General features: G+C 39.2%; 1 protein-coding gene and 1 non-coding gene across 2 annotated transcripts; both read left to right on the plus strand.

The window, feature by feature from the left end:
* Positions 1-8,643: 8,643 nt before the first annotated feature.
* On the plus strand, positions 8,644-34,020 carry CA3H2orf73 (chromosome A3 C2orf73 homolog). The gene is made up of 5 exons (XM_049650256.1): positions 8,644-8,753; positions 12,817-13,030; positions 19,614-19,767; positions 32,569-32,684; positions 33,473-34,020. Exons 1-5 carry the CDS (start codon positions 8,728-8,730, stop codon positions 33,839-33,841), a joined length of 879 nt encoding a protein of 292 aa, XP_049506213.1. The 5' UTR covers positions 8,644-8,727; the 3' UTR covers positions 33,842-34,020.
* Positions 34,021-41,129: 7,109 nt separating this feature from the next.
* Positions 41,130-41,236, plus strand: LOC125937173 (U6 spliceosomal RNA). Its single transcript, XR_007462273.1, has one exon. It is a non-coding gene; the product is annotated as a U6 spliceosomal RNA (small nuclear RNA).
* The last annotated feature ends 30,853 nt before the right edge of the window (positions 41,237-72,089 follow it).

Raw genomic sequence — 72,089 nt, forward strand, 5'->3', positions numbered from 1 at the left:
TATCCAATGGAAAAAAGACAGTCTCTTTAACAAATGGTGCTGGGAGAACTGGACAGCAACATGCAGAAGGATGAGACTAGACCACTTTCTTACACTATTCACAAAAATAAACTCAAAATGGATAAAGGACCTGAATGTGAGACAGGAAACCATCAAAACCCTAGAGGAGAAAGCAGGGAAAAACCTCTCTGACCTCAGCCACAGCAATTTCTTACTTGACACATCCCCAAAGGCAAGGGAATTAAAAGCAAAAATGAACTATTGGGACCTCACGAAGATAAAAAGTTTCTGCACAGCAAAGGAAATAACCAACAAAACTAAAAGGCAACCAACAGAATGGGAAAAGATATTTGCAAATGACATATGGGACAAAGGGCTAGTATCCAAAATCTATAAAGAGCTCACCAAACTCCACACCCGAAAAACAAATAACCCAGTGAAGAAATGGGCAGAAAACATGAATAGACACTTCTCTAAAGAAGACATCCAGATGGCCAACAGGCACATGAAAAGATGCTCAATGTCGCTCATCAGGGAAATACAAATCAAAACCACACTCAGGTATCACCTCACACCAGTCAGAGTGGCTAAAATGAACAAAACAGGAGACTATAGATGCTGGAGAGGATGTGGAGAAACAGGAACCCTCTTGCACTGTTGGTGGGAATGCAAACTGGTGCAGCCGCTCTGGAAAACAGTGTGGAGATTCCTCAAAAAATTAAAAATAGACCTACCCTATGACCCAGCAGTAGCACTGCTAGGAATTTACCCAAGGGATACAGGAGTACTGATGCATAGGGGCACTTGTACCCCAATGTTTATAGCAGCACTCTCAACAATAGCTAAATTATGGAATTGCCTAAATGTCCATCAACTGACAAATGGATAAAGAAATTGTGGTTTATATACACAATGGAATACTATGTGGCAATGAGAAAGAATTAAATATGGCCTTTTGTAGCAACGTGGATGGAACTGGAGAGTGTGATGCTAAGTGAAACAAGTCATACAGAGAAGGACAGATTCCATATGTTTTCACTCTTATGTGGATCCTGAGGAACTTAACAGAAGACCATGGGGGAGGGGAAGGAAAAAAATGGTTAGAGAGGGTGGGAGCAAAAACATAAGAGACTCCTAAAAACTGGGAACTGAGGCTTTATGGGGGTTCGGAGGGAGGGGTGGGTGGGTGATGGATATTGAGGAGGGCACCTGTTGGGATGAGCACTGGGTGTTGTATGGAAACCAATTTGATAATAAATTTTATAATAAAAAATAAAATTAAAAAAATTAAAAAAAAAAAAGAAAGACAAAACTTACGCAAAGTCAAGTCATTAAGAAATGGTCCCAACATCAGGGCACAGTTTGTGACCATTATGGTAAATTCCTGTAAATACTGAATGAGACAAAAAGAGTATCAAAAAAGAAGTAGAATTTCCATTCTATCTATACTCATTTCAGAAGAAAGGACCATAATGGATATAAGTTAAAAAGTATAAAAAATTTTCTTTGAGAAGGTAAAAAAAGAGAAAGTTTAAAGAGTAGTAATCCTAAGGGGGGAAAAATCACAACTCTGACATGAGTAGAAAATGATAGAAGGAAAATAGTAACTTTGGTATATAACCCGATGAAGTACAGGCAACATAAAATTTTATGGCTCCTATATATTTTATTTTATATAACCTCAAACATTCATTAAGGAAATAATATATTTAAAATAATTCTGTTTTCCCATTAGCGAAACTTTCTGTTCTCACCCAATCTAATCAAACTATATTGCAGTCAAAGCAAAGTCCTATCTTTTACACAAGTCAGGCCCATCTTCAGAGAGAGAAATAGAAGTTTGGAGCAGATTATCTTTTTTTTTAATGTTTATTAATTTATTTTAAGAGAGTATGTGTTTGTGAGCAGGGGAGGGGCAGAGAGAGAAGCAGAGAGAGAGAATCCCAAGAAGGCTCTACGCTGAGCCCTAAGCCCCATGTGGGGCTGGATCTTACCATCTCATGACTATGAGATCATGACCTGAGCCAAGATCAAGAGTTGGACTCTTAACCGACTGAGCTACCCAGGCGCCCCTTGAGCAGATGATCTTATGGCTGAGCTTCTCAGTTTCACAGTCTTAATACAGACGAAATATAGCTTAAAATAAAGATTAATAGCAGGCCGAACAAGCAAGCAGGAGCTAAAATATGAACAAAAACCAAAAGGAAAGACTAGCAGGAGAGTCTGTTACCAAAGTGGCTGCTGATACAAACTGTACTTAATATGTGGGGAGTTGCTTTGTCCCATGCAATGCACTCCATGAGGGTGAGGTTAGGACACTAGCATGGTCCAACCATTGCACTTAAGGAAGAGGAGTTTAGCAAAGCCCTTTGGTGTACAACTGCTCCTTTAGCCCTGCCGGAGCTGAGAGGAGAAATGTTGGTAGCCCAGTGTCCGTACAAAGGCACAGAGAGGTCAGACTTGTCCCCTGGACTTCTGACAGGGGAGCCAGGCCCTTGCTCATTGTGGTAGCTTGTTACCTTCAATGGTGGCTCACAAGGCTTCCTTGTGGTGCCCGCGATGCTAACTAGCCATGATAATGTAAGGACTATGGTATTTCCCTACCTATTCTCTTCATGGCAAAAAAATTGCAGTAATACCAGGATTCTTTCTAATGCTGCCTTCCTGCTCTTAAAATATAGGAAATCCTGTAAGATATCTTTTCCTCAATCTTAAATCTTACAACTCATTCTTAAAGCCTCAGAACAACACTGGCAGAGAAAGCAAAAAAAAAAAAAAAAAAAAGGAAATTTAAAAAAGGAAGGGTTCTAGCCCTCTCCCCTGCTTACCCTAAAATGATTAAAAAAAAAAAAAAAAGCTAAGTTTCCAAACTCTTGAAAATCTTATGAATACCAAAATAATTAACTATAACTTGGAGCACATAATACCAGTATAATTACATAAGGGAAAAAGGATAGGTTAGAATAATAGTTTAAAAGCAAGCACCCGTGAAATATTGATTTGCCATGTCATATAAAAAAGATGGGCCTAGGATGTATTTGAGGTAAACTACCCTTATTAATTAAAAGTGTACTTTTCTATTTAAAGCCTCACCTGTGGTTTCTTTTTAGGTATATTCCAACTTTTAGGTCAAAGTTCCCATTTTTCTTTAAATGGAAGCTTATCTCCTAACTCTTCACTTGTGTTAAAGAAGAAGAGCATTTTAAAATTTATCATGGGTCTACCCATCCATATAAAAATAATTACCAGCATTTACCAGTTCCTCACCACAGTCTGACATTGTGGCACCAGGAGCTGTGGTGACTGGTGATTGTGTGCGTATTCTTGGATTGCTACGGTTTCTGTTTTACCAACTCTGGCACCTCAACATCAGCCCTAACTGCAGGATGTTTGTGACAATACACTGTGTATGGCAACGTTTCACAAGTAGATTGTGCAAACTTTCACTTTTCACACACCCCATTCCCTCCATCTCTGAATGTTCTCCTCCCCTATCACAGCCTTCCTGTTTTGAAGGCTTCCATTCCTGAAACATCTGCTAGTTTAATTCTTTCTAGTTATTTTTACCCATTCCCACACCATAGTGACCTTAGGAAGACCCTATTTTGAATTTTATGGCCCGTTTTTATGGCTATGACTTAAACAAGAGGTAGAGAAACTATGTGTAGAGGCAATGGGATATAAAAAAGAGAGACTGGTCCAAAAATAAAAAAATAAATAAATAAATAAATAAATAAAAAAGAGACTGATCTGAAAACAAATCCTTGCTATGTCACTTTCCCACGGGGGGGGGGGGGGGGGAGCTTCCACCATAGGTAAGGCCAGGGGAGGGTGGTAGGAAACAATACATATTGGGTGCCTACTTTGTGCAAGCTCTACACTTTAGTATAATAGCCCTACAAGGTAAGTTCTTTTATCCCTAATCTTTTGGTGTCTTATTCATTTATTTTTTTAAAGATTAATAAGAGACATAGTCCAAATCTAAAGCTCAAGGGATTTAAATAACTTACCCAGAATCACAGAGCTTTAAAAACAGAATTAGGACATGGGGCATCTGGGTGGCTCAGTTGGTTACATGTCCTACTCTTGGTTTTGGCTCAGGTCATGATCTCACTGTTTCATGAGTTTGAGCCCCACATTGGGCTCTGTGCTGGCAGCATGGAGCCTACTTGGGATTCTCTGTTTCTCCCTATCTCTCTAAGTTCCTACCCCACTCTTGCAGTTTCCATCTCTCTCAAATAAATAAACGAACTTAAAAAAAAATACAGAGCTGGGACTTAAACTCTGCCCTGAATTTTAATAGGTATTAGTTCTCCTCCACTAAGTATAGAGAATAGTAATTTGTATCATTGAAGGGATCAAAGGTAGATTTTATTGGGCAGAAAGAAATTGAAGAACTTAAGTTTCTTGGCTTACGAGTTAGCTTTAATTACCATTTTTAAAAGCTGGAGATTCTCTAAGGAGTTTGTTGAACAATTACTATGTCCATAAAAAACACTGAAAAGTTCAAAGTCATACAATGTATTTTGTAGGATACAAGGAAGATTTTTCTGCATCAATTTCATTGATAGAACCTGTTATTTGCAAGGTACTTTTCTAAACTAAAATCTCATGGTCCAGTCAGAACAGGCCAGAACATGCAAGGTGTGGAATATATGTTGGATTGCTCAGTAACTAGATAATAAAATGTAATAATGACTTGCAAGGAAGGTGATTGCATCTCTGGAATTCTTCATAGAGCACAAGGACAGTTGCCTCCAAATAAGCTAGGACACAGAAAACCATCAAAACTAGACAGCTTAGACTAGGGATTCCTAACTTTTTGAGAATAGTAACACCTCAACCAGGTTTCATTTTGCTTTGCTTTCTCAGGACATAATGTGTCTATAGCTATTTTTTTTTTTATTTTTAACGTTTATTTATTTTTAGAGAGATAGAGACAACAAGAGTGGGGGGAGGGCAGCTAGAGAGGGAGGGAGGGAGAGAATCCCAACATGGGGCATGAACACACGAAGCCATGAGACCATGATCTGAGCTGAAACCAAGTCGGATGTTTATCTGACTGAGCCACCCAGGTCCCTATGTCCGTAGCTATTCTTTCAACCAATCTTTACTACCTGAGCACTCTACTGAGGACATCACTCTAGCATCAACACCACCCTTTACTAAAGGCTGCCTGGGACCAGCTCTTTACTCACTCTTTGGTTGTACAGCTTCTATAAAAGATACCATAGGTGGGTTATTTCAAAATAAGCCGTGAATTATGAAATTATAGAGGTGACTGGAATGCTCCACACTCATAAAATATAGGTTTCTTCCTTCAATCAGGTAGATTTCCAAACTCATGATTTTTAACAATGATTTTGGAGTAAGCCGGCTATCTAATTGTTTTTGTTATTTCAAGAGATATTTTTATGTACACATTCTATGTATATAAACATATTCATGCATATACCCAGGATCACTTATATCAGAGTGTTCTATATGATTTATACTAGAGACTTTTACCTTTCAACACATGTAACATCTCATGGTTGTTTTATAAGCTCTCTCTCAAAAGTACAATATAAATCAATTAGTTTTGAATTCAGACCAGAGGAAAACTCAGCGTTCCTTTCCTATCTGTAAGTCATTTGAATCTATTCATTTTCAAAGATACACAAACCTAACATTAACATTTCTCACTTCCATTACCCCAAATTAATGTATATTTTGGTATGATAAAATTCTTAGTCTAAGGTAATGAAATCAAGATAATCATGATGCATGTACTTGATGAAACCTCTACCCTACTAATTATAAAAATAGGGAGAATACTAACAGCCAACTCATAATGGGTGCTTACTATGTTCCAGGGTAAATTCTCCGTGTGTTATTTTCTCATTTAATCTTTACAATACATATATATGAGGCAAATAAACTATCTTTAAAAAAACTAAAAGTAGAGGTGGATATGGTTTTATGCCGTATTCTGAGATCCTCACTGGTATCCCATCACTGAAGGATGAAATGAGAGGAAGGTGGACCCTCCTTTCCTATCAGGTTATACAACTGTACCTTCATTATTTTTGGCATTCTCCTAGGGTTCGAAAAAAAGTGTTGACAATTTTCTGCATCTATAACATTTTGGATGAGCAATTTCTATCCTATTGTGTTTCCTCACATATGGTGTTCTAGCTCAAATAGCACTGGTATTTTTAACTTGCACAATATTAGTAAGCCACTTTGAATTACTTCGCTGACAAGAATCCAAACTACCTAACATAAATGAGAAAATTACATGTATTACTGAAGCTAGTGTGTTCATTGATTTTCAGACATAAATTTCCCTGAAGAATCACTGCATTTTATAACTGGAGGTGATCATAAAGATTATCTAATCTGACTACCTCTGTTTTACAAGTAAGAATCTACAGCAGGCAGGTTTAAGTGTTTCTCCTGGGTCAGAATAGCTAGTTACTAGGAGAAAAAACTAGTAGCCCAGTGCTTTTTCTACATTAAAAAGACAATAATTATTATAAAATCCACATTATTTTGCAGTGCCCTGCAAAAGATGTGCCAGTAAGTAATTAGCACTTTTAAAAAAAATTACTGGCACATTTTTATAATACTGTGTTATCCTCAGTACTGAAATTTGAGACTTGTGACTATCAGTTCCATACTATCATGTATCATTGCTGTTCACAATTTTTCCAGTATGTATGTCTTGTGTTCCTAACTAGATTGTGACTTCTCTGTGGTAAGCACAATTATCTTTTAAAAATGCTTCTTATATCCCTCAATAAATCTACACATATAAGAACTGCTTAATGGAAAGAGATTGACATAAATATATTTAGATTTTAGACTCATACTACACAACTCAAAACAGAACCCAACAACTGTCAGCTTGTATGGATGCAGGTGAATTTGTTGTTTTGAAAGGGACAAGTTGAGAAATTCCTCATTTCTTCACAGCAAGCAGTTGGGATTGTCCAACTCACTCAAAAGTGGGTGGTTTTAGGAGCTTGAAGAAAAGGAATAAAAATTAGAGGGAATGATGAGAGAGTTGACTGAGTTTTAAAGACATGTGGTAGCATATTCACATCAAATTGCTCAATCAAAACCCTAGCTAATAATGACCAAGGATTGACTGGGAGCCTGGTCCTCCTGTCAGTACTCTGCCTGTATTGAATCATCCACACCTCAGAACAACCTTAAGAATATTTTCATTTTGTGGGCAAGGGAATTGAGGCTCAGAGAGATTAGGTCATTTGCCCAACTGAAACAGCTACCAAACTGGTGGAATAGGATTCAAACACTGAACTAAGGCCTATGCTCCCAGAGTTTGATGGTTAGAATAAAACCCCGTAAGTGTGTGGTGTTTAATACAGTGCCCAACAAATGCCTGGCTCCCAAGCAGGAGCTCAGTTAGTTACCCCACTTTTGGGTTTTCAACCCACTCTTCTCATTTATTTACCCACCAGTTCTTACTTCCCAAACACACATACCCATATTTACACACTTCACTATTGTTACCATCGTAGGTGGGTAGATAACTAGCTATCAAACTTCTATTCATATATTCTTCCTCATAGGAAGGACTTAAACTCACATATGTACAAATGAGTCCAGGAACCAAACTCGGCTCTCTCTACGTTACTCCAGGTAAATGTAAACTAAATACATACTCACTAATACTGGCTCTGGGTTACAAAACATACGCGTATGCATACCCTGGTTATACAGCCGAATTCAACTGAATAAAGCTTCTTCTTTTCCCATTATCCAGGCAAATGCAAGAGTTACCATGACTGATGCCAAAGACTTTTGGCTCTGGTAGTGGAAACTGGGAAGCAATGGTGAAATGAGGTAAGAAAATCCGGGGCCAGAAGGTGGACCCAAGTCATCAACTGCTCTTCCCAGGAACTTGCTCTTTTTGGATAAGTGCTACTCATCCCTAATCCAACCTGCTGCCATAGCCTACAGCCCCCTCCGCCTGATTCTGAACCCCACTCAGGCTGGAGCAGATGCATACACCGCGGGGAGCCTCATTTGCAGGAGATGAGTGTTCCCTTGCTCTATTTTAATGCTTGCTGCCGGGTCGGTGAAGGAAGATTTGCCAGAAATCACGGAGAAGAGCGACAGCCAAGCTTTCTCAAGCAAAGACAAGTCAGCCCACAACAGCGAATCATGACTTGCACAGTATTTAACGGTTCACGTAAACAAGTTTCTCCCCTGCCTGCGTGCACTTTTGGAGCCAGCTCCGGCAGACGTGGGCAACGCCGGGGAGGCCTCCTGCGGGGCTCGGCGGGGACGCAGGCGGTGCAGTCTCCGGCACCAGAGCCAAGGGCCACGGGGAGGCTCTGGGAACCGCCCTTCCCGATCCCCAAGGACAGGGTGGGCCTTACTAAACACCCTGCTCGGCCCGATAGCAAAGACCAAGTTCAAATACAAAACGTCCTGCCTGGGGCGTGTCCGGAAAGGCCGCCCAGAGATCCGGCCAGCAGCCCCCACCGAGCCAAGCAGTCTCTCCCGCTGGTTTGCGGAGCCGAGCCGGGTTACTGCGCCTGCGCGCTCCGGCTCCGCCCCCACGCCGCTTTCGGAGGCCTAGAGCCTGGAGGCCGCCGTCGCTTAGCAACGCGGGAGTCACAGTGGCGGCTCTCCACGCACCTCTTTCCTAGCAGGGCTTAGTGCCTGATCTTCGCGTGAGGCTCCTCGCTGCCTCGTGTCAGGCCGTGGGAGCCCATGGAGGGAAAGGAGGATAAGCGGCAGTAAGTGCTGGGGTTTGGTTTTCTATTTCCCCTTACAAAAAATATTTCCCTCCTTAGGGGACGGTGAAGTGAGACCCGAAGGGGGTGGGGGGGGGTGGTTCTCAGGCCATCAAAGCTTTTCCTCTTCCATCCCACCTCTCCTTTCTAGTAGTTGAGCGCTGACAGTGATACTTTTTAAAACACGCTGTTTACTGGGCACCCACTGTGTGTCAGGCACCTTACATGCATTACCTAGCCTAAAATTCTTCAAGTCCTGTCGAATCATCCACTCCTTCTCATACCCCACAACTAAATTATTAGCAAATTCTGTAGGCCTTATCTTTAAGATATATCCAGAATCCACCACCTCCACTATCATCCCCACCCTGGCCCAACTACTGCTAGCATCTCTTACCGGGATGTTGTAATGTCTCTGCTGCTCTCCTTGCCTCTGCAGCGTCCTCAACACAGTAGTCTGGTCTTTTTTACAACGCAAGTTAGATCACTCTTCTCCATTGGCCATTGCAGAATGAAAGCTAAGGCCTCTGCTGTAGCCTATGGGACCTGCACAACTGCCCCTCTTCCTTTATTTGGTCTTTTCTGCTGCTTATCCTCTGACTCCAGTCTGCTCCAGCACATAGGCCTCCATGCTGTCATCTGCAGTGATTCTCAAGTGTGGTCCTCCAGCCACATCAGCATCAACTGAGAAGCGATTAGAAATGCATATCCTAGGGGCACCTGGGTGGCTCAGTTGTTAAGCGTCTGACTTCGGCTCAGGTCATGATCTCAACCGTCTGTGAATTCGAGCTCCACATTGGGCTGTGTGCTGACAGCTCAGAGCCTGGAGCCTGCTTCGGATTCTGTGTCTCCCTCTCTCTCTGCCCCTCTCCTGCTCATGCTCTGTCTGTCTCAAAAATAAATAAAAACATTTAAAAACATTTTTTTAAAGTATATCCTTGCAGGCTCCCCACCACAGACTTACTGAATCTGAAATTTGGGGTTGAGCACAACAATCTGGATTTTAACAAGACCTCCAGGTGATTCTGATGTACCATAGATTCTGAAAACTATTGACCAAGGTGTTACAGCTTAATATGACATGGAGCCAGGAGTATTTGCTCTATGTTTGTCACTAAACAATGGTTCCCAAACTTTAACCTATATAAGAATCTCCTGGAGAGCTGGTTAAAACAGTTTCCCAGGAAACCTGCCTCAGGTTGGGATGGGGCCAGTGAATTTGTACTTCTAACAAGGTAACAATTTATGTCAATACAGCTACTCCTGAGACCACACTTCGAGAAGCACCACCTTCGAGAAGGACAGGTGCTTCTGCTGCAGTATTTTGGCAATTACATTTCACTCTGCTAGAATGCTCTTCCTCAAATATCCTCTTAGCTTGTTCCCCTCTTTCCTTTTTTCAGTTGCCACCTTCATAATGCAGCCTCCACCCTGTCTAAAAATGCAGGCTCTCTCCCACATACATACACTCCTTTTCCCCATTCCCTGCTTTATTGGTGTCCTTAGCACTTAATGCCATCTAAAAGACTGTATGTTTTACTTATTTGCTTTCTCATCTGCCTTCCCTCACTAGAATGTAAGCTCTGTGAGGGCAGGAAGTTTTGTTTTGTTATTCCTTTATCCTCGGTGCTGTGAACAGCACATAAGTCAATAAATACCTGTTGAAAGAATGACTTATTCAACGTTATTGTCACATCTCTCATAATAGGTATTCTTTCCCTTACCATGCAAATGAGGAAACCAAAGCTCAGATAGTAAATGGCAGAGTTGGGATTCCAACCCAGGTCTTTCTTCACTGCCCATTAGTGTTTTTGTGTTTCCTTCTGGTAAGAAATTACTACAAAATCATATAGTTCATGTTTATGTGTTAATCTATAGCTACTCACATCACAAATACTTTAATTGAACGAATGCATACATATGTAAGCATGTAGCCACAGTCCTTTGTTCAAGGACCTGATGGCAATACAGGTGTACTGCTGAGTTACAACCATGAGAAGCAGATAGAAAAAACTGACATCAGAAGTCTATAATAAATCAATCATGACCTTTAAACAAATACTTCTGTCTCTGGAAAGGTAATAGAAAAAGCCTTATAAATTATTTACACTTTATCAGTAATCAATTTTTCCAGACCCTTTAAAGAGGGCAATTTTTGTTGGGATTCAGGGAACTAGAATCCAAGGGTGCTGAATATTGTTTGTATGTGTATTGGAGTGGGGGTTGGGAGTATACAGCTACACTCAGCCAGACTGAAAAACAATTCCAGTTGGGGCGCCTGGGTGGCTCATTCGGTTAAGCATCGGACTCTTGGTTTTGGCTCAGGTCATGATCACTTGGTTCCTAGAATCAAGCCGAGTCAGGCTCTGAGCCTGCTTGGAATTCTATCTCCTTCTCTCTCTCTCAAAATAAATAAATAAACATCAAAAATAAAACAAAATACAGATGCACCAAAAATATGCAAATATTATCATGGCAGTCCATTTACCTGTGATGAACAGGATGCTTCCCCTCATAGGTGGCTATGTAATGATGAATGAAACAGTCTTTTCACCTTCATGGAGCTTACTGATTAGTAAAGGATATTTATAGTGCTTACCACAAACAAATAAAAATCTAGGTACATAAATTATAAATTGTGTTATGAAAGAAAGTACTAAAATAGAGACTACATAGGGCAGGAAGCAGGAAATCTAGGAAAATCCTCTGAGGAGATGGCTCATAAGCTGAGACCTGATTGATAATGGACCAGTCCTGCAGGGAGCTGGGAAAGAGTTGCCCAGGCAGAGGGGAGAGTGTGTGCAAATGCCCTGAGGGGGGAAAACTTGTGCTTCCAAGAACTGAAAGTAGGCGGCAGTCTGGAGAAGAGAGGGGAGAGAGGTCTGAGTGCCTTTGAAGAGATTAGTTGGGGAGCTGGGTCACATGGCCTCAGAGCTATGATAAGGAAGTAATATTCACTGTAAATGCAATGCAAAGCTATTTGGTGTTTTGTTTTTGTTTTTTAGTTTATTTATTTTTGAGAGAGAGAGAGAGACAGAGAGAGAGAATCCCAAGCAGGCTCTGCACTGTCAGCATGCAGCCCCACCCGGGGCTCAGTCCCACCAACTGTGAGGTCATAACCTGAGCTGAAATCAAGAGTCCGAGGTTCAACCAACTGAGCCACCCAAGTGCCTCTTCATCTGGGGATTTTAATTGAAAAGATGGACCCAGCCTTGGTTTGAAGTTAAGGTAGAGGTTATATTTTAAGGGCCAAGACTAAGCAGAATTACTGACTTTCTCTGTAAGTTTGGAATCCTATTTATTCATCTTCCATGGGTCAGGGCTTTGAGTTTAAATGCTTTTATGTAAAAAAGTATTCACATTCATCTATTTCATCCTTACCATTTATTTTCCCAGTATGTGAGATTTTAAATTACTGCCTTTTATAATGTCTATCACTCTTTATTTCAAAGGAGAAAAATTCTATAAATTCTTTCTAAACATTTTTTAACATTTAAAAATTCAATAACGTTCATTTTTTTGGTACCAGTGTAGTTATTAAAAGCAAAAAGTGATGAGATTGAATTGACTGATCTGATCTCTATACAGTGCTCTTTTCCTGAAAAGATAAATTATAGTGGTCGTTTGTAGCTTTTATAGGTTTGCCAAGTGAACTTTTAAAGTTAAAAAGCTGTCCTTGTCTGGGTAACTGATTTTTACTAAGTAACTTTTAAAGAAGATGAATTAAGATTAGCATGTAACTTAGCTACATGAATGAAACTGCAAACATGATCTGTAACGTTATCAAATCACTATTCATTCTTTACTCCAAGCAAATCCAAGTCTGTATGCTGCACTGGTATATTGTTATGAATAATCATTAATAACACAAATCCCTTTATCTCTTACATGAACTGAAATGAAAAGATACCCGTCCATATTTTAATACTCCCTTATAACTATTAATAAAACCTAAGTTGTCTTGACTGATACTCGAAATATATTTAAATTTTATTTTATACAGTTACGACACAGTATGGAAATGCTCACTGGGATAAATTATTTACTATTTAATTCTGTTTTTCAGACAGCATAAAAAAATAGAAGATGCTGGTATAGAGTATGTAACTGAAAAAAAAGAAGAAATCAAATATGACGAAAAACCCGGGAAAAGTGTACAACGTTCAAAACCATGTGTCGGGAGAGGACGTGTATATTATGCAAAATTCATTCATACAAATGCAAGAACATTGAATGAACCAGTTCCTTACATAGATCCCCAAAAAGGGCCAGAAAAACAGGTTGGATGGATGTTCCTTATATACAAATACAGATTTAGATTCAGAAGCTGTTTTGCAGGATAATTTAGTCACAGACTACGTAAAGGATGTGACATAGCTCAGACTAATACTTCTTATAATCCAGTAGTTAAAAGCAGTAACCTGGGACTATTCTTACAGCTAACTGTCACATACAAACAATATATAAATAAGGAAGGAATCCAAATAATTGTTTTTCTAGATTGGGTCAGATTATAGCTACTTAGTAGTGCTTGGCAGATACTGAAGAAATCGATAATATTGTATTTGTGTCACATATTCTAAGATAAAAATTTCCCATGATACTCTGTATAAAATAATAGCTACCATTTATTTAAAGTGTATGAAGTGCTAGGGATGAGCTAAGTGTTTATATAAATTATATAAGTTATATACTTTAATCTGTGTGATAGTTTCTAAGAGGTACTATTGGATAACATACCACAAAGAAGTAAATGAAGATATCTGAGATACATTACAATGTTACAGTTGTGTTTCTGACCCTGGACTGTTGGTTTAGTCAAAACACACTTTTATTCACTGTTATACTAAATATATTCCATTATCTTTTTTCTCTAAGTTAGGCTTGTTGAGGTATAATTTTTTGTATTAGTTTCTGTTACTGATGTTACAGATTACCACAAATTTAAACACTAGTTTAAAGCAACACCAGTTTATTCTCAACATTTCTTGAGCTCAGAAGTCCAAATTTAGTCTCATTGGCTATAAGCAGGGCCGGTTCCTTCTGGAAGACCTAAGGGAAAATCCAGTTCCTTGCCTTTTCCAGCTTCTAGAAGCTGCCTGCATTCCTTGGCTCATGGCCCCTTCCTCTTCAAAGCCAGTAGCATGACATCTTCAAATCTCTCTGATTCTCCTGCCTCCTTCTGCCAAAGATCCTTGTGATTGCATAGGGCCCACCTAGATAATCCTGGTAATGTCCTCTTCCCAAAATGTTTAATTTGGGAAAGCTAAACATCATACCTGCAAAGTTCCTTTTGTCATTTAAGTTTATATGCAGTTGTGATTTAACTTACAACTTAAATGGAGATTTCTTTTAATGACCTGTCTTCACCTCTGTAACATCAAATATTCTTGTCATAAAATACATGGCATGCCAGGACACTGTATGTGAATGGGAGATCTTCTTGGGGCAGGAATTTCTGTAGTCAAATATGCTTTAATGTCATGTACTAAATCTTTACATGGGCAGTTTTAAGGCTATTTTGTTTTATAAACAAGCAATTTGGGATTTAAAGATATTCATAGTCCAGGCCTACACTGGGGAAATAAGTCTAGTGCATAAATCCAGGTTAGTGAAGTTCCCATGTTTCTTACCAAGTTAATGAAAGACTCTCCTGAGCTTTTTTATTCAGGGCTGAATTAAAACCCAGCTGTTAACTGAACCCATCCTTACCTTGGAGGTACTAAGAAAAGAAGTCGGTTTGAGAAGAGAGATATAAAATGTAAAAATCTCAAAAATTAATCCAACTACTTTTCTCTTACTCCTAGTTTGTAGGTGTCTTGGAAGCTGCTGTCAAGATTGGGCAACAGAGCAGCAGAGTATTAGGATTCTTGTTATTTGGTGCTAAAGGCTACATGAGTCAGAGGCCTGTAAGAGAGGGTAGAGGTAGCGTTAAAGGAAGGAAGAGGATTCATAGGAAAGACTGCTCCTGGGTATGAGTGAGGAGGTACAAAGGAAGAATGAAGGTGTATCCCAGAATTAAGAGTGAATGTGATTTGGGCATGGAGTGAAGGCAATGGTCCTATTTAAAAAACAGAATAAGAACCTTAAGTGTACTCAATTCCACATACTTGAGTAATGCTCGTTTCACAGATCTGTACACTTTGTTCCTTTATTTAAGATGACAAGTTTCTTCTTAAAGGTTAGCTGTTTTTTGTTTGTTTTTAATTAACTGGTTCGTAGTAGTACTGGCTTTAAAACAAAGATGAAGAAAATAAAGTTGTCTAATGTTTAAATGGACTGCTGTCTTATGTATTTTGCTAAGATAATATCTTACGAACCTAACACCAGGTTGGTTGATTTTACTTATTTACAAGATATTTAAATGAAACAATCACACTGTTCGACCTAGGGACATAAAATTGGAGCTGCCAGAAAAAGTAAAAAGGAGCTGTGGCTCAATCACTTTCAAAGAAAACAGTTTGGTGGTCTTGTGTTTTTAAATATTGGTATTTTAGTGGCCCTTGGTAGCTCAGTCAGTTAAGCTTCCGACTTCGGCTCAGGTCATGATCTCACAGTTCTTGAGTTCGAGCCCCACGTCGGGCTCTGTGCTGACAGCTAACAGCCTGGAGCCTGCTTCAGATTCTGTGTCTCCCTCTCTGTCTTTCCCTCCCCCCACTCACACTCTGTCTCTGTCTCTCAAAAGATAAACATTAAAAATATATGTATTGGTATTTTAAGAGATTATGCTAGTTATTATTTTCAAAGTGTATGTTTCAGAGCATTAGCCCTGCCTATGTACTCAACAAAATAAAATTCCAAAGTCAAATACATTTTGGAAAAGCTGAATTTTTAGATCTTAAAACTTTACAAATCACATTTGTACATAAAGGCTCTAAGAAATCCTGTGATAAACTTATTTAACTTTACTTCTCCCAATATTTCCCTAATTTATCTAACTTTGGAATCTTGTATATAACACCTATTAATACGCTAACAGAACTGGTATCCCAAAAACACAATTCAGGAATAACTTTTATCGGTGACATGACCTGCTTAAAAAGAGGTATTGTCAGCACTCCGGGTCTCCACAGCAAAATGGAGAAGAACATAGCTACGGTGTAACTCCCAGTGTTTCCCATAGCGCTTCATTTTGTTAAAGCCATTGAACTCTACCAAGAAAGCGTGTGATTCTCTAAAAGCTGCTGTCAGAAGTCTGCATTTCCCTAGGAACCCATGAAGCGCGATTTTGTGATCTCTTATGAGCAGCCATCTTTGCCACACTGCTGCTGTGGAGGTCTGCTCCCCACCTCTTGCATTCTCTTAACCGGCTTCTCCAGGGTGCCCCGATTGCTTTTACTGCTTCTTCCCCAAAGATTCTCCCTTAATTTCCCAAAGAATGAAAAGTAATTAGTGTCTCCTAATGCACTTCTGAAGGCTTAGGGATAGCAGTAATATAACAAAGATTGTCCCACATTGGTTTCCAAGGTGGCTAAGGAGCTCACAGTGTAATGGCCAACAGGCCTTCCAGGGGTGGGGATTAATGGGAGCCCTCTCCTCAGGAATCTCCAGATGTCTCCTTACCATGGAGCTCCAATGACTGTGATCCTGGGGTGGCAAAGGAGGCAGGCCTTGGGCTAGAAGGGAAGACATCCTCCTTTCTCTGTATTCAAAGTTTTTTTTTTTTTTTTTTTTTTTTTTTTTTTTTTAAAATTTATTTTTGAGACAGAGTGTATTCAAAGTTTTGAACTGACAGCAGCTATCCTGTTAGGCAAAACCCCTTCCGCAATCCACAAAAGATGGACTGACCCCTGAAGTTCAGACAAAGCAATCACAGTAGAGGATTTTTCCTGGTTTGCCTTGTTTCATCATAAATAACTCATGTCAACCCCTCACCATCCATTTCAAGTGATGGTCCACAGAGCAGTAAATTTTTATTAGTCTTTTACTTCAGCGTGAGGCAAAGGGGGGAAAAAAAACAAGCTTCCACCTATCCCTTTAATCTTATAATCTCTTATGAGCAAATGTTGGACCAAAATGGTATGCACATGTGCATGGGCCCATACACACTCTCTCTCTTCCAGGAACAAACCAGACTTTTCAGGCAAAGGGCAGGCTCTCCAGAAATAGAAAAGAGAAAAACAGCATTTTTTTGAACTGTAGGATTTCCTTCTGCTGAAGTGAAGATTCATCCAATTTATGACACTAATCAGAATACCTCCACCAACTCTGAGGTCTTCAAATCATCAGTCACACTTTGGAAGCCATTGTTCATTCTTTGCTTTATATTTTGTGAAACTAAAGAGACCATTTTGGCAAAGTTCTAAAGTTCATGCTTTAAGGAGAACTTTTGCATTATACTCTTGTTCAAGAAATGATTGAATGCTTCCAGGCATGTCCTAGCAGTTTGTTTTTCCCAGAGTCAGTTATCCAGTAACCTGGGTATTAGTAAAATAAATCCCTGATCAACAAAAGAAGATAATACACAGTGTGCTCCTTAAAACCTTTTTACAGAAGATCTTTCTCAAGATACTTACTTAAAATCTCTTTATTATTACATTGTCACTTCTCAAATAAGTTAGGTAGGTGTGTGCTTATCTGGCTTTGCATGCTACAGCTTTTTTTTTTTTTTTTTTTTTAGAGCGAGAGAGAGGGAGCGCATTAGAGTGCACGTGCAATGGAGGGGCAGAGGGAGAATCTTAAGCAGGTTCCATTCTCAGCACAGAGCCCTATGCAGGGCTTGATCCCACGACCCTCGGATCATGACCCATGCCAAAATCAAGAGTTGCACACTCTACTGACTGAGCCACCCAGGCACCCCTCTACAGAAGATTTGATAAAGCAGTGTAGCACAGAAGTTAGAGGCATGCAGAGATGGGGGCAGGGGTCTGACTTGGACAGCTGTGCTGCCTGCTAGGGATACACTTTGGGGAAGTTAATCTCCCAAAAGTTTTCTCATCTGTAAAGTGGGTATATCTACTTGCAGAATCATGACAAGGCTAAGGGAGAGAAGGCCTATAAATTTTAGACCTCGGGGCATAATAAGCACTATGATAATTGTGCAGTGGAGGAGGGCTGCAAGAAGCAGGCATTCTGACAACAGTTAGATGTGACTATTTTCAGCCAGATAGTGAGAAGACACCATCTGTTTAGTAATCTGTTCTAGAATTCCCAGGATCGACATCAAGTAGTCTTAATTTTGATAATTCACCTTTCAGCTCTTTCTGAAAAATGAGGTATTAGCCCATCTCTCCTAGTCTCCAAAATTCCCTACTTCCTAAATTTCTTTGATCTCTGCAATCTTATTCATTACCCCTGGTTACAATTTGTTATTGGCCTAAAAACCGGCACTCATTTAAAGTTGCCAAGGGAGGTCTAGCTCTCTCTTTAATTAGTCAGGGCTCAGTTCCCTCTTAGGTCCCCGTTCATCCTGTCTTTTTCAGTTTGAGGATAATTCACTTAACGAAGAACCTAAAGTTGAGTAGCTCTGACTTTCAGCTCTGAACTGTGTACTCTTCTCCAAATTCTTAGTCCTTCTGTGATTTTTTTGATGTAACAGATTTTTTTCTCACAGAAAACCCTATTTTTTGCTGCCTTTAGCATATTTCATGAATTTCTTCTATCTAAGCTTCTTGACAATCTCCTGACAAGTTGACTCCATGAAATTATTATTTTTTAAAATTTGATACTGTGTACCTCTTTTACACATGCCTGTCTTTTTAGAAACTAAGCTGGGAGCTGACTCCCTATGGAGCCAGATAGATGTTTTCAAATGCCTCTTACTTTTTATATCAATGTAGCTTCAATTGCACTGTCAGAATTTTACTTATTTGAATCTCATATTCATCCCCCTTGAATCATATTTTTAAAGCCTCTGACTATAACATCATGGTTGATTTTTTAAAAGCCTGATCTCTTTCCTCAAAGCCCAAGGTAGGTGTCTGATTATACCCAAAGTTACTTTTGTTGTCTAATAATATCCAAGAACTCCTGGTTGTCACAGTTGTTTTCTCTCAAGGTTGTCTCGGGCCTAACTGATCAACTAGATTTAAAAAATACATATTTAGTTAGCATTAAGTGGAGTAACGGTTCCCCTCACTGTTTTCACAACTTCTAAGAGATCAGATTGTAATATGTACTAATGGAGAATCGATCAATTCTCCCTTTCCTGGGTACCTAAGGCAGGTTTTACCATCAAAGATTCAGTAACATTGGAGGTATTTTTCCTTTGAACAAAGTTTTTTTCAAACTGAGGCATTAGTGAATTATAAATCAATGTGGGTTGCAACTAGCATTGTGAAATGAAATAGAAGAGACAAACGATAAAATAGAGAAATAGTCAAGCATATAGTAAGAATAAGTGTTGTCTTGTAAAACTTAGTTTTATGTATGTGTATGCATTGTGTGCTCTTATATGATATGAGGTATATTTCATGCTGTTGATCACAGACTAAAAACTATGAAAACCACCATCTTAGATGATAATACATTATTTGTACTTTCATAATGAAAAGTATAGAACATAATTTTTAGATTAAATCATATATACACATGTATATACATATATATAATAAAATGGTAGTACAACATATAGAAATATAACTACTTGGTTGATTTTTACCACTCCATCTGTTGATAGAAAGTACCTTAAGAATTTAGTAGCTATATTTTAGCTAAAAGTACATGATAATTCACTTTTAAGTACCATTTAAAAATTTAAGTCCTTGAAAAAATATACTTATTCCTAGATTTCAGAATTCCATTTCGTACTAGAATATCCAAAAGCTTATTGGATTGAATTACTAAATTTTCACAGATATCAAGCAGCACATGAAAATGTTCTACAGTATCCAATTTTGTGTTTCCAATTTTTTTCCCTTAAAGGGTGACTGGTGGTCGCACAGTAAAGGAATGGAACACCCCTTCCAACCACCTTATGACACTAAGAGCACCCAGAGGAGTGACTTTCAAAAACCAACATGTCCATTGGTTTTGCCAGTCAAACACAGCAAGTTGCAAAAGCCTTCTTGTGGAATAGGTAAGGTTAGCTATGATAAAACCTCTTTCCCACTCTCTGAGGTTATTCCGCTCTCAAATTAAAATGCATTACATATACTGGCACCTCCTGAACAAAACTAAATGAAAGAAAAACCCAACACGTGTAGAGATGACTGCTGTGGAGGCAAAAACTAAATTTATAAAGTTGAACAGATCTTTTTAAACCACAGAACTCTTAAAACTCTTATTGTAAACATAAGCATAATGCATTCATTCCAAGAAAAAGAATAAAGAATGCTATGTTTTCCCCACTTACTGACCACCTCACTCTTTTTCCAAGAGATTATTTCACAGGACTAGTATCCCACCACACATTGTAGGAAATACTATTAACATGGACCACTAAAACATTGTCAGATATAAAAGTTATTTACCTGACAGTATCATAACAATAACCTAAATCTTTCACATTTAGTCAAGTGGTATCTGTTTCCTACCATATGTCTTAGTCATCTCTACTGCTGAAGTAGATTTAGTAAATGTTAAAGAAATGCAAGACCAAGTCAAAACAATATAAAAGTTCATAAGCTAAACTTCAAATAATTTTCTGAACATGACAGTAGACAACAAAGGATTACTTTTAGTAGTCAACAGGCCTATTTTAGCCTCTGTGATCTGGCCAGTGTAGTTAAGATACAAAGGGCAGATAGACTGAAGGTCAGGATATTGGAAAATAGTCATATTCAGCATGATTTCCACCTCAAGGATGGTAGTTAATGGAGAGAACTGTTAGATAATCTGTAACATGGTCTGTCCTTTAGAAAGGTAATGAAGTTTTCACTTGTGATTCAAGATGGCAGACTGAACACAAAAATCTAAGTCTCCCACCTCCCAAGAGTCTATTCAATGACAACAAAGCAATCAACCCATAAAGATGAAGAGAATGGAAAGAAGAACTTTCTGTGGTGTGGGAAGGAATGAAAACTTGCTGATAGATTAAAGAGAGCAAAGAAGCAATAGCTTAGAAAATATAGAGGGAAATGCAGCAAAGAGCCAATCTGCCTGACAAAACCCCAAAGTAGCTGTAGGCTCAGTCAACAGGCATAGCAAAAGGCAAGAATGAAGGGGGAAGGGGACAGTCCAAGGGTTACTTAAAAGTCTATCTTTTATTTATTTATTTTTTAAAAATTTAAATGTTTTTATTTATTTTTGAGAAGAGACAGAGCATGAGTGGGAGAGGAGCAGAGAGAGAGAGGGAGACACAGAATCCGAAGCAGGCTCCGAGGATCTGTGCTATCTGCACAGAGCTGACGCGGGGCTCAAATCCACAAACTGTGAGATCATGACCTGAGCCTAAGTTGGATACTTAATCAACTCAGCCATCCAGGAACCCCAAAAGTCTGTCTTTTAAATAACCACTCCAGTCGTGAACACTCTTCTCTATGCCAACATTAAGACTAGTTGAGCCCAATGTCTAAGCCAGATGTCAACTACCACACCAGTTATTTTTTTTGTAATTCAAGTTGATCTCCTATCCTAGTCTTAGTTTAAGAATGGACAGCCAAAGTACAATTATGCAAAATTATTCTTTTAATGTTTACAGGGTAAAGTCAAGGAATTATCACAGAGCATAAAACAACCACAGCAACAACAACAAAATAAGAAAAATATGAGAGAATAAAAGTAAAATGGAGTATCAGTCTGGGAGGTCCAACTTTTCTGGAGCTCCAGAAAAGCAAAGAATAAAAAATGAAAGTGGAGATGATTATCAACACATAACATTCATTGAGTACATCCTATTTGCCAGGCACTTTATGGAACTTTCTAAATATTTCCTCATTCAATTCTCATACCAGCCCTCTGGAATATATTAGTATGGTAATATTATTAATACTCTCAATTTTCAGAGAAGAAAGCAAGCACAGGGTTTAGATAAATTGTCGAAGGTTACATAGCAAATAACTGCTATTTGAACTCAATTTGGAATTCAATTTGGACTCAATAGGAAAATTTCCCCATATAAAAGAGAGGCATTGGAAGAGTCTAGAAAGTGCTTCCAAGTATGAAGAGGAAAAAGATACAAACTATACACCGTTATGAAATTGAAAAGCAACAACTATAAAAAGAAGATTCTATCCATTCCCATAAAGAGAAAGAAAAATAAGTCACCATCTAAGAAATAAGTATGGAATTAAGCAGCACTGATGCAAAAGCACAGCAGAATTTAGGTCTTCAAAGTTTTCAGGGGAAAAGATTTTTTTCCTTAGGAAAGAGGATTTATTTCACACTGATACTACAACCATTCTTTTTCAAGTGGCACCAGGTATTGAACGCACTGAGAAAGAAATGTAGTCCTAGCTCAATGTTTGGCCCTTAAGTGAACAAAATTCACATAATTATATCATAAACACTATTTCATAGTTTTCAGCTTTTAGCATCATATAGACAGAATATGGAAATACTAAATGTGGTTACAGAACAGAATTGTGTTATTAGCCTTACCAAGAAAAGCACATATCCAGTTGATAGAAGATGGGAAGTATAAGAGAAAGGTGTTAATATCTTATTTAACATGAGTATTCAAGATACTATCCTAAACGGGTGAATCAAGGAACAGAAGCTTAAGGTTGAAGTCAAAAGAACTAGAACAAATTTATCTCTCTAGCTCTGGCCTTTCTGCTGAACTTTGAACTCCTATCTAGCCACCCACCTAACATCCTTTCTTGGATAGCTCATCTCCTTTCAAACTTACGATGGCTAGAATAGAATCATTCATTTTCTCCCTTCAAACCTATCTTTTCAATAAATCCCACTTCTATTCCCCCTCAAGTTTTGATAACCTAGGAGTCATCCCCAAACTCTCTACTCTCTCTATCCAATCCATCAGCAAATCTTGACACCTCTATCTCCAAAATACACTCCAAATCTTCTTACCAATGTCGTACAGCTTCTGTTTCCCTGCTTCCTCTCTTTCTCCTCCAAAATGTTTTCCACACCATTGTTAGAAGGATCTTTTAAAAACACTCATGATATCACTTTCCTCCCTTAGATCCTCCAGTTACTTCTCATGGTTTGTAGAATCAATTTCAAATTCCTCACCATGGCCTACCTGTCAGTCTAATCTATGGAATCAGTCTGTCTCCTATTGCTCATGACATCATGATGGGGGATTTTGAGAAGGGGCATGTAACTCAGGCCAAGGAGGCAGAAAATGCTCTCTAAAAGTCATGGTTGTTTCTAAACCAATTTATGCCTGTGTACTTGTTATTGTATTTCCATAATTTAATATTCTTATAAATCAAAATCTGAGTACTAGAAGACTTTCTATAAAACACTCAAAGTTGAATACTTTGGAAAGCCTTGCCAAAAGGTCCCTAACTTTTGCAAGTGCTAATTAGGTGTAGACAAAATCACTATAAATAAGAGGAGCTGGAGTGAATTTTTTAAAATCTTAAAGGATTCTGTACACATTTCATTTCAAATGTGTCTTTAACTTTCCAATCTGTTTTAAAGAAACAAACTAGAAAGGATATATTAGCGATGTGGTTTGTGACAGAAACACAAAGTTCAATTCCAGTCAATGGATACTTCTGCAAAGGAAATGCATTGGCATTCCAACAAAAATGTGGTGAATGAACTGGTGAGAATAACTAGTATCTAAGTTTGGTATTTATAATTTTCTAGGAGTCTTTGTTTTAACTTTTTTGGTTAAGTAACCAGTCAAGTCCTGTTCTTTCTCATAAGGAGTGGTTGCTTCTACTCTGGTTCAGTATGGGACATGGTAGAAGATGTCACCAGAGAGCTAGGCTTTGTTCTAGAATGACCAGGCAAGGCCCAGCCATTTCATAAGAGATGCCCCCAATGTCAGTACCTGTGGTTCTGTTCTGCCAAGCCAGTCTATTTTCCCAGAGTGGAATCCTCCAAATCTCTCCCTGGAGAGGGGAACAAAAAATCTGGAAATTTCTCAGATAGTCCTTTCTTTGCAACTTCACCTTGTACCACATCCCGTGATCCCTGCCCTTGAAATATCTAATACCTGCATTTTCTGAGCCTTACTGGGACCCCACCCCATCCCCATAAGTACTTAGTTTCCAGCTTTTTGTGGTCTACTCAAGTTAATTGCCACTTAACCATCTGCTTTCCGGCTTCCAAATTTAAGATCTTTGTTCTTCTTTGGTTCTCTTTTTTTTGAAGGATTGAAGCTCTTTAAATGTCTCTACTATCATTGTACTGGTGTTTGGGGAGGAAATAGGGGGAAATGCACATTTTGAATTTGCCATGTTTAACTGGAAATTATGGTCACTTTATCATCATCCAACAGTCACTCTCTTAGAATTTAATACTGATTTAGCACTTACAGTGGTTTAATTGTAGACTCATTACTTAAATTTCATCATTTTATTTACTCAGTTCATGAAGTGGGAATAATAATCCCTACTTTGCAGGATTGTTATGAGAAATAAAAATATGTGAAGCGCCTACCACAACGTACTATGTGCTATGTTGGTACATACTAGACAACAAAGGAAGCTATTTCTATTATTAATTTTGCATTGTACTAAGTTATGTGTTTAGTTGGAATTTAGCTTTGAAAACAGGTGTGGAAGTCTCTCTTTTCCCTTTCCCCACCCTCCCTCTCCCTTCACCACCCCCCTCCTTCTCCTCATTCTTCTGTTTCTCAGTTCTTTTATTGGTATTTCTCATTGCCAAATTCTTTACTGTTTCCCAGATCATAGTACGATACCCAGACACAACAAATGTTTACTGATTAATGATAATTACATACTATTCAACAGATTAAACTAAAGACATACTGTAATTTAAACTAACATACACACTATAATATAGGCCTGCAATTTATTCATATTTTAGATGGTGTTTGGGTACTAGTGAAAAGGGTTTTTAAAAGAAACTATTTTAGTTTAGCATTTTAAAATGTGTATATATACCAGTTTGTATAATCCAGATTTGCATATATATACGTATATATATGCATGTATATATATGCATATATATATGTATATATAAACGCATACAGACATAGAAAGTGTGTATGTAAACATGCATAATACCAATTAAAAGTCATCTCCTGGTCATTCTGTTCCATCAGCCCACTTAATTACGCTTGGTCTTTGGCATTTCAGCAATGTCATCTTGTGCTGATAATGAAAGTGCCCTTTATTCTTGTACTACCACACAATTTCCTGGCCGCCATCCATGGTCATTTCAACAAATGGCTATGCTCCATCATATCTGAGTCCCTGTAAGAATAAGTGTTCACTTTGGGTTTTTTGTAATAAAACTTTATAAATTGGAAGGCTGATATAATTTGTGAAGGAAGTCATTTACACTTAAATGAAACTTTGGCTGTTTATCAACCGTTTGCTATTTTAATGTTTTTCTTAATTGAAATTCAGATTATTATTAAAAATAATTTTCTAAAGTAGGATTTATTTTGTGTTGCTTTATTTGTCCCAAGGTGTAGCTTAATGATTTCTTGCCATAGATACATTCAAGTTTTTTTCACTGTATTTTGAACATCTATAGTGTTATTTTTTACATTAATAATATTTTTATATAAGATCAAAATAAATACCATTTAGAAGAATGGAGTTACTGATAGAAAAATATTACTGATGAATGTTTTTTAAGCAGACACAAAAAGTTAAGATTTCTCAAAGTAAAAGCTGCTACATTCCTACCAATACAAGGATTAAGTTGTGTGTTTGAATAAATCCTGGCTTTGTTGATAAAATATAGACGGCTAGACACCAACTTGTTTTGTGGATCCTTGTTTAGAAATTTTCTATTTTAATTAGATCAAGTTTCCAAGAAACAGAGAGGGGATTTCAAACATTCTTCATGGACTTTGCCTTATGTTTCGTAATCCTCATATAACAAGGCTTCTTTTAAGTAATTACTTTGGGTTCAATTTGAATTCTGAAGTAGAATAACCACTAAGAACTTGAATATCTTCTCTGATGTTTTCCTACTTAGATGTTCTTTACTATTGTTGGTTTGTTTAAAAGTCTCATATATATGCATAAATGCATATGGTAGTTATGTCTAATTTTAATAGATATAACGTCTGGGTAAGGAATTTCTCTGATAGCTCAGATTCCTTTCCTCTCCCTTTATTTATTAGTCCCCATAAAGAAGTGTTTTTTTTTTTTAAGTTGTTATTTTTGAGATTCTGAGAGGTTCTAGATCACTACTTAAAAGATAAGTCATTATAATTGACTTAATTGACTTCCTTCTGAAGTATTTCTGTTGCTTAATTGCATAACAAGTCACCCCCAAATTTAGTTGTCTCAGACAACCATCATTTTATTTACTCATGATTCTGTAATCTGGGCTAGGCTCAGCTGGGCAATTCTTTGGCTCATCTTGGTGGTGGGCACTGCTGTGGCTGCATTAAGTTGGCAGGTCATCTAAGGACTAGATTCAGTTAGGAGGCTGGAATGACCAGGCCTCTCTTTCTACATGTGGTCTCTCCATGTGGGTTCTCCAGTAGGGTAGCTGAACTTCTTACATAGCAGCTCAAGGTTTTCAAAAATGCAGAAACAGAAGCTGAAAGGCTTTCTTAAGGTTTAAGCCTAGAACTGACAGAGTGTTACTTTTGCCACGTCCTGCTGGTTAAACCTAATCTCAAGTCCAGCCCACATCCACAAGAAGGGGACTGTACCAGGATATGAGTAATGGGAGACCAATAAACTATGGCTATCTATATAACAGACCACCACAACATCCCTAAATTGTTCTTCCCATGATAGTGTAGGAGTAGCCAACTCTTCACTCTTCTTTTGTCAGAAAATGTCTTTAAATTGCCCTCACTCTAATGAGCGAAAGTAGAGCTGGGTATACAATTTTGGGTTTGTGGTTATTTACCTTTTGTACTTGGAGGATATTATTCCATTGTCTTCTGGATCCTATTGTTACATCAAATCTGCAGGAAATCCAGTTGTTAATCCTTTGAGAGTAATATGTTTCAGGATAAGATTTTTAATATTTAAAAGGGGACTTTGTATATAGAAAGAGTTATTTATAGTTACTTATGATTTAAATTAATATCCCAGATTTAATATTACAAATGAAAAATATTTCTTTCCTTAAGCCTTTAATTTTTAAATATTGTTTCGCTGTCATTGCAAGGCTCTTTGTTTTTAAGGGTTCTGTAGAGGTGGGGAGAGAAGCACGAAAACTGGGTAAGTTAAAATGTCACTTTTCTTAAATAAATACTCCTTGGGTTGTTGTGAGCTTTTGGTTAATATCTAGAGTTTTTTCATCTTAAGTTATTTATTTATTTTGAGAGAGAGAGAGTGCATGCAGGGGAGGGGTGGAGAGATTGAATCCCAAGCAGGTTCTGCACTGTCAGTGCAGAGTCTGTTGCGGGGCTCAAACCCACGAACCATGAGATCATGACCTCAGCTGAAATCCAGAGTCAGAAGCTTAACCAACTGAGCCACACAGATGCCCATAATTTCCAGAGTTCTGAGAAGTTTATTTTGATTCTTTTTGTCAGAATTCTCATTGCTATTATGGAGGAGCAGCTTTTCAAAGGCTCTTATTCTGCCATTCCCACTGATGTCCTATACCTTTCAGTGTTTGGGTTAAAAATGTTTCCACTATTTATTATTTTTGTCTGGCATGCTGTTCACTGAACAGGAGTCCTAAACCTTGATGTAATCAAGTTTTATCAACTTTTCACCTCTGGATTGTGCATTGGGTATTTATGAAGAGTTTTCCTATCTTTAAGTCACAAAAATATTCTACATTTTCTTCCTTGCTTTTATAATTTTACCTTCCATAAGTATGTCTTTAATCCTAGAGTCTGTCTTTATGTTAAAAATGTTAAACAGTGTTAAATAGAGGAGATATTCTATTTTTCTCCATGGAGAAGTATCCTGGATGCCATCTACTAAGCAATCCATGTTTTCCTTGTTGCTTTGGACTTCCTTACTTGTATGTTACGGTTCTCTTATGGGTCTGCCTCTGAGCTCTCCATTATGTTCCTTTGGTTAAGTTTTAGGACTTGGATCAGTACTAATGTATTTTAATTTTCTGAATTTTTAGCTTGTCTTAATATATGATCAGGAAAATACCCATTCTTTGCTTTTCCTTTTCAAAATTGACCTATTTATGGACTTTTATTTTTCCATTTAAACTTTGGATTTTATGACATTCTTCAAACTATCCAGGTAGAATTTTGATTGGGTTGTGTTGACATTATAGAGTAATTTAGGAAAATGGTCACATTTATAGTAACCTACTATCTCATCCTATCTAACAGAATGGGAAAGTCTATTCAGACTTTCTAAAAAAAATTTTTTTAATGTTTATTTATTTTTGAGAGAGAGAGAGAGGATGCACAAGCAGGGGAGGAGCAGAAAGAGAGGGAGACACAGACTCCAAAGCAGGCTCCAGGCTCTGAGCTGTCAGCACAAAGCCCCATGCAGGGCTTGAACTCACGAACTGTGAGATCATGACCTGAGCCGAAGTTGGACACTTAACCAACTGAGCCACCCAGGCACCCCTATTCAGTTCTATTTTTATGTCTTTAAGAGAGTTAAATTTTTTTCTCTGTGGATGTCTTGCAAGTTAGTTGTTAGTTTCTAAAACCTTGATATTGTTCAGTTTTTGTTCCCACAGAGAACATATTTTTTGTTTTCTTATCTAGTAGATTATGGTTTTGATTTTTATACACTTAACTGCTTACCTTCCCATATTCTTACTCTCATACTTTGTTGATTCTAGTGGTTTATCTATTCAGGTAATCATGTTACCTACAAATAATGATAGTTTTTACTCTTCTTTTGCAATCATTTTACTACTTTTTTCATATATATATATATATATATATATATATATATATATATAAAATATTCTCCAGTATCTCCATTAATATGTTAATAAACAGTAGAATTTTAGTTCTGAGTTGTTATGGGTATACTTATTTTTTTTGTTATTTAGTCCATGTCTTTTTAAAGAAATAAAAAAACTTGTTATTTTCTTCTATCTTATGTACTCTCCTTGATTTATTTCTATTCTTAGTTGAGTTGTTCTTCCTCTTGGAATTTTTTGAGGTTGATCTGTTTTATGGGGAAATAGTCTGAGGACTTACTTGCCTCCCAATATTTTTTTATTTTGGCTTCACAGTTGAATGACTGGTTGGTTGGATATAAAAATTCTAGGCTTGAAATTCTTTTCCCTTTAACATTTTAAAAATATTAATTATTATCTTGTGTCCAAGATTGTTGCTGTGAATTTTAATATAGATCTGCTTTTTCCTCCTTTGTAAGTAATCTACTTCTCTTTTTCAAAGCATTTAGAATTTTCTTTGCCCCAGATAACCTTATATTTCTCTATAAAGGGTCTTGGATGTGAGTTTTTCCTTATGTACCCTACAGGATTGGGAGGAGAGTGAGGCAAATGAGAGACCCAGGGAGCAAAACTTGATGAGGGACTCAGTCCCAGGACTATGCAAATGCCTCCTTCAATTTTACATCCCATGGGTCTCACTTGCCTCAACTTACTCCTGGACCTGCCACCCTGCTTGGTAATTTGTGAGCCCTTTCAACCTGAGGTCTTTGGTCTTTCTTTAATTCTTGGATATTTATCATTTTTTAAAAATAGGCTCCAATGTGGGGCTTGAACTCATGACCTGAGATCAAGAGTCACATGCTGCACTGACTGAGCCATCCAGGTACCCCTATCATCATTATTTCTTTAACCATTTCCTTCCCTCTGTTTCTTTACTTAGGTCTCCTGAATTCTACCATCCATTCTTTTATATTTTAATTTCTTTATCCTTTGCTGCTACCTTTGGGAGAGTTTGTCTTTCTAGTTCATGAGTCTTTATTGATCACATCTTTTTTAATTTAGCTATTACATTTTCTTTGATTTCTGATATTTACATGATTCTTTTTATTGACCTCTTCTTGCTTCATATTAATAATACCTTCTGTGTCTTTGAGGATATTTTTTATGCTTATTTTAAATTCTTGGAGAACCAGTTCCAATTACTCTGCCTCACATAATATATGTTTTAAATTTTGTTGTCTTTCTTTATAGTGTCTGTCTAGTTTATCTTAGGTCATGTTCCTCAAGGGGTCAACAGCCCTGTGCGGGGAAAGTCTAAGGACTAGGGTCTGGCTTTGTGTGCCTCCCAGTGAATTTAAAGGAAAGAAAAGGAGGGTGAAGCTGGAGAGTGTCAGACCCCATAAAACCAATTTTGACCATTTCCATTTGCTGTCCCTGTACTGGGCCAGTTCTCTAGTCAGAACACCACACCTCCCCCCCTTACTTTAAACTCTTATAAAGAGGCATCACAAGAAAAGACAATCTCTTAATGTTTTCAACCCTACCAGTACTGATGGTTTCTGGGGAATGGTAGCAGAACAAACGCCTAAGAGGACAGCATGCACCCATTTTCGTCAGCTCCTTACCTGGAGGGATTTCTGTCCTGTTCGAATGTTACTAAGTTGACAACAGATGGCTAGGTAGTTGCCACCAGTTTCTTGCCCCTGAGGCAAGCAATGATCTTCCCAAGGCAATGTGGGGGGAAGTCAAGAGCAGGTTTTGAGACCTCTTCCCCACTTATTCTCTCTTACCCAAACCTGACCTTCCTACCATCCAGCCCAAGCTGCCACCAACCCTTCACACCAGTCCACTAAAGCCTTTGGGTTTCTCAGAGTTGATAGTTCATCAGTCCTGCTTCTTCTCCCTTTCATGGTTTCCTCTTTCATCAAGATGCAAGACCCTCTCTAATTTGATCCAGCATCTTTCAGTTCTGGAATCATATTATTATCTGCATTTTAGAGAGGAGAGAATTGAATTTCAGTGAAGGTAAGTGATTTGTACACCACTAGGAAATGTGGTAGGGCTAGAATTTAAGAACATGTCTATCATATCCCAAAGCCCATGCTTTGGACACTCCATTAACCCCACCTGATGAATCACTGAATTTAGAGCTGTTTCATTTTTTTCAAGAAGTTATCAAACTATGTTTCTAAAAACACTAATGTTCTGTGAGCTGGACCATGGCATTCACCCAAAACCTGGTAGTCTTTTCCCAACTGGTAGAAAAAAAAATATGTGTAAGTTATGGTTAGAATTTTCTCAATGTCATAGTTGCCCACACATTTTTAATAACTCTTTGGCACCTGCTGTTCCTTAGTGCACTAACAAATCCTAAAAAAAAAAGGTAATGATTAAGAAGAAATGCATTTTGAGTAACTTACTTCAATTAAAAATCAAGAAAATTGGGGCACCTGGCTGGCTCAGTGGGTTGAGCATCTGACTTTTGATTTCAGCTCAAGATGTGATTTCATGGTTCATGGGATTAAGCCCTGCATTGGGCTCTGTGCTGACAGTGGGGAGCCTGCTTGGGATTCTTTCTCTCCCTCACTCTCTGCTCCTCCCCATTCATGCTCTCTCTCTCTCTCTCTCTCTCTCTCAAAACTAAACTTAAAAAAAAAAGAAATCAAGAAAATATTATCAGTTAGCAGTTTTTCCCTGGTAATGAGGAAAGATTGCCATTTCATATAATGTAATATGTAAATACTTAAAGACTCCTCATTCCTGCTAGTAAAGTTAGTTTATATCAATGTCTGAATTCTGAATTGAATTCATGAATGCTTAATAAGTATGAATTTACTAACATATTTCTCCTTCTTATATATTCTCCCTAATTTTAAAGGCAAGATTTTTAAAAAATTAAATTTCATTTTTTAACAGTTAACACACATGCATATGATACAAAATTCAAATAGCACAAAAGTATATACAGTGAAAGTGAATCCCCATCTGTCCCCGAGTCACCTAATTCCCTCCCCCTGTAGCTATCACTTTATCAGTTTCTTGAATGTTATTCCAGAGATGTGGTAGGTGTACATAGACTCTTATGTATCAATTTTTTATAAAAGGGAGAAATTTTTAATTTTTCCTTGACATAATTTTACCTCACTAAACTGAGAGTTGCTGTGACCCTTTTATAACCTTGTGTGCTAAAAGTAAAAATAAAATGAATTTTAAGAGTTATTAAAAATGTAAAATAGAGAGAGAACCCCCTATATACCATTCACCCAGCTAGAAAGATTATTTAAAAGTGATTTTTAAAAGGTTTAACACTCTTACAAGTTTTCAGAATGTCTGTCAATGGGAAATGAAAAGAATCACGTGTTCAGCTACCACTACAGCAGCCCTGGGGTTTTCCAGTTCATTCTGTTAGTGCTAAGTTGGGAACAACAACTGCATAAATTTCTCATAGCCTTTCCAGTAGTAAAAATATAAGTTGACAAATGATTTGTACTTACACTTTTCCTAAAATTTTGGTTGGTATCTGGGCAAGAAGCATATCTAAAAGACTTTTTTTTTTAAGTTTTATTTATTTACTTTGGCGGGGGAGGGGCAGAGAGCAAGGGAGAGAGAGAGAATTCCAGGCAGGTTCTGCACTTCAGCGCAGATCCAAATGTGGGTCTTGAACTCACAAACCATGAGATCATGACCTGAGCTGAAGTCAGATGCTTAACTGACTGAGTCACCCAAGGGCCCCTCTAACAGACTTTCAAAGCCATTATTGCATTAATATTAGTTTTAGAATTTTAGTAGTAATATTTAATATTAGTTTTAGAATTTAATAATTCACATATGGGGTAAGTTGATTGTTTTGATTTGGTTCTTTTCATGGAGAAAGGATGATGCATCCATTATATTTATCCATACCTAAAAGAATTTACTTTTATTACAATTGTTGATAAAGCATGATTATGAATATTGATTATATTTCCACATACAAATCTAATTTTTGTCCTGACTTCACACAATCTTTTTTTTCGCTCAGTTCCACTTGCCTCTCCTGAAGCATCAGCAGAACTTCAAAAGAATTTTATAGAACACATCTCTTATTTACATCAATACGATTCTAGGAAAAGTCCCAATGAGCCCATCCCGGGAAAGGTGAGTATTCAGAATCAATTATTTAATATTTTAGGATGGGACAGATTTATGGCAGAATGTTAAGCCTTCTCAAGTCATAACCATCTTTCTAAAAGTCTATTTAAACAAACTAGCATGGCTGATAGGATAAGATCTCAACAACATGCCATGGTTAAAACTAAGGAATGATGTCAGAATTTTGGATCACAGTCTTTGGAGTTTGGTTTAAATTATTGTAATCATTCACTTGAGGTAATATCAAAGCAGTTTGATATGCTTTTGGATATGCTCATGTGGGTGTGGCAGGGGAATGCATGTAAGATTTACAAAGCCAAACAGCAATGTAATAGTTGCTGGATTTTTTTCCAACTGCAAATGTTTGTTTTCATATTTCACCTTAAGTCTTTTGTTGAAAACTAACAGGCATTTGGGATACAGTCACAAACCCTTAGGTCTATGAACCACAAGTTGCCCTATAGAGCAAGAAATGAATTTGATATGACTGGTCTTAAACAATCCAACTGATAGAACTGTTGAGAATGAGAAATGAGATTCTGCTTCTTTGACTTTCTGTGTTTCCTTTCTCGTTTATTTTCTGGCATGCCCTATGTTATAAGTGATTTAAAAGTTTCACTAATAATGATTATGCCGCTGTCTTGGGTTTTGGAGTCAAGTGACAGCCAATGAAGAGGCAGAGAAAGAAGTACCTGCCTTGCCAGGACTTGAGCTAACACATGAACTGAGTTCCCAGCTGCATCTTCCAGCAACTTGCGTGCCCTGGTTAATGTCAACTTTGTTTTCCTTTCCAGCGACATGGAGCTTTTGTGCAGACAGAGATAAAACCAGGGAGTAGGCCAATAGTTCCTACGGGAACAGAGGTATTACAGAACGCTCCGGGGTCATGCTCATCAGAACAGTCCAAAAAAACAGAGAAAGGAAACTCAGCGGAAAGCAAAATGATCTCACCAGGTCTCTGCCGACAAAATTCCCCAGAGCTGTTAGAGACTGAAACTCACTTATCAGAAACAGACGTCAGAGGGGCAGCCAAGGCATGCCCCAGAAGTCCTGAGAGAAGAGAGAAGCCTGCAGACACCTTCCAAATAACTGCAGTAAATGCTCTTCTCCCCAGGCATGATCCTTTAAATCCACCAATAAAAAGCCAGAATAAATCAGGATAAATTACCTTCTTCAGATGAAAATCTAATCCTTGGAATGTAGACAAATTTCAGAATCACCATACAAGCCCTCACAGTTGCTTTTTCTGTTATCAATAAACTAAAGAAATTCAATTCACATAAATGGGAAAATGAAAAAAAAAGACAATTAAAATACACCAGAATTTAAGAGTGGTCTCTAATGAGTGGTGGGCTATGAGACATATTTTTGTGCTATATTATTTATAAACAAAACAATTTTGGTTTGCATAAAAATGAACATAACTGACAAATATAATACTTTTAGAGGAGAGGCCCTATGAGATAGTCATTCTCTGGGATCAAAGCAGGGTTGGATTTTGGTTCCACCATGTATGACTTGTGTGACCTTGGGTGAATTACTTAACCTCTCTAGGCTTCAGTTTCCTTGTCTGTAAAATCAGGATAATAGCAACTTCTCAAGGGTTAGTGAGCATGAGATTATGCACACTGATCGGTAAGTGACCAATGTAATTACATCATCACTATTACTATAATTAAAATTTCCATTTAAGGATAATGTTCTCCTATAACCTTAAATTTTCCTCTTTATTCTTAAACTTTTAGTCCCTCTATATACAATTAAGAGTGTGAAAAATCTAAAAACATTTCTCCTGGTACTAGTTACACATACACACACACACACACACACACACACACACACACACAATTAATTCAAAGACATTTGGGTACCTAGAATATAAAAATATTTCTTACATTGTTTGCTATTTTACTTAGAACATTTCTAGCACTAACTCAATCTTTGCTTTTTAGATGAGTTCGGCGTAGTTAATTCTACCAGCTCTTGTATTTGGCACATTTGGTGTGCCAAAATGTATCTATCAGAAGCTATGTTCTATTGCACACAAGTGGAAGTAGGTGGAATATCTGTGCCAAAGGAGTATTTATAAGCCCAGCAAATTTCCATGGCAATATATCAGCTTCACACGGTTATCTGTAGTGTTGACAAAAAAAAATATAGGTGTATCTTTATCCATTTCTCCTCCACTAAAGAAATTTTAATAGACTTCAAATGAATGGATGCCATTATTCTGTATTTGTGTATTGGGGACTTTCTGTTCTTGCAATATAGCAGATTAAGGGTAATAGTGAACCCCTTTCATTACAAACACCTTGAAATGCTAAATAAAATGAAACAAACACATATGTAGCCAAGTGCACAAAACAGAGAAACCCTCATGTTCCAAAATAGAGAACTTGCTTATTTGTGTATCAGTATATTTCTTGAAGATCTTTTGTCAACACGTGTAGAGTATGTCATTATTTTAATAGATGAATAGACTTCAATAGTATAGATATACCACAGAACTGGAGCAAAAAGAATATAAGCTTAAGTATATGTGTAGGGAAAGGGCAGGGGTGGGGTTTGATAGCAAAGATGGAGAGAGAGGTGTTAAATGCTACGCACTTGAATTTTAATTCATATTGGAACAGAGATGGAACGTATGGCCTCCAAAGTACAGAGTTGAGATTGAAACCCACATAAAGCTACAGCCCTCAAACAGCTGGCCAACTGGTACAAGACAGACTGGAAGAATTTCACTCATATGACCAAGCAGATGCAAGAAAGTTTGCCTCTTCCTACAGCTATAGATAGTTAAAATCTTTGTGAGAAAGTAAAACCTCGTGTGTACCATATTCCAGTATGGAATATGAACTCACATACAGTACCTTTCATAGGACACCAAATTTACATAAAAATTAGTCCTGCTGGTGCTACCACTGAGCTGTCTGACTAAAGTAAATACAAAACCCTCCTGGAGAGATATTTCTACAAACCACAGATGAAACAGTCCCCACTGAAGGGAAGGTCACAAACAAAAATCGCAAATCACACACAAAAAGGAAACCCAACTGACTAAGACTCTGCAGTAAAACAAAGAGAATGGTTAAAACAAAACTAGAGCTAATAGAATTAAGACACTTTCAATTTTTTTTTAATATATGAAATTTATTGTCAAATTGGTTTCCATTCAACACCTAGTGCTCATCCCAAAAGATGCCCTCTTCAATGCCCATCACCTACCCTCCCCTCCCTCCCACCCCCCATCAACCCTTAGTTCTCAGTTTTTAAGAGTCTCTTATGCTTTGGCTCTCTCCCACTTTAACCTCTTTTTTTTTTTTTTTCCTTCCCCTCCCCCATGGGTTTCTGTTACGTTTCTCAGGATCCACATAAGAGTGAAAACATATGGTATCTGTCTTTCTCTGTATGGCTTATTTCACTTAGCATCACACTCTCCAGTTCCATCCACGTTGCTACAAAGAGCCATATTTCATTCTTTCTCATTGCCACGTAGTACTCCATTGTGTATATAAACCACAATTTCTTTATACATTCGTCAGTTGATGGACATTTAGGCTCTTTCCACAATTTGGCTATTGTTGAGAGTGCTGCTATAAACATAGGGGTAAGACACTTTCAATTTGAAGATACTTGTCTTTCTTTCACTCTGGAAAATTTTACTCTGTAGCCTTTTCTGTTATTTCCATCCCCTCCATTTTCTCTCTTCTCTCCTTCTAGAACAGCTACTAGCCGAATGATGGAACACTTGGATTTATCTTCTATCCCTTTTATCTTTTCTCTCATTATCCTTCTTTTTTTTTTTAACTCTTTAACCTTTATTTATTATTGAGAAACCGAGAGAGACAGAATGTGAGCGGGGGAGGGGCAGAAAGAAGGGGAGACACGGAATCCAAAGCAGGTTCCTGGCTCTGAGCTGTCAGCATAGAGCCCGAAGCTAGGCTCGAACTCACAAACTGCGAGATCATGACCTGAGCCAAAATCGGATGCCTAACTGACTGAGCTACCCAGGCACCCCTCTCATTATCCTTTTCATGGTACTTTACCACTAAGAATGCAAGCATCCCTTGACACTAACTGTATACGAAATAAATTGCTTTTCAGCCATGTCAATTGTTATATCAGGCCATCTACTGAAAAACACTTTTTAATAAGTATTTTATTTTTTAATTTCCAAGATCTAGAAATGCCTCCTGAATACATAAGACTCTTCCTATATTATGAATATGATACTCTTAAAATATTGTAATTAAGCTTAACGTCTTTTTCTGTTCTCTTAATTCTGTTAATTTTTGTTAAGCATGATGCCTCACCTTCTTTGTATTGTAGTTTGTTTGGTTTTTTTTCTCAAATTTTTGGTGATTTTTGCTTGTATACTCTTCTTTGATTATGTGACTCCCAGATCTCTGTCAGTGTCAACTCTTTTTGTCTACTGCAGTCTGACTTTAAGACAGGGTTGGGATATTGCAGTCAGACAGGATATGAGGATGATTTGTGTGATAGTATCTTTGATCCTCCTGGAGGTCAGTAGCTACTTGAGCACTGGTCTGCTTTTCCAGCCCCAGCGTATGATTCAATTCATCCACAGCAGCCCAGCGCTTTGCGCATGCAGAACAGGTAAGGGTTACTGATTTGCTGCTCCACATGCAGTTCCTAATTTTTCAAATTGATAAATGCTCCTGAGCTCCTTCCACTTCTTAATATCCAATGGCTCTAAGTGTGTAGTTCTGTCCAACCTACCTCGACCTCAGTCATCTCCACATGTGTTGGGTTTTTCTTTCATTTAGTTTTATTCCTCCAAGCATTTGTTCTCTGGTAATTTCTTTCAGAATTTAACACAAACATATTTCTTCTGATAATAGGTTTCCCTGGTTTCCAATGATATTAGACTGTATTTTATTATCAGTATCTATTTACATATATTTTATGAGATTTAGTGAGCAGTAAGTGGTAGATGTGTATGATCAGTCTGCCATCTTGAATCAGTCTCTGATATTAAGTAAATCATTTGCAAACTTAGTACTTTAATCAGTAAGAAATTATAAATTCTCTGCAATAGACCTCACAATTGACTGGCAGACATCACTGAGGACCGATATAGTACTTCTGTCTTAGGGAATGTGTTTTAGTGCGATATCGAGGGTCTGGGGTCAAATAGCCCAGTTAGTGGAATACTATCATAGGCTAGACTAGTGGTTCTCAATGTTTTCAAGTATAGGGACATGTTTCTGCATTTCAAAAAGCTTATGGTTCTTTACAAAATAATAATTGAACTTTTAGTATCCATTGTTTGAGAAAACATATAACAACAAAATGCACTGATGATTCCCAGGTTCAGTTCTCTCTCTTTTTTTTTTTTTTTTTTTTTTTTTAACCGCTGGGGTGTGTCTCTCCACAATGAATTCCATAGTCTATTAAAGTTATAAGTGCCTGTTGCTACAAATAGTGCTCTTAAATTTCACAAGAATATTTGAATGCTTTCAAACAGTTCTTTTATTAGGTATTTTCATGGAATTAAAGCTTTTACCAGGATAGAGGGTTGTTTTTTCTGTTTACCAAAGAGAGGAAAAAAACAAACAAACATGGTTCTTCATAAAATTTACTATTTTTTAAATATCTTAGCGAATGTGCCAAAGGCTTTCAGTCCTTAACATTGCTATTAATTGTATGTATTTTAAGGTTTAAAGCATTTTCCAATCTATTATCTCATTGGATCTTTATAATAATCAGATGGAAACAGGGCAAATGATAACATGTATATCAATCTTACAGCTAATAATAGGTTCAGAGAACTGAAGGAGTTTCCCCCAGTTTGCAGTTAACAAGCAGCAAAGCCAGGGCCAGAACCTAAGCCTCCCAGTGCTCTGTCCATTCATCCCCAAATGTCAATGCACAGAGCAGTGCTGGCCCATTACAAATGGAAAAACAAGGACAGTGTAAGGAGTATCAAAGCAAATATTTCAAAATTTTTATTAAGAGATTATCACTTTATTGCTTTTTGGGATTTAAAATGCTCTTTATTAGACTTCTTATCACTAGGATGGACTAAGTTGATGCGGGAAGACTTCATTATTCCTGCATAGACAAAGCCTTGATAAGGTATTACAAAAAGCTTTGAAGTACGTAACTAAGCACTAAAACAAGACAGAAATCCTCAAGTTCCAGAAATAAGGAGAATGCTAAAAAGTGGTGATCAAGAAGTAAGGCAACCAGAGAGGTGGAATCAAATTTGACCTTAGGAGTGGCAATGGGGGTTAAGGCCCCACATGCAGTGGAACTGGAGTTGAGCATAGAGCCAGGATTCCAGAAGAGTTTTGCTGCTGTGAAAAAGACTCTAGAATCTCTCTTTCTGATTAGACTGCAAGGTAGGGGGTAAAACAAACTGATTATCACCCAGACAACACACCTCCTAAACTAAGTTGTGCAAAAAATGGGAGCCAAGCGTGTATTCATGAGTAATAGCGCAGAAAACCCAAACCAAGGTTGCAACAGAAAACCTGAGAACCAAAGAACCAGAAGAATCAGAGGAACGTGAAGGACCCAAGTATAGACAACAGACAAACATAATACTGCCCCATTGTCACACTTTACAATCCTGGGTACAGGATGGAAAGCAATACCTAAGATAAGATGGAAAAAATGTACCCATCTTCCAGGGGAGGGAGTCAGCAGAATTCATCCCCCAAGGATTACAGACAAGAGAGCAAAGAGACTATAAAATTACTAAGCTTAAATGATTCAGGACATAAAAAATAAAAACTATACAGAAAAACCAGAACAGCACAAAAAAATAAGAGGCATATTTCAGGGGAAAAAAGCTATAAAAATTCTAAAGATAAAAAGTATATATCATTTTTTAAAACCTAACTCAGTAGATAAAAAACAAAAAGCTCAGTAGACTAAACATAGCTTAAAACAAAGTTGGAAGACAGTTGAAGAAATCTCACAGAATGAAACACAAAAAGATAAAAAGAAATATTAAAAAGAAAGAGGCACAGAGAATAGAACATTACTAAGTGTTCCAGAAGGACACAATAGAGGGAATATGAGAGAAATCTGCAATAAAAATGCTATGATAGAGACTACCTGTTCTCAGTAACCAATCTGCCTCTCTGCCTTTTTCATTGAATCACCAACTTTTAGCTGAGAACTTGGCTGTCCAGTATAAAGACAATATTTCCCAGTTTCCCCTATACCTAGATTAGCCATATGACTCTGTTCTGGGATGTAGCCAAAACAGCATGTACAACTTCCAGAAATGTCCTTAAAGGGAGGAGGTAAGATTTTTCTCTCCACCTTTTCCTTCTTAGTAGCTAAAACACTAATGGTATTGTTTAAGTTTGATTAGAGAATCTACTTACTGAGAATGAATGGTAGAATAAAACAGAAGAGTCCCTGAGCCCCTGACACCATCAAATACCACCTGGATAGCCTAATATGTGTGAAAAAGAAATAAATTTCCATCTCGTATGAACCACTTTGATTTAGAGTTGTTTTTTAAGGTCACTTATGGCAGAATCTATTCATAACTAATGCAATCAATGGTTGAGAATTTTCTACAATTAAAGAAAGATGTGAATCTTCAATTTGAAGAGGCAAAATGAATTTTGAGCTAGAAAAAAGGAAATTAAATCCACACATGGACATAGAATAATAAAACCACAAATGTACAGAGAAAAACTTTAAAAGCAAATCAGAGAGAAAAGTGATTGTTACCCATAAGAAAAGACAAACTTCTCATCCACAATGAGAGACGCAAGAAGAAAATGGAGTAATACTTTGAAAATGGTGGAAGGCAATACTGCTCAACATAGAATCCCATGCTTAACTGAACTATAATTCAAGAATGAGGACAAAATATGGACATTGTAAGACATACACAGTTTGGCAATAATAGCAAGTACTTATATAACACAACTTTACAAGGCACTGTTCTAAGCGCTTTATATATTTTAACTCATAATCTTTGCAACAGCCCTCTGAGGTAGATACTATTAATATTGCTATATTAGAGATGATGTAACTAAGATACAGGGAGGCTAAGTAACATGCCCAAGGTCACACAGCTAGTATCCGACCAAACTGGGATTCAAGCACAGGCATTCTGCTTCAGATGCCATGGTTTTAATTGCTCATCTTCAATGAAATTACTACTGAAAGATGTCATTTATTTTATTTTGTTTTTAAAGATGTCTTTTTTTTTAAGTTTATGTATTTTGAGAGAGAAGTAAGTGTGAGTGGGGGAGGGGCAAAGGGAGGAGGGAGGGAGAGAGACACAGAGAGAGAAAGAGAATCCCAAGCAGGCCCCAAGCTGCCAGCATAGAGCCCGACATGGGGGTTCTAACCCATGAAGCTGTGAGATCATGACCTGAGCTGAAACCAAGATTTGGATGCTCAACCCACTGAGCCACCCAGGCACCCCTGAAAGATGTCCTTTAAAAGATCGATACAGTGTTCACTTCAGCAGCACATCTACTACAATTGGAATGATCCAGAGAAGGTTTGCATGGCCTGTGCACAAGGATGACACACAAAAGCTTGGTATGGAACTTGGACAGAAAAAGTAGGATATAAGCAGAAAAACAAGGAAACTAAATCAGCAAATAATATTGATTAACTTACCTATTAACACAAAAACATTCTTTCATGAAATAATTCTGACAATAGATTCTAGGGGATTTTTTCCCCTTGTAGTGTCTGTATTTGGCAAAGAGAAAATATCTGATGACTTTATGTCAATTCCCCCCAAATTTTGGTAATTTTCCTAGTGTGTGAAATCATAGTCTGGCAACTAGTGATCTATTGTGCAACAAAGATTTTTTTTTTTCAAAAAAGCAAATTTGCAAAGTTAATTACTAGTGTGTCATGCAAAACAAATATTTATTGGTATTAGGATATTTTGTTGGTTATCTGGATTCATGCTGTAAGGACAGGCTGCATGTAGCCATTAGTGAGAATCACTGTTTTCCTCAAACATGGCTCCTGTGAAGGAAATACTGTAAGTCAAAATGTCAAAAAGGAAGAAAAAAAAAACCCACCACAGATACTCATTGCTAACTTATTAAGGTTTCTGGAGAGAATGCTTTTTGTTGATGAATTATATCAAAGTCATCTACAGTATTTCAGCCAAGAAGGCAGAGCCCAGTACTGTTACATGCCCACCAAAATCAAAGATGGATAACCATACTGAACAATTCTGAAGGAGTGAATTTTGGGAGAAATAGAAAAAACATGTTACATTTTACTTACTTGTAATAATAACTTATAAAAATTTTCTTCAAATTGCTCTGTCAACTTGTTGATTCTGTAGATTGAGAATGCCAATTTCATACAATTTCCTCATTCTTTAGTCAACTTTGCATCAGAAAGAGATACCCCCAAAATGGTCCCCAGAGTTCCCAGTAATTGGTTTCACAATCCTAAGCAAATGAATTGAAAAAAATGTATGACCTAGCACAGTTTTCATGGCTAGAATCTTTTTTTTTAAGTTTATTTATTTATTTTGAAAGAGACAGAGATAGCACAAGTAGGGGATGGGCAGAGAAAGAGAGAGAGAGAGGATCCCAAGCAGGTTTCATGCTACCAGTGCAGAGCCCAACAGGGGGCTTAAACTCACAAAACCGAGAGATCATGACCTGAGCCAAACCCAAGCGTTGGACACTTAACCAAGTGAGCCACCCTGTACCCCTCATGTCTAGAATCTTAATTGTAGCACTAACAGAAACCAAATTTCCAAATTAAGTTCTTCTGTAAAAACCATTTTTTTAGGGTGCTATTATTTGTTTGCTTTTGCTTTTCTTTTTTTATAGCAGCAAGAGCTTATGTGTTTCTGTGGAAGGAGTTGGGGATAATGAGAAGGTATTTTTAAGAGGCAGCCTATAAAGCCAAAGTTCCCATGAAAGTCCCCTATACAGCCCATGATGTCCAGTATATAAAATTCTGTACACAGTAATTCTTATATACACTTAAAAATATCACTGAGCTATGAAGACAAAAGGAAAATCCCTATCAGATGTCTGCCTATCTATAGGCATTCTGTTTTTATATTAGGCTTCTATAACCTTAGTACATGCTTATGTAGTAAAGGATGAACCTTGCCCAAAGAGAGGTCTGGCTTTTGCCCTTGACCCCTGTGAAGTAACTTCTAAGACCTTGGAATATTCTGCTTGACAAAAGTGTCTTTGTTTACCTGGGACCCTGGGCCATGTCAGAAGGTCTGTGCTAACGATGTAATTTTTGGTGGTGGGGAGTGATCTTGGGCCACACAGTATTACTTGGACCTTTGGAGGGGCGAGAGACTAAGGTCAGCCAGGTAGGCAGTTAACCTTGACTATATGACCAAGCTCAATAAAAACTATGGATACCAAAACTCAGCAAAACATCCTAGTGGCAATAATCCATGTGTATCATCACACATTACTCAGAGAAGTTAGTACTGCTCACAACTCCACAACTTTGGGAGAGGACAAATGGAAGCTCTTGCTTGGAATTCTCCTGGACACTGCCTCATGTGCCTCTTTTCTCTACTGATTTTATCATGTGTCCTCTCACTGTAATAAACCATAACTGTGAGTATAAGAGCTTTTAGTGAGTTCTATGAGTCCTTCCAGCAAATTATTGAATGTGAAGGTGGTCTTGACAACCCTCAAATTTGATGTCAGAAGTCAGGGTGGTCTTGGGGACTCTCAAACCTTGCAATATGGATTCATCTTCTGTGAGAATTAAGCAAGATAATGATGTCTACAGTGAAAATCCTTAGTAGTGTGGAATCTCTCACTGTATTAGAGAAAGTTTAAATATTTGATAAAAGTTAGTAATAAGTTATATTCATTTTGCTATAAAAATGTTCCCAAGCATTTTAAATTACAACTTCTGAAATTTTTAAGGACAGAGTATTGATTTTACAACAAGTAATCTCACATATGGTACCAAAAAATGGCCAAAAGAAGAACTCTAGATCAATCACTGAAACTCTCATTTCTTCAATCAATCCTTTGGAACATTCTGTAGGCCTTGGAGTGGAAATCACAATTTCTGGCCTGTGTACAGCAGCCTCCCTCACAGACTTCCTTTAACTTTCCCACAGAGTCTTAAATAATCCCTTTATTAAAACTCCTCATTCACCCCATTTGAGTGGCCACTATTTCCTGGCTGAACCTGACCAACGCAGTGATTGGCACTAAGGCTACATGTGATCACAGAATTTTCTGTGTTTAAATATATATTTTTAAAATGTTTATTTATTTTTGAGAAAGAGAGCAAACACATGTACATGGGGGAGGAGCATAAAGAGAGGGAGAGAGAGAATTCCAAGCAGGCCCTGTGCTATTAATGCAGAACCCAGCATAGGGCTGGAACCCACAAACCATGAGATCATGACCTGAGCTGAAATCAAGAGCCAGATGCTCAACTAACTGAGCCACCCAGATGCCCCATGATCACAGAATCTTCTTTACACTGAGCTCCAGGTTAGTATTATGATTGATTAAAGTTGACACTTAAAATGCATTTGTCATTCCTAGATTTGGGATTTCACAATATACCTCTTGGTTTGAGCTTCCACCAAGAAACATGAAAAATGTGGCTTATTATTAGACACTTCATTGCTGTCTCACTTCTAATTCACTGAGGAACAACTTACAACACCTCAGTTTTATGACTCTGCCTGTGACCTCAGTGATGGGAATTTTGGCCCAATATATCTGTTAATATATGACATCCACCAGGATGCCCTGTAGCCCAATGAACTTCTGTGTCATACCTCTTTGTTTGCCAGTCACTTGCCTATATATCTCAAATGTCCTCAGAGACCAGAAGGTAACCTAAGAAAGGCAGTGTTATAAACAATGAGGAGTTCTGATTTCTGTCATATCAGAATAAAGACTTCCAAAAATCTACTCCTCCATAAAACAAATGAGAACACTGACAAATATTGTTGAAATCAACTTTAAAATTCTGGAAGTTAACCAAGGGCTTACAACAATTGGAAGAGTATTTATTCACTAAAAATGACTGAATCTCTGTTAGAACAGTAAGCTTTGTGGTATTTTAACTTGCCCAATTTCCATCCCACTCCCCAAAAGGATAAAATGCTTAAGAATAAGTGAGGCAAAAAGTGTCAGACTTTTGCACTGAAAACTACAAAATATTGTTGAAAGAAAGTAAAGAAGATCTAAATAAATCAAAAAACAGAGCATGTTCATGAATTGGAACAAATAATGTTAAATTGGCAATACTCCCTAAACTGATTGACAGAATCAACACAGTATCTTTCAAAATCCCAGGTGCCTTTTTTGCAGAAACTGAAGCTGATCCTACAATTCATACTGAAATGCAAGGGGCCCCAAATAGCCAAACATGCTTGAAGGAGAACAAAGTTGGAGGACTAACACTTCCTGGTTTCAAAATTTACTACAAGGCTACCGTGAATCAAGGTAGAGTGGTACTGGCATAAAAATAGACATGAAGATCAGTGGAGATTGGAGAGTCCAGAAATAAACTCATTCACCTGTGGCCAACTGATTTTCAACAAGGGTGCCAAGACGATTCAATGGGGAAAGAATAGTCTTTTCAACAAATGGCACTAGACAACTAGATAACTACATGCAAAAGAATAAAGATGGACCCTTCTTTACTTTTAACAAAAATTAACTCAAAATGAATCACCAACCTAAACGTCAGAGTGTAAACTAAAACAAACAAACAAACAAACAAAAAACTCTTAAAAATAAAATGTAGGCATAAATTTTTATCACCTTGGATTAGGCAATGATTTGCATAATGCCAAAACCACGAGAAACTAAAGAAAACATAGGTAAATTTGGGCTTTATCAAAACTTTAAAATTTGTGCTTCAGAGAGCACTATTAAAAAAGTTAAAATTCAACCCACTGGAGAAAATATTTGCAAATCACTTAAGAGACTTGTATCCAAAACATAAACAACTCAGAAACTTGACAATTAAAAAAAAAAATACCACATTAAAGATGGAAAAGGATTTGAATAAACTTTTCTCATAAGAAACTATACAAATGGTCAATAAACACATGAACAATTCTCAACATCAAGGGGTGTTAGGGTAATGCAAATGAAAACCACAATGAAAAATGACTTCATACCCATTGGGATGGCAAAATCAAAATCAAATTGTATGTGGGATACCATACAACCCAGTAATCCCACTTGTAGGAAGACACCCGAGAAAACAGAAAACATGTGTCCACACAAAAATGTATACACAAATAATCATAGCAGCATTATTTATAACAGGCAGAAAGCAGATACAATCCAAATGCCCCCCAGTTTATATATGAATCAACAAAATGCAGTGTACCCATACAATGGAAGATTATGCAGCAGTATGGACATTGAAACTATATTATGCTAAGTAAAAGAAGCCAGACACAAAAGACAAGTTGTATGATTCCAGGTATCGAAAATGTCCAAAATAGGCAAATCCACAGAAACCCATGCAGATTAGTGGTTGTCAGGGGCTAGGAGTGGCAGAGGGAGAATGAGGAGTGATAATGGGTACAAGGTTTCTTTCTGAGGTGATGAAAGCATTCTGCAATTAGGTAGTGGCGACAACATACAGCCTAATAATAAGAACCACCAAATTCTACACTTTAAAATAGCAAATTTTTATTGCATGTCAATTACACTTGACTTTTGAACAATGCAGGGGATTGGGATGCTGAACCCCCACACACACACAGTCTAAAATCCATGTATACTTTTGACTCCCCTAAATCTTTTTTAAGGTTTATTTATTTTTGAGAGAGAGAGAGAGAGAGAGAGAGACATAGACAGAGAGACACAGGATCCAAAGCAGGCTCCAGGCTCTGAGCTATCTGCACAGACTCCGAAGTGGGGCTCAAACCCATGAACCACAAGATGATGACCTGAGCTGATGTCGGACACCTAACCAACTGAGCCACCCAAGCTCCCCTTGACTCCCCCAAATCTTAACCAATAGCATACTGTTGATAGAAACCTTACTGATAACAGACGGTAGATTAACACATATTTAGTATGTTATGTATTATATATTGTATTCTTACAATAAAGTAAGCTAGAGAAAAGTAAATGTTATTAACAAAGTCATAAGGAAAAGATTTATAGTACCATACTATATTTACCCAAAAAACCTGCATATATGTAGACCCACGCAGTACAGACCCATGTTGTTCAAGGGCCAACTGTATATCTCAATAAAGTTATTAAAAATAAGACAATAGGCAGTACTTGAACCTATAGAAAACTATGGAGTCCAGGCCCCTTCTAAAGATATCATAATTCAGAGGCGCCTGGGTCACTCAGTCGGTTAAGCGTCCTACTTCAGCTCAGGTCACGATCTCATGGTCCATGAGTTCGAGCCCCATGTCGGGCTCTGGGCTGATGGCTCAGAGCCTGGAGCCTGCTTCCGATTCTGTGTCTCCCTCTCTCTCTGCCCCTCCCCCGTTCATGCTCTGTCTCTCTCTGTCTCAAAAATAAATAAACGTTAAAAAAAATTAAAAAAAAGTAAAGATATCATAATTCAGAAACCTTTTATTGTATTAAATATTTTATTTTTAAGTAATCCCTACACCCAACATGGGGCTTGATCTTACAACCCTGTGATAGAGAGTCACCCGCTCCACTGACTGGGCCAGCCAGGCACCCCGGAAACATTTTAAATACACAGCTGCCAGATCCAGACCTTAGGCCCCAAGTGTGTGTGTCCTCTTAAGAAGCTCTCCATCTCTTCATAACAGCCCTCTTAGAGACATTGTCCTCCAGACCAGGAAGGAGACCAGGGCAAGGGGATTTCCCCTGAAGTGGGTTATCACTTCATGGCTATCACATCCTTTGTGTCCCACGTGCAGAACCTGGTCAGGAGAACACCAAGATCCAGCCTGGGTGTTTCCTTAGCTGTGGTACACCCTTCTCTGGTGCACCCTTGCCTCACTTGGGAATCTGATTGCAACTCTGCCCCAGTAGGGCAGTTCAAACAAGTCCAGCCCAACTTTTAGGACATCTTGAATCCAAGATTTCCAAATCTTGGATTTGGATTGTCCAAAACCTCTCAAACAACGTCCCAGCTTCCCCAGGAGCTCCCCACTTGCTCTAACGGCCCTTGTTCACCTATGGTGCTGTGTACCTTATGCATATGGTACCCATCTGGCCACAAGAACTTTAATCACCATTCTGGGTCACAGTATAATATTCCTCTCATAATAAGAACTTATATCTGTAGTTAACCAAAAAGATGAAACTGACATAGATAAAACTTTCGAAAATTTGCGTAGGGTTTGTGTCTGTATTACTGTCTGAAGCGAAATGATACAAGATATACAGACATCTTGACTCCTACACCTATCAGTAATCTCTACTCAGGAGACAAAAAAAAAAAAAAAATCCTGAAAATCTCTACGGAGGCAGCTTGGACCAAACCTGAGCCAAATGCTGGAAAATCTGGTTTCTAACTCCAAGATAGGTCTTGGAACAGGTCACCTCATCCACATAAATATCAGCTTTGTAATCCAAGAACATTTACACTCACTCTAAGTCACCAGTGATTTTAAGGATCAAACTAGAAACAAAAATTTATTTGAAAGTGCTTTAAAATGTGTAAAGTGACAAGATGTGGAGTTTCTTTTCTTATCTTTGAAGTCCTGATCCTGTGGAAAAAAATGTTTTTATTGAAAAAAAAATTTTAACGTTTATTTATTTTTGAGAGATGCAGAGAAACAGAGCATGAGCAGGGGAGGGGCAGAGAGAGAGGGAGACACAGATTCCAAAGCAGGCTCCAGTCTCTGAGCTGTCAGCACAGAGCCCAATGCAGGGCTTGAACCCATGGACTGTGAGATCATGATGTGAGCTGAAGTCAGATACTTAACCAACAATGACCCAGAAGCACCACCTGTGAAAATTTTAATAGGCCAATAAAAATGGTTGTTTCAATAACTAGGACAATTTCTTGGGTTACAGTGAAGCACTGTTCTGAGGGAGGAAAAAGAATACTACTGAATGCATTTATTTGCTCATATATATATATTAAAAATTTCCTTGCTAAGCAAATCAGTATGGTGCTGGCATTTCTAATCACACTGTTAAAAAGAAAACCACAGGCCCAAGATGGAGTCACTTATGTTAAGGTCCATGTCAGCAAACCAAGACTCACTATCTAACCTAACTACAGTTTCAATCCCCTAAGGAATGTGACCTTTAACCAGCCAACCTGGAGGAGGTAACCCACTGAGAGACCCTGTCTGTTCCCCCTACTAGGGTGACTTTGCCTGAAACAATACACTCTTTGCTATTAATTTCATTTCTCCTGTTCCCTCTCTGCTTTTAAAAACCTTTTCTGCAGCTCAAAATTGCTCCTTTCTATCTGCTGGATGGAATGATGCTCGATTCATAAATTATTGAAGAAAGCCAAATTTGATCTTTAAACTTACACAGATGAATTTTGTTTTTTTTAACAACACCAAAGTTGCCAGAGTTGTTAAAAGAATTCATTAATAGATGGCAATGAAGGGCATCCCACTGCAGGGCAGTCCGGTGGGGTTTTCTCTTCATCTTGCTTCTAACACGGTTGTCAGTACATTCACACAGTACAAAACACTGAGTAATCCTATCCTACTTTAATCCTATATTAAGGGCACCTGGGTGCCTTGGTTGGTTAAGGGTTGACTTGGGCTCAGGTCATGATCTCAGCCTGTGCTGGTCTCTGTGCTAACAGCTCAGAGCCCAGAGCCTGCTGCGGATCCTGTGTTTCCCTCTCTCTCTGCCCCTCCCCCATTCACACTCTGTCTGTCTCTCTCTCAAAAATAAAATAAACATTAAAAAAAATCCTATGTTATATTTCAGGGCTGCCAGCTATCTTAAAAAAAAAAAAAAGGAGTGAAAATTACATTTCCAGAGAAAGAAGAAGGAAAGGAAATAAAATTCCCTACCATGTCTACAAGGATGTTATGGAAATCATGAGATGTTAATTATAAAGCGTACTTTACATATATCCTTTAACAGCACATTACAAATATTAGCTGTTATTTTAGTGCTTTTTATTAAAAAAAATTTTTTTAATGGTTATTCATTTTTGAGAGAGAGCATGAGGGGCAGAGGGAGAGGGAAAGGGGGGGCAGAGGATCTGAAGAGGGCTCTGTGCTAACAGCAGAGAGCCTGATTTGGGGCTCAAACTTGTGAAATGTGAGATCATGACCTGAGCCAAAGTCAGATGCTGAACCCACTGAGCCGCCCAAGCACCCCTATTTTAGTGCTTTTTTAGAAAACCGATGTAAAGAAGAGTAGCAAGTGTGTTAACTCAGATCTGTCACTGCAGAGCTCATGTGATGTTTTTAGGTTTTACCATCCAGGATTCTAGCCAGAGAATCCGATCCGGGCAGGAACCAGGTAACTTGTTGGACGCACACAAATTTGTGGGTAGTTCTGCCTGGTGACTCTCCCCACGCTGACCCTGGTCACCTTCAACTGTGGGAAAAGCAGAAGGAGTCACCTGGTCTTAAGAAGAAAATTCTATGAAGGAGGCCCCTTCTCTTGTGATGTGGGTGGAGAGCAAGCCTGGATGGGGGGTGGGCTGGGACCCACCAAGGCCAGACAGGGTTCCTGACATTCTTGGGAACTTCCTGGAAGCTTTGAGAGGTGAGACACAATCCCTGGAGGGATAGTCTGCCAGTCAGCTTTAGCCGTAACAGGGCTGCCTGCCCTTACTGAACTGTTTTTATTGTTACCAAATGTCACTCCACCCAAGACAGGATTTTCAAAGATTCCTTAGATGAATGGGAACTTCTGGTTACTCCTTATTTTCTACAGTGTGTTATGACAAGCATTTGATCTGTTCCTCCTTTGTAATTCAGGAACAATTCCTCAGGGCCCAGAGGGTGCCCTTTAACAGAAAGCAGCGGACATGGTTATGCTTTTCCAGACAGTTTCAGGGTCTCTGATGAGCTGATAGATTCATTTTCTCACAGATGTGCCAATGTTGTAGGTTGTTCAAGGAGGAAGAGAAAAATCTGTCACTATTCTGAACTTTTTCTGATTTCATTTTGAGCCCCCCAAATGCAAAGACGGGGCAGGGTGAGATTGGGGAAAGTACTGCGCTCGGCCAGAGCACCCAGGGGGTGAGAGACGCCACCCTGCAGGTACCACTGCTGGGGACCTGACAGCCTTCACCAGGCAGCTGGCTTGCCTTGGATTTTTCCAGGAAAGGCAAGCCTGTCCTTATTCAACACTCCCCCCACAGCCCTGTGGGCCTCTCCTTCTGGCCAGGAAGGGGGACAGGAACATCTGGGCCTGGCATCTGCTCAGTCCCTGGGGAGCAGAGGTTGCACTAACCTGTCCAATCCCGGGTTCGAATCAGCTTTAGGGAAAAGACCATACCCCACCCCACCCCATGCCCATCCCAGAGCAAATGCAACAGTCTGCAGATTTCAAGCAGGGAGGCGGGTGCCTGCGGGAGTCACACCTGCTGTCACAGTTGTAGGAATCTTGCTTCTAGTAAATTTCAGACATGCCGATAGTGGGCGAGGGCCGAGGCCGCCTCAGAGGCATCTCTCTGGAGGACGACACCAGTGCCAGAAACACAGCAGCTTGCCAGGAAGCTAATCCCACGGTGTGGGTGAGCGCAGGAGGGGCCTATGCATGCGTCTGCCTTGGGAGCTGCAGAGCTGCTCTGGGAAGAGCTCAGTCTAGGGAAGCAGGAAGGCATGTTTCCCATCTCTGCCACTTCCGGGCTGTGTGACCGTGAGAATGTTACCTAACCTCTCAGGGTCACGGTTCTTCATCTGTGAAATGGAGATAATGCAAACAGCTTCATCACAGGGTCCTAGTGAGGAATACATGAGGTAATGCATGTGGAATGCTTTGCAAACAATAATGGCTGCTAATATGTATTGAGAGTGCTATTTGGCTGGTACTGTTAAATCGAGTTCATGTTTCTTAACTGTGATCCTCACCAACACTTTGAAGTAGGTTACTATCAGCATACCCATTAAAATGGGGTAACAGCTAAGGAAAAAGGGGCAGAGATATTAAGTAACTTGCCTATGACCAAACTGTTAATAAGCAGTGGAGCTGGTATTGAAACTCACGTAGTCTGATTCCAAGTCTGCCCTCTGACACCGAGTAATAAAATTATAATGTGGGAAATTTCAATGTGTATATTCATCCTTGAGGTTTCCTTCCTAATATCCAATCAGTTGCCAAGATCTGTATCATTTATTTGTGTCTCAATTTGTCCTCTTGTTTTTATTCTAACTGATTTTGGTGGTTCGAAACATGACTTCAAACTTTCTCTCCCACTGAGAGGAGGAGTCTGTGTCCCCTCCCCTTGAATCTGCATGACCTTGTGACTGTTAGGACCAGTAGACCAAGGCAGAAGCGATGACATCAGACTTCCAAGGCTAGGTCATAAAAGGCCATGGTTTACTGGTACACGAAGCCAGCATGTAAGAAGTTGGACTTCCCCAACGCTACCATACAGAGAAGGCCACAGGTAGACATTCCAACCAGCGGTCCTGGCTGAGCCCAGCCTTCTAGTTTTCTCCACCAAGGTGCTAGATTCATGAGTGAAAAAGTCAACTCGGAAGAGGCTCCTGCAGCTCCGGCTATTCTATGGTCAGCATTTGTCTTTCTTTCAGCAGAGGCCCCAGACTGAAGAGTAGAGTTGAGCCATTCCCATTCCATCACAAAATGGTTATTGTTGTTTGCCACTAAGTTTGGGGTTGTTTATTGTCTTGCAATAGATAACTGGAACACTCATTATGTCCCAAATGAGACTCCTGCCTGACTCCTATGTTCCCCCTTGCATATTTCTGCCTTTAAGTTAATGGCATCATAGGTCACCCAATGGGTTAAAAACTTTCGTGTCCTATCTCCAATCAGTCACCAAATTCTAGTTCTTCCATCTGTTTCCTATTTCCTATTTCCACTGCCTCTGCCTTCCTTGGTTCAAGACCACACCACTCCACTCATCTACAGACAATGGTCTCCTAACTGGCCTGTCAGCCTTCGCTTCTCATATCCTGTTCATTCACTGTTGGCACTGGTCTCTGCAGTTTCACCTCAGTCTCATGCAGCTCAACCCTGTGGAAAACTCTCTAAAGACCTCTCACTGCTGTCAGAAGGACTTACTCCCCAGTCTGGCAGCCTCCCTCCAACCAGCCATGCCTCCAGCCCAATGCCCTGTGCTCACACCTGGAGATACTTGCTCTTTCCAGAACATTCCAAACACATTAGTGCTTCTGGGTCTTTATCTATGCGGTTCCCTCTGTCTGGACGGCCCACACCTTCACACCTCCCCCATTTCACATTTTCTGAAGGTCCACCTCCACCAACCCCAAGCAGAACAAATTGTTCCTAGCTGAATATCCCACTGTTACCCTGTTTGCATGTCACTTTTGCAGCACGTACTTGTCTGTCTCTATACTCTGCATCTCTAGGGTCTACTGTGTAGCCTGCCTGGAACACAAGATGTACTCTGTCAATGTTTTAGGATTTATACTGCTGCTACCTTAATTCAGAGAATAATCTTCACCCTAATATAATTTGTCTTCTGAAAATACAGCTGCCAGGGCGCCTGGATGGCTCAGTTGGTTGAGCGTCTGACTCTTGATTTTGGCTCAGGTCATGATCTCATGATCCATGGGATCAAGCCCCTTATCCGGCTCCATGGTGACAGAATGGAGCCTGCTTGGGATTCTATCCCCTTCTCTCTCTGCCCATCCCCTGTTCTTGGATTCATTCTCTCTCTCTCAAAAATAAATAAACATTTTCTAAAAAGAAAGATGCTCCTCTTGGGATTTAATGCTTAGAGGTTGTGTCTTAAAATTCGTTTTAAAAAATACAGCTGCCAACAGGTCACCGCCCCCCTCAAAAATGTAGGTGTCTCCCCAATGAATGAAGACAGAGGTTAGCACAGCATGTGATCTATGCCTTTGGACTGAAGGAGACCTGGAGTAAGGATCAAATAGATGAAGTCACCCAGTAAGTTAAATGGACTAGGGTACTACCCATCTCTGTGCTGCTTGTGATCCTCTTTCCTCTTTTCTGTACTCAGATATTCTCCAGCATGCATGGTCCAACTTTTTGGATTTCTACTCATATATTTATCTCCCTCATAGTCTCTTCCTGTTGGGCAAAATTTATTCTTCCATTTTTCTTGTGAGTCTCCACATTAAGTCTCATGAATGGCCAGGAAGTCATGTTTATTTCTGCATGTTAGATAGCAAGTTCACTTTCTTTATTGCCATTGCCAAGGCAATAGCAGGGCGACACTGAAGATCAGAGGTAGAGTTTCTTGCCTCCTTCCCAATCACTGTAGCCTGTGTTTTACTGTGCAACATCCTCCTGCAAGGTTGTTTTCTCTCATACTCAGCGCTCTCCAAAGTAACTGGTTTAGCTGAGCACTCTTTGCTCTACACTGTTATTCTTCTATGGAAGTCTTTTTTTCTTTTCTCTCACTCTATTATGAGCTATTTTAAGCAATCATATACCAATGCACTGGGAAGTCCTACTGAAAACAAGTTATCCTGAGTAATTAAATTTGAGTTATCTGGTTGAAGAATGATATTTAATAATTGGTTGGACATCCATAGTTCCTTTGGCTACTGATGGCATTTAAAGTAAAAAGAAAAGCTGTCTCAGGGCAAAAGGAGCGCAAAGATTTTGATATTTAAAGTAAAGGTAAAATAATGCTTAGAAAACCAGTAAGTATACCCTAAGTTTCTTAGGGAATAACTAATTCCTTCCAAAGTTACAGCGCAATCGGTCTCTATTTAAAGAACTTAAACATCAACCAGTTTTGGTCCCTTTTTAGGAATATTCTTATACACATTTTCCAAAATATGTATTCCAAAGAGAAGGTTAGATAGGCCTGAGCTTGAAAATAGTGGTCACTTTTCAAACACAGGGCACTTGACAGATTTCTAATCCTTTCTTTTCTTTTTACATGGAAAATAAGAACAGAATGATCAAGTGTTAAATTTCAGATCCAGAGCAAATGACGAAAAGTACATGTCAAGACACCTTTCCCATTTCCTGTCAGGCTCCCTTACTCCAGTGCATGTGTGTTTGCCACTCACAGAAAGAAGGCTCAGGACAGCTTTGTACTTGCATTTACTTCCCTGGCCTGTAAAAACAATTTATTAAACTTATTGGAAAAGTATTTTTGCTTTGCTTCCACATATAATAGAATATCTAATATTTTTAAAATGCTGTCTTATATGACATTTAGTCAAATTTTCAAGGCTTATTCTTAAGGCTTTCTAGTTACCTTGTCAACATCTCTGAATATCCAAAACAATACCCCAAAGAGCAGCTATGAAGGAACAGATCAGAATTATCTACACAAGAATGCAAAATATAAATATGGCCCAAAATAGAGCTTTGGTCAAGTTAAAAAATAAATACAAGAAAATATTTTAGTGCTACAAATATTAATAGCCTTAATACATAAAGATATCAAATGTTCTATATAAAGAGCTTACATAAATCAAATTAAGTCAATAAAAATAGGAAAATGGGCAAAGGGCATGAATAGACAATTCAAAGAAAAAATACAAAAACAAGCAGGGACGCCTGGGTGGCTCAGTCTGTTAAGCGTCTGACTTCGGCTCAGGTCATGATCTCACAGTTCACGGGTTCAAGCCCTGCATTGGTCTCTGTGCTGACAACTCAGAGCCTGGAGCCTGCTTCGGATTCCGTGACTCCCTCTCTTTCTGCCCCTCCCCTGCTCACGCTCTGTCTCTCTCTCCCCCCAAAATAAATAAAACATTTAAAAAAATTAAAAAAAACAAGCACAATTATGTCACATAATTGCAAAATAAAAGGATACAGCTATTCACTTGAGATGGACTAAAATTTAAGGTTGTTCACATAAAATGTTGGGAAGAATCAGTGGGGAAACAGGTACTTTACTGTGGGAGTATAAAGAAGTACAACTCTTTTGAAAGGCAATTTGACAAAACTTACCAAATTGTAAATGCACATACATTTTTACCCTATAATTTTATTCCTTGATAACTATCCTACAGAAACAGCTGTACGATTAAGCAAGAACATATTTATATGAATGTTTATTTACTGCATTATTTTAGTTGTAAGTAATTGAAGAACATCTCTATGTTCTTCAATGGGGAACTTTTTAAATACATTATGGTATACCCGCACAATGGAATTCTTTATTATACATTCAAAATACGGTCTAGATCTTCTCTAAGATATATTATGAACACAGCAAGTCACAAGACTACTTACAGATGGTATGATTCAATTTTTTAACTAAAAATTTTCAAATCATGTAGAGGGGTGTGTGTGTGTGTGTGTGTGTGTGTGTGTAGATACAATTCTAGAAGAATATGAACCATAGTGTGATTATCCCTGGAGAGCAGGGATAAAGAAGCAACTCCCATTTTGGCTTTACATCCTTGCATATTGTTTAAATTTTTTTTAAGTTTATTTATTTTGAGGGAGAGAGAGAGAGAGAGCACAAGCAGGGGAAGAACAGGGAGAAAGGGAGAGACAGAGAATCCCAAGCAGACTCCACACTGCCAGCACAGAGCCCCATGTGGGGCTCGAACTCACAAACCACGAGATCATGACCTGAGCTGAAATCAAGAGTTGGACACTTAACCAACGGAGCCACCCAGGTGCCCCTGCATATTGTTTAAAATTTTTACAGTAACATAAATCAGTTTCTAAATTTTTAGGGAAGATGATGGAAGAAAAGAAATCATATCCAATTAAATCTTAACTATATTTCTGTCATGAGTATCAACCCACTAAGCTTTGAAGATACCTGAAAGACCATATTTACCATAAAATTTCAAGTTTATTTTATGGCCCCTTCTGTTGGCACTAAAATAGATGTATATGATTTTACATGTAAGGCCATTATTTTCATTTCTGACCCTCTACAAATTATTCTGTCTTACTCATTTCCAGACATCTTACTACCATGGAGGTAAATCTAACCTTTGGTGAAGGTAACCTGGAATAAACCACTGGACACTCACTGGGGCAATGGGCTGGCAGTACCCAGAATCAGGAGTCCTACTAACCTAGTGAAAACAAGCCATCCACAAACCACATCCTCAAACCTGCTGTGAACGTGTGTTCACGCACTTCACCAGCTAGGGCTGCCACTGCTTGGCCAATAGCACTGAAGCCCGAGAAGCTGAGCATTCTGGAAAAAGCGTTAGGCCACTGCAGGGCTTCTATTAGCTGAGCATTGTAAGCTCAACAAATTAGATTTTTTTTTTTCGACCACAGGATCAGTGTGAAGCTCACACTAGAGTTTGTGTCACAATTTTGTGAATGGCCAAGCATTCTTTTGATGTAAGGAATCTATACTACTCACTTTACTAACACTCCAACAGACTTTGTTTTCCTGACTTCCACTCTCCTGGACAACTCTCTATTGTGTGGATAGCACTTTGGGCTTACAGAAGGTATTCATTAGTCCTTGTGGACTGTTTATTTTCTTATAAAGGGAATTCATGACAACACTTATATGGATACTGCCCAGTGGTGGGTTGGTAAATGTTGAACAACCAGCTCTCTTGGAGAAACTACACCCTGGTTTGTAATATTTATTAATTTTCTTAGTGTAGTTACAACGTCCAAGATGGAGTTCAAGATCCCATCAAAATGTTGCTGAGAACTGAGAAGACATGCACACAATAGTGTGCCATCATATATCATTTTTACCTTAAGAGCAGAGGTAATGGTAAAATGTAATAAAATAACGAGGAAGTGAGTTGTATTTATGGCATTCATTTTTAATATCTTATTTAATCAAAAATTTATGTAGTTTAGTATCTAATAATGGCCAAGTTTAACAACTCACAAAATTCCTGAAAATTTAACAACTGGCTCTTTTAAGCCAATACAAACTGGCTCCAGCCCACCCCTGAGACTACCACAGTGCAAGATGTTATGGATATTCTTTTTCCTGGAAAAATCACAGTCATTATTTCCTTAATGGATACCCAGATCTCCCTGTGTTTTCAACAACCCATGTGCCAGTATGTTGACAGGCAGTGCTCTGTTGATGCATGTGTCTGTTTTCACAGCTCCTTCGGCTTGGTGTTGGGGCTGGATAGTACAGAAGAAGAAAGGCATGGACATTCGCGTCAAATAAACCAGTAGTGTTCTGCATCAATGTACCATTTAATTAATCTTTGGATCTTAATTTAATGATTTAATAATATTACCTATGGTATAAAAAGATCAAGCAGGTAGAGAACGTATTTAAACATAAAGCAGATGTGAGGTTTAAGGACTGACATATATACAGCACTCGGCATCTAACAGGAGCTTAATACATATTAGGACCCTTTCTCTTTAACGAGCATCTCCACAGATCCCAGGTAATCGATTGGAGCTATTTAGAGAGACCTGCAGAACCAGGCAGCTTCAGGACACAGCAGGCTGAAACTGACTCCTTTTCTTTTCACCTGATTTGGAAATCAGGTTGGAAGAAACACTGACTTTATCATCCTGGTGCCTGGCAACGGTCTGTAGTTTAGTCCACTAATTCAGGTTGCCACTGTGTGGCAGGTTCTACAGATAGAATCGTCCTGGGTTTGTGGTGAAAATATTCCTCTGGGTCATCTGGGTTGGATGTATAACCAGTGCTCTTCATTCTTGATGACAATCTCACCCTCATACGGCTCTGCAGCCACGTGAGCTTATCCATGGTTCTAGGCCTGCACCTAGATGAGCCTGAACAGAGTTTGTCAACAGATTTTCAACAGAAAAACTCTGTATTAAAGCAATTTGAGTTCTTCCCTAATTAACTGATCAAGTCACATGTTTTATATGTGTTAATAGATTTTTTTTTTTAGAACAGCAGAAATTTATTATAAAATGTATTTCAGGAAGGGGCACCTAGGTGGCTCAGTTGGTTAAGCGTCGGACTTTGGCTCAGGTCATGATCTCGCGGTTTGCGAGTTCAAGCCCTGTGTTGGTCTCTGTGCTGACAGCCTGCTTTGGATTCTGTGTCTCCCTTTCTCTTTCTGCCCCTGCCCCTGTCCCCCTCTCAAAAATAAATAAACATTAAAAAAATTTTTAATGTATTTCAGGAAATATGCAAGTGAATTTACCAAAAACTTGTCTAGGGTAGAAGAAAAGAGCATTCAGTTTTCCCAGAAAACAGTATCATCAACAGTGAAGGGAAGAATTACTAGTTTGAACAACAATGACAAAACTAGTAACACATTTACAAACAGAGGGTATGCAGGAGGGTATGTGAAGGATATGTAATGATTTCCCACACAATAAATTAAAAAGAAGTACTCAATGAAGGGGGAAAGCTGGAATGCCTTCTGCTCACTCTCTGTCCAAATCAAACTCTCTTTTCAAGCCCCAGCCCAGTTCCCAAAGGCTCCAGTAAACCATTCTTGGATTCCCATCCCGTGAATTCCCACAGCTACAGAACACGTTATCTCTACCGCTCAGTCTGTACTTTTGTCACATTCTGTACTGTTGTCTTTGTAGATACTCAAATTGTCCTTTTTTAACGTCTCCTGTTTTTGAGGGCAGAGAGCAGGTCCTGTACTTTCATGCAAGCTTCATATAACAGGCAGTCAATTCATGAAGAATAAGTGAAACAATGAAGCAGTAAATGAACAGAAGCTATGGATTTGGGCAAAGCATGGCTTCTGTGATCCCATCTCCTTATCTGGACTTACACAAGGAGATTGCATTGTTTCAATTTAAAAATGAAGCTCTTGCAGGGCACCTGTGTGGTACAGTCTGGTACTTAACTGACTGGTTAAGCGTCCAATTCTTGGTTTCTGCTCAGGTCATGACCTCACAGTTCTGTGGGATTAAGCCCTGCATCAGGCTCTGGGCTGACAGCATGGAGCCTGCTTGGGATTCTCTCTCTCTACCTCTCCCCAACAGGCACATGCACAGGTTCTCTCTCTCTCTCTCAGAAATAAATAAATAAGCATTTTTTTAAAATGACAAGCTTTTTCTATAAATGTGGCTTGTTGCCCTGGGGTCAGAGTGACAGGCTTTTCTGGAAAGTGATGTGGCTTTCCCCCAACAATCCCCTCCTCATCCCCTGGTTAATAAAAATAGCCAGAAAGGAACCCTTGGTGTTCACTTGACAGTTTATCCTTTGTTTCTTATGTTTCTCTAGTTCTTTTCTCTTCTAGGATATGGTTGTTGGATCACCTCATCATATCCCCTGTGGCCCCAGGTAAACATGCAGATTCCTGGCCCCCCCTCTAAAGGTGTTGGATCAGATTCTTAGGTGGGAGGAAGGCCTGCATTTCCTGGGTGACTCTTATGTACTCTGAAGTTTAAGAGTCTCTTATTCAGAAGACGAGAGAGACATGAGAAAGGAGTGTGTTAGGTGGTTCCTACAGGCCAGGTACCAGCTCCTTTAATTTAAGATGGCTCCTTTGATTCTCACACCATTTTCTTTCAGAGGACAGTCTCAGATACAAATTGCCAAAGGCCCCACAGTGAGTTAGTACTAAGGCTGAATTCTGATCCAAGTCCATCTGGCCACATGTCTTCAGTTCTTTCCACAACCTTACACTGACTACCCCACTACTACACAGGGTGCCTCTCTATTTGCAGGAGGCACAAAGTTGAGATCCCAAGTTCCAGGTGATACTTTCTTTTTTTTTTTTTTCTTTTTTTAATGTTTGTTTATTATTATTTTAATTTTTTTATTTTTTAAAATTTACATCTAAATTAGTTAGCATATAGTGCAACAATGGTTTCAGGAGTAGATTTCTTAGTGCCCCTTACCCATTTAGGCCATCCCCCCTCCCACAACCCCTCCAGTAACCCTCAGTTTGTTCTCCATTTTTATGAGTCTCTTCTGTTTTGTCTCCCTTCGTGTTTTTATATTATTTTTGTTTCCCTTCCCTCATGTTCATCTGTTTTGTCTCAAAGTCCTCATATGAGTTAAGTCATATGATTTTTGTCTTTCTCTGACTAATTTCACTTAGCATAATACCCTCCAGTTCCATCCACATCGTTGCAAATGGTGAGATTTCATTCTTTTTGATTGCTGAGGAATACTCCATTGTGTGTGTGTGTGTGTGTGTGTGTGTGTGTGTGTATGTATATGCCACATCTTCTTTATCCATTCATCCATCGATGGACATTTGGGCTCTTTCCATACTTTGGCTATTGTTGATTGTGCTGCTATAAACATTGGGGTGCATGTGCCCTTCGAAACAGCACACCTGTATCCCTTGGATAAATGTCTAGTCGTGCAATTGCTGGGTCATAGAGTAGTTCTATTTTTAGTTTTTTGAGGAATCTCCATACTGTTTTCCAGAGTGGCTGTACCAACTTGCATTCCCTACCAACAATGCAAAAGAGATCCTCTTTCTCCGCATCCTCGCCAACATCTGTTGTTGCCTGAGATGTTACTGTTAGCCATTCTGACAGGTGTAAGGTGGTATCTCATGGTGGTTTTGATTTGTATTTCCCTGATGATGAGTGATGTGGAGCATTTTTTCATGTGTCGGTTGGCCATCTGGATGTCTTCTTTGGAGAAGTGTCTATTCACGTCTTTTGCCCATTTCTTCACTGGATTATTTGTTTTTTGGGTGTTGAGTTTAATAAGTTCTTTATAGATTTTGGATACCCTTTATCTGATATGTCATTTGCAAATATCTTTTCCCATTCTGTTGGTTGCCTTTTACCTTATTTTTGAGAGAGAGAGAGAGAGAGAGAGAGAGAGCAAGCAGGGGAGGGGCAGAGAGAGGGAGACACAGAATTCAAAGCAGGCTCCAGGCTCTGAGCTGTCTGCACAGAGCCTGACATGAGGCTCGAACCCACAAACCATGAGTCCACGACCTGAGCTGAAGTTGGAAACTTAACTAACTGAGCCACCCAGGCACCCCCAGGTGATATTTTCTATATTGACCAAAATGACTTCTGAGACGCTATTCCACAGATCATTTTCCATAAAAGCTAAAAGCTCAAAAAGCTCCTGGGAATTTCTCATCCACCTGTGGATGCCACAGGGGGACCATGTGCTTATATCTCTCCCACAACTGCAACATCACATGAGTTTGGTATGAATTCTCCACACCTGCCCTTGATACACACACATACATACACACACACACACACACACACACACACACACACACACAATTACACCTGTGCTTTATGGGACAGGTGCTCCAAACAGATACATGCTACCATGGGAACATGGGCACAGAATATATAGCTGGTTCTCCTCTTTCTTGTACAGATATTTTCAAAACAGTGTTTCTTTGGTGATATCTTTTTTAGTCTCCCTGTTTCCCTGACTACAAGTTGAGAATGATGAAAGTCTCTGGGTGCTTTTTAGTAGATATTTCACCACTGAGCTTGGTGGCTGAATGAGTGCATTCCTATTCCTGATTCAAAGTCTATTGTATTAATTATATCATTCAACTATTTGTAACTGAATCTCAGAATATGTTTGCATAAAACGCCTCCTTGCCCAAGAATTTATGACCCTATCCTTCTCTTTACTAGATCAGCTCAAGTTCCTCTCCTGCTTCAAGGGCTGGTGTTGCCCTGTCCCTCTGTGCTCAGGTGGCTTCTTCTGCTACCTCTATTCCAGACCCAGGTCTTATTTTTAGATCTCTATGCCTATGTTCATACTGGTTCTAGTCCAGTTTCTAATTAAGCCCCTATCTGATTTTGAGCGTGTTGTTAAAACTTTCTATGACTATTTCTTTATTCACCATGAAGAAACTCCATTGATCATTGGAGCCACCATTTACTGCCCTAAGTATTTTACACATTTTCTAAAATCCTCTTAACACCCATGAAAAGAGATATTATTGTTCCCATTGTACAGATGAAGAAACCAAGGCTGATAGAGACAAAGTAAACTGCCCAAAGGTACATAGCTAATGAGGATCCATGAAGGAATTAGAAGCTATGAGAGGAAACCCCTTTTTCTTTTCCAGTGGTGTTTTCCTCCACTGCTCTACTCACTTATGTGACCAGGTATGTGTGTGGTTTTGTACCCTACACCAACTGATTCTCCAACATGAGCTGGGCATCCTGTCCAACCCAGTTCTGACACTATCCAGTAATTAGCATTCAGCTCCCACAAGTTAAAGGCTCTGTTCCACAAGACTGTCTTCTCAGTCCAGATGCCAATAGTACATCCCAGGTTATCACTTGCACATATAACCAACTGGCTATAAATTGGGATTCCCACAATCCCCTCCAAAGGTTTGGTAATTTGCTAGAATGACTCACGGAACTCGGGCAAACACCTGCTTACATTTACCAGTGTATCATATTATAAAGGATATGGTAAAGGACAGAGACAAACAGCCAGATGAAGAGATTCATAGGGGGGGATCCAGAAGGGTCTTCTCTCCCTATGGAGCTGGGGTGCACCACCCTCCTACCGCATGGATGCGTTCACCAGCCAGGAAGCTCTCTGTACTGACAATTTTGAGGATTTTTATGGAAGCTTTATCATTTTAGGCATGATTGGCAATGAACTCAACCTCTAGTCTCTCACTGAAAGCTGTAGGCAGTGGGGCTGAAAATTCCAGCCCTCTGACCACAGGCTGATTCTCCTTACCCTCAGGTCTTTCCAAAAGTCACCTCATTCAAATAAACTGAGGTATGGTTGAAAGAGGCTTCTGTTAAATAACCAAAGACACTCTTATCTACTCTTATCATTTAGAACACTCGAAGGGCTTTTGGAGCTCTGGGCTCAATATACATTTGATACCCCTCCTTCCTAGAATTGGAGCTTAACTCTACTTCTCATGATGTGGATTGGATTTAGTGACCCTCTTCTTAAATTTTTTTTTAAATTTTTATTTATTTTTGAGACAGAACATAAGCGAGAGAGGGGGTGACACAGAATCCGAGGCAGGCTCCAGGCTCTGAGCTGTCAGCACAGAGCCGAACACAGGGCTTAAACTCATCAACCGTGAGATCATGACCTGGGCTGGAGTTGGACGCTCAACCAACTGAGCCACCCAGGCACGCTTTAGTGACCCTCTTCTAATGAGCAAATATAGCAGGAATGGCAGCACACAGCTTCTGGGACTGGATCATAGAAAGGCATTAGAGCTTTCTCCTTGCTCTCCCTCTCAGATCACTGGCTCTGGGGGAAGCCAGCTACCATGTTGTAATAACGCTCAAACAGTCCAGGGGAGAGGTCCACATGGCATCCTGCCAACAGCCAGCCAAGAAGGGAGACCTTCTGCCAACAGGCATGTGAATAAGCCCTCTTGGAAGAGGATTCTCCTATCTCATTCAAGCCTTCAGATGACTGCAGCCCAGCCAAATCTTAACTCCACCCTCATGAGACCCAAAGCTAGAACCACCCAACTAAGCTGCTATAGAATTCCTGACCTGCAGAAACTAGGGCTTCTTTTAAATTGCTAGGTTTGGGGCCCTGTGTTTCACAACAGGAGGTAACTAATAGGCCTCGCCACAACACATCCCAAGCAGTATTTCACACATACTCTCCTTTTTCCTACTTGTGTACCTTGAAGTGAATGATTATGAGGCTCTAGAAGGCCACAGATGGAAGGAGCCAGGGCCTCCGAGTCACTTGGAACAAAGGTAGCCTGGAAAAACCATGCCTACTGTGCTAAACCACAGGTGCACAGCTTGTTAATTACAGTAGCTAATGCTACTTACTGTGTGAATACACCCTCCTTTTGCCTTCTCATAGCATTTATTGTTCCTTACCACACAGGCTATAATTATTGACATAAATGTTTTTTTCCCATGAACAAACAAGCAGTTGGAAGTATGTGCTTTGCAAGCATGTATTAATTAATTCTTATAATAATTTTTCAGATGTGGAATCTGACACAGAGAGGTTAAGTGACTTGCTCAAGGTCACATGGCCCAGAAGAGGAAAAGCCAAAGAGTGTTCTGATTCCCAAACCCAGAGCTCTGGACCACTCTGCTCTGCTCCCTCCCATGTACCCCTGTATCCCACACAGTGCCCAACACAGTCTTCCTGCATACAGTCATTGTTTAATTAATGTCTGTGACTGCATGAAAATGTGAATGAACAATTGGTAATATATTAAGAGGGGAAATGTCACAAAAGTTCACAAATAGTCAAAAAAAAAATCTGTTGTCCTGAAATCTTGTCATCCTCATACAAATGCCTCCTTTTACTTGTATGCATCTGAACTTTAGGGTGTTAGTGGCTAGAACACATAAAGAGATTCATTCACTGGATGAAAAGCGTGCTTAGAGAATGCTAGGAAATTCTTCATCATGTCTACATTTTTAGATAAAGAGCCCAAAGTGTTTCAGAACATCAAACAAATTCAGGACTTTCTGAAGAGCCGACTCAGAGAAAGTTACTGGAATCCACAGGCACCTTTAAGGAGAAGACAGGAACTACTGTACCGATGGGTGCCCATTTCTCTAGAAACCTGTGTCCATTCACGAGGCCTGGCGGGGGAACCTCAGCACGATGACAAAGGCTGAATTGTTCTGTTCGGAACAACACGCTAATGCAGTGAAAGAGTGGGTGCCCTGTGTACTGAGGGAAAAAAGGCCGTAAATGAGTCCCTGGCACAATCACAGCAGGTCAGCCTTAACAAAGATGGGGACACAACTCCCTGCCAGAAACCAGTCTCAGCGAGCTTGCTCTAGGAGTGAAAACCCTATCAGATTTAAACTAAAACAGCTTAATTTCTAAAGCACACAGCCAGTGCAGCCTGGGAAGAAGAAGACTATCCCTTCCTAGGGAGGGTAGATAAATAATGAATAGTCTCAAAGCCCAGGTCTTCCTTTCTGATTTGTTCAGAATTGGTATTAGCTTCAAGTCACTGCCCTGTTTCCAAGTTTATACCTGTATCTATTCTAACCTCCCAAAGGTGAGCTTAAACCCTCCTTATTGTAATTTTTTTTTTCTGAAATAAAAAATGTTTAAAGTGGCTAGCTCTAGGGAGAGTTAGGGGCATTGGGGAAGGGGGAGACGTTTGTTTTCCACTTTTACTTCTTATATTAACTTTTTATTGTGTGTACTTATTCATTTTACTTTTGTAAGTGTCAGAGTCCACGAGGGTGAGGGTTTGACTATTTGGGTCTTCATTTTTCTATTATTCTGGTTCAAAGAAATAAAATACTATTTTTAGTTTGGTTTTTTAACTATAAATCTCTGCCCTAAAACAACACTTATTGTTCCCATAAACAAAAGACTTGTTTCTCAGAGAATAGTCCACTCAGTGTGTGTTCCTTAGAGAAGAATATTACAAAACACCTTCACTGAACGACACCAAAAAAATGGGTTATTGGGTTTTTCTGTAATTTTAGTATTGTTTAAGATGGCATAACCACATACTACTCTTTTACAGGGATTCATGGTTTCTAACCCAGGGTGATTTGTTTCCCCCACAGGAAATTTGGCAATGCCTAGAAACATTTTTGGTGGTGGGTGGGTCCTACCAGCCTCCAGAGAAGTTGTTAAATACCCCACAGGGCACAGGGCAGTCCCCACCACAAAGAATTTTCTAGTCAAAAACGTCAATAGTGTCCAGGTTGAGAAACCCTGCTATAGATATGTTGACCCCATTGTATATGTAGAAATTCACCGTCAAGTTGTGCTCAGAGAACATGTGATTCAATAGGAGGGGGATCATCTCTTAGTTATTTGGATGACACACCAAGTGTGAGGTTGGGATTGGCCAAATTTGGGAGCAGGTATTTGTGTTCATTCTTCCTGGACATACAAGGTACCTGATAAATGCTTCGAAATGGAACCAAACTAGCTTTTGTTCTTTATCCATTTATTTAGTAAGTATTTGTTGAATCTCTGCTATGTTATCAGGTGGACACAGACAGTGAGAGAAAAGACTTTCCAACTATAAGCACGTCTGTTCTTAATAAAAACAGAAGTGCCCAGGCCATTTCTAAATATTACAATATTTTGGCCAGGATAGGTTTGGGGAAAGCTGAAATGAAATGGGAATGAATCTGAACCGTTGAGCTATTTTATATATTAAGCATGCATATGATGAATTTCCAGTACGGTGGATTTGGTCATATGATAATTATAAATAAACCCCTATCCTTTTGGGAAAGTCAGGTTCTCCAAGGGCATCAATTCAGGGGGCTAAAGGAGGTTAAATGAGTCAAGTAAGAATTTAGGCTCAGGACATGAACAGCAAGAGTTTCTGGTACTTTCGCTTTATATTTCTGACTGGTCTCCACCCTAACCAGTTGTCCCAGGACAGGAGGTGCTTCTGGACTTCCCCCCACAGCTAGAATAGCCGGAAGGATGTGAGTGTGTGGTCCCAGGGGCTGGACTTGGCTCCTCACTTGGAATGGGGTCATTAGGAAAGTTCCCAAACTATCCCTCCCTAAACAATCATGAATCCACACTTAATTCTCCCCCATCCAAGTAAGCCTCACAAAATATTTTCCTTTAAACTTAAAGAAACCCCAGTAGGATGAATTCTCTCAGAAGTTTAGTTGTATCATTATTGATCCATCAACAATTCTTTGAATTAATGCCTAAGAACACAAAGAAGCCCCTATAATTTTTCACAAGTCCCTGTGGAATTTTCTATGCCAAAGAAAACAAGTTACACTTAAAAAAAAAAAATTACTGAAAGCATCATTTCAAACCACCATTGTAACCACTTAATGCAGTTGTCTGTTTAGGATTTAAATGTTCTATTATTGTTATTATTATTGTTGTTGTTGTTGTTGTTTTTGAGAGAGAGGGAGAGCACGTGTACATAAGCAACGAAGGGGTGGGGGGGGGAAGGGGGGAGAGGATGCAAAGCAGATTCTGCCCTGACAGCAGAGAGCCTGATGTGGTGTTGGATGCCCTAAGATCATGACTTGAGCCAAAGTTGGACGCTTAACTGACTGAGTGACCCAGGCACCCCTGTTTGTTCAGGATTTAGACTTTTTTCTTTTTTCTAACAACTAAAAAAGAACTGCGGCTATAAAGTACTATGATCAAAAACACATATGTGTAAAAAATATATTCCAAGCGTAATTCTCTCTTATTTTTGGTTGCTTTCAAAGAAAACTTTGAGTTGGAAGAGCAGCATTGACACCAACTCAACTGGGCCAAAACCAAAGCTGACCCAGGGTTGGCTAAACCTTTAGTGCTACAGTCAGAACAGGTCCGGCTGGACCTACCTGCTGGACAGGAGTTTGACTAGGATTCTGTCTGTCTCAGGCTATCTGGGCTATGAGAACTCCTGGTTGACCTTGCCTCCTCCTCCTAATGGAACTTAGCTTAGAGCCCAACCCTAGTTCTATGGAGGACAAAAGTCCTAGTCAGTACCCAGAGCCGACTATCATACTCAAGGTTCGGGTGCCCTGGTCTGGTATGGAAACAGCCTAGACACTTTGGGGCCCTATCTGTGGATACGAGGTCCAGGACCAGCCAACAAGTCCTAGGTCAATCCCATGGCTACTCAAATCCAAGGGCTTTGACTGGAACTGGAAAACCTATGGGAATGCAGCAAACCATCTGCCTGGCTGCATTCAGCCCTGGGTCAGTCACAATAGGTGTTCAGAACCCCCAGTCCCATGTAATCCATCAAAGACAGACAGCTTCCACTAAGAACTAAAAACCTGGGCAGGCTGTCTGGCTTTAAATCATGCCTTGTGTCACTTTGAAACTATGGAAGGAGTTCAAGCTCAGCATGCTCCTTGCCTTTAACTCATTCCAGTTTCTCACATGAGAACAAAGGAAACCTCAGCAGTTACCCATCAGCAGAGCAAGGCTGGGCCAAGCACTGTGTTTTCACCCTTAACTCGGAATTTCCTTTCACTTAGAGACACAAATCTTTCATTTTGATGAATGACGGCACATCTATTTGTTTTAGTTTATTGACTATGGTCTGGATGGTGTCTTCACTGCTTTATAAATGCTAACATATTTATATTTATGCATCTACATTTGTGTGTATGTAGAATATATAAATTTATCACATAATGTGAATATTATGGGGTTGCATAAATTCTGACAAAGGGTGCACTTTTTTCTGTTTTACTTGTGACTAAATGTACTTTCTAAGATTTTTAACAGAAGTCATATGTGCCCATTTTAAGAAATTAAAGATAAGGAAGTTTTATAAAGACAAAGTAAATTGCCTTGTTGTCCCCTTCCAGATCTGCCCTCCTGAGTGAACACTGAAGGTTAGAGAGTGGGGGTAAACCTTTTGATGGGAGTACTAAAAAATGGCTTTAAATACTTAAAAAAAATTTTTTTACGTTTATTTATTTTTGAGAGACAGAGTGCAAGTGGGAGAGGGGCAGAGAGAGAGGGAGACACAGAATCTGAAACACGCTTTCCAGGCTCTGAGCTGTCAGCACAGAGCCCCATGCGGGGCTTGAACTCAAGAACCAGAGATCATGACCTGAGCCGAAGTCGGACGCCCAACTGACTAAGCCACCCAGGCACCCCTCACAAAAGGTTTTAAAAGAAACCGAGTTTCAAAACAAACAATTAGCATGAAAAAAAGAGTAACCTTTTTTCAAGAAAAAATTAAGAGATGAAGTGGAAAACAAGATGAAGGAAAAGACTCATGCCCTCAGTTGCAAGGAAAGAGACTAAAAAGCATGGTTGTCATTGAATGTTGAGGTAAGAGTGGTGAAGAATGAACCATAAGTCAGTGTCACCCTGGGGGCATAGAGGGAAGGAACGATGTGAAATTTTGGGCCTTCCATAATTCATCAGTAGTTTCTAATCATTAGAGAAAACAAGCATCTAGTGGTTCCTTTCAGCAGACATTTCCTTTTGAGTTTAGACACATGCCCTTTTGAAAACAGCCCAGTTACCTTCTGCTCATTTACCTCAAAGATCCCTGGGATTGCATCTGAACAGTCTGTCAATGCCCAAAGGAAATCTTGTCCTTCTTCCCTGGAGAGAGGAACAAAGCAACCTCAAAGGGAAACCTGGAAAATTTGTCCACAGAGACCCAGCATCTTCCAAGAACCTCTGTTCTTCCCTGTTACGTGTGCTAGAGATGTTTGGCCCTAAAGAAGGCTTTGCAGCCGAGGGAAGCTCCCAGGTGCCCTGGAGAATAGGATCTAAGGTAATCAACGCTGAAGGGATCCTTTGTAAAACTAAAATTCAGCACAACATAGCAGAGAAGATTCTGAGAAAGGATAGTCAGGACAGAAAAATACTATAAATCCTGCAGGGTCAACGTCACAACCCTCAGAATAAAATGAAGGCTTCAGGCTCCAGGGACCACTGTTCCAGCTGCAAAAATGTTACAGACTGAACATCTTTGTCTTCCAAGGAGACCATAATAGAGATCAAATAATACACGGGGTAGGAAGGGGGAGTACAGAACTCCCTAGCTTACTGACCTCAGCACTGCATGTGATTTAAAAGCTTTTTGTGTCACATAGTAATCAGTCTCTTGGCCTTTTAAAAATACATGTGTTAATAGTTATTTCCTATCTGCTTAGAGAACTCTTAACCTCTCCCCAGAGCTAATTAATAATTCTTAATGAGGATAGGTGTCTTGACTTAAACTTCAAAGTGTTGAAAGTAACAACAGGCCGTGGTTAAGGTGGTATTTGTTGAAGGCAGTGGTTCGGTACCCTGGCTGCCCATTACAATCACTTGGAAAGTTTTAAAAGGTTACTGCCTGGGGGCGCCTGGGTGGCGCAGTTGGTTAAGCGTCCGACTTCAGCCAGGTCACGATCTCGCGGTCCGTGAGTTCGAGCCCCGCGTCAGGCTCTGGGCTGATGGCTCGGAGCCTGGAGCCTGTTTCCGATTCTGTGTCTCCCTCTCTCTCTGCCCCTCCCCCGTTCATGCTCTGTCTCTCTCTGTCCCAAAAATAAATTAAAAACGTTGAAAAAAGAAATTTTAAAAGGTTACTGCCTGGAGGCACCTGGGTGGCTCAGTCGCTTGGGCTTCTGACTTCAGCTCAGCTCATGATCTTGCATTTTATGAGTTCAAGCCCCATGTCAGGCTCTGTGCTGATAGCTTGGAATCTAGAGCCTACTTTGCATTCTGTGTCTCCCTCTGCCCCTCACCACTCACACTGTCTCTCTCTCTCTCTCTCCTTCAGATATAAATAAACATTAAAAGAATTTTTTTTAAATAATAAATAAATAAAATGGGGATGCCTAGGATCCATCCTCAGAAATTCTTATTTAATTGTTTCAGGGGTAAGGCCAAGTTACCCATATTATTTTTGCAAGTTCCCCAGGAGATTTGAATGTGCAGGTAGCCATGAGAAACACAGGTCTAGGATCATTAGGATCCTAAGCCCTTCCTAGATAGCCATCGGTTCCTACGAGGTGCTCAGAGAAGAAAACAAAACAACTAACTTTCTCAGGAGCTTCAGCCCCCAATCTCACTGCACTACTGTAGTGAGCTAGGCTGGGCCTAAGAATACTTTTGCCTGCAATTAAGAGCCACAAAGCAGAGTCAAATGAAAAGCTGATTCCTCCTCTCCATCCCCAAGTCCAAGCTCAAGTGTCAGTTGTTACACTCTTATCCAGAGAGACAGGCACATCCACCAGCAAAAGCAGGTATTTTGCATATTTTGCAACTCCTATTTTCAACCAAGAAAGGATTAGTATCTCAACAGAAGGAAATACAAACCTGTAAGAAAAAAGGCAACAACCCAATGGAAAAATGAGCAAAGAATAGAAAGTTAGTAAAAGAGAAACCTTGGGGTGCCTGGGTGGCTCAGCTTGTTAAGCCTCCGGCACTTGGTTTTGGCTCAGGTCATGATCTCACGGTTTGTGAGTTCAAGCCCCACATCAGGCTCTGCGCTGGCAGCAGGGAGCCTGCCTGGGATTCTCTCTCTCTCGCTCTCTCTCGCTCTCTCTCGCTCTCTCTCGCTCTGCCCCTCCCCCACTTGTGCTTTCTCGCTCTCTCAAAATAATAAACTTTTAAAAATAAATAAAGGACAAGCCTCTAAAGTCCCTAAACATGAAAAAAATCTTCCACATCTCTAGAAATCAGGGAAATGCTGGTTATAATCACAAATGAGACAGATACCATTTCACACTTAACAGAATGACTAAAATCCAAGCTTGGTAATACCAAATGTTAGCAAGAATGTTGAGCAACGAGAGTTCCTATCTTACTGATGGGGTGTCCATTTGCACAGCCACTTAGAAGAGCAGTTTTGCAGTATCTACTGATGTACAAGATGCTTACACCCTTCTAGGAATCAATTTCCCCTTCAGGTACTGGCCACTCAGATAGGTACAGAAGAAGACAGACAGATATACAAGGGTGTCCACTGCAGCACTGTTTGTAATGTGGATGTCATGTGAGGATTAGAAGGGCTAATATCCTCTGATGGGGGAACAGCAGGTTGTGGTTTCATCATTATACGATTCATGATATGATGAAATAGTATACCCAGTTACAATGAATAAATATCTACATATTTCAGCACAGATTAAAATGTAATGCTAAATGAAAGTGAAAATTACA

Source organism: Panthera uncia, assembly GCF_023721935.1.
Source record: "Panthera uncia isolate 11264 chromosome A3 unlocalized genomic scaffold, Puncia_PCG_1.0 HiC_scaffold_11, whole genome shotgun sequence".
NCBI lineage: Eukaryota > Metazoa > Chordata > Mammalia > Carnivora > Felidae > Panthera > Panthera uncia.

Bases quoted from the DNA above. Each gene is read 5' to 3' on its own strand.
- CA3H2orf73 (XM_049650256.1), top strand. From the start codon at position 8,728: ATGGAGGGAAAGGAGGATAAGCGGCA. The intron at 13,031-19,613 runs GTTGGATGGATG...TTTCCCTTAAAG, and splicing joins AAAAAGGGCCAGAAAAACAG to GGTGACTGGTGGTCGCACAG. The intron at 32,685-33,472 runs GTGAGTATTCAG...TTTCCTTTCCAG, and splicing joins ATGAGCCCATCCCGGGAAAG to CGACATGGAGCTTTTGTGCA.